General features: G+C 38.9%; 3 protein-coding genes across 3 annotated transcripts; 1 reads left to right on the plus strand and 2 right to left on the minus strand.

Annotated features, from left to right (window-relative positions):
- Nucleotides 1-25068: 25068 nt before the first annotated feature.
- On the plus strand, nt 25069-42357 carry LOC116266468 (N6-adenosine-methyltransferase non-catalytic subunit MTB). The gene is made up of 7 exons (XM_031647709.2): nt 25069-25250; nt 25468-28614; nt 29493-29576; nt 32148-32252; nt 32805-32913; nt 41272-41423; nt 41835-42357. Exons 2-7 carry the CDS (start codon nt 25489-25491, stop codon nt 42303-42305), a joined length of 4047 nt encoding a protein of 1348 aa, XP_031503569.1. The 5' UTR covers nt 25069-25250; nt 25468-25488; the 3' UTR covers nt 42306-42357.
- Nucleotides 42358-43379: 1022 nt separating this feature from the next.
- On the minus strand, nt 43380-51165 carry LOC116266179 (sec-independent protein translocase protein TATB, chloroplastic). The gene is made up of 6 exons (XM_031647291.2): nt 50731-51165; nt 50491-50612; nt 49633-49692; nt 48534-48660; nt 45027-45155; nt 43380-43895 (listed from the first exon to the last, which is right to left on the minus strand). Exons 1-6 carry the CDS (start codon nt 50936-50938, stop codon nt 43840-43842), a joined length of 702 nt encoding a protein of 233 aa, XP_031503151.1. The 5' UTR covers nt 50939-51165; the 3' UTR covers nt 43380-43839.
- A 6230-nt stretch (nt 51166-57395) lies between these two features.
- LOC126410627 (uncharacterized) lies at nt 57396-59176 on the minus strand. The gene is made up of 3 exons (XM_050080980.1): nt 58892-59176; nt 58540-58779; nt 57396-58446 (listed from the first exon to the last, which is right to left on the minus strand). Exons 1-3 carry the CDS (start codon nt 59067-59069, stop codon nt 58352-58354), a joined length of 513 nt encoding a protein of 170 aa, XP_049936937.1. The 5' UTR covers nt 59070-59176; the 3' UTR covers nt 57396-58351.
- Nucleotides 59177-72089: the final 12913 nt, after the last annotated feature.

A 72089-nucleotide genomic window follows, 5' to 3' on the forward strand; every position in this document is an offset into this window, starting at 1 on the left:
GTATCTTGGCGAAGTAGGAAACAATGAGTCACTTTTAGATCAAGTGCCGATGGCGATGGCCACTACAGCTAGTGAAATTATTTGGATTCACACCCTTTTATCACTACAGCTAGTGAAATTATTTGGATTCACACCCTTTTATCTGAAATGGGCTTAGAACTCAATTCTCCCATACCAATGCATTGTGATAATCAAGTTGCCATACATATCACAGCAAATGTCGTGTTCCATGAAAGAACAAAACATATCGAAACTGATTGTCACTTCGAGAAAATGTTTAGAATGGTGAAATCAGTACTCCCTTCACACCAAGTTCGCAACAACTTGCAGATGGATTAACCAAAGCGATATCAAGAAAGGAGTTAAATGATGCCATTAACAAGTGATGCTGCCATGACTTGTAAGCCCTACTTGAGGGGGAGTGACGAGAAGACGCATTACAACATCACGTAAGGATTTGTCAATTTATTTTTACCTTATTGATTTTTCTCTTGTTGCCATTTACGTTTTGTATCGCCGTTAATGGAACATTGAGGAAAACTCCTTCCTTGTAAATCTTTCCTCAATGACTACATATATTCTTTGTAAATTTGTAAAATGAGTAATGAGAAACAAAGCAAGGCCGCATGATGTTATTGCCGTGAATGTAGGATTTACAAATCCGAACCACATAAATCCTTGTGCATTTCTCCTCTTTCCTCTCTCTCTCTCAAAAATGATCAATAACCTTGGAATGAGCTACACTCCCCAATTGGAGTATCTGCAAGAGGGGTTCAAAAGTTTGCAGCACATCAAGATATCAACCAATGATGATGTCCTGGTTTGGAGCTCTGGGGTACATAGTGCTTTCAGCTCCAAGCATATCTGGAACATCACAAGGAAGCGAGGTGAGGAGCAATGATGGAGAGAAGCTGTCTAGAAAGTAGGAGGATGTGCTAGAGCCACGTGGTTTTTGTTTCTTGCATGCAAGCAAAGGCTGGCTACGCAAGACAAAATCCAAAGAATGGGAATTTAGCTTGTCCACAAGTGTTTGCTCTGCGGCAGGCCTGCTGAAACCAACCAGCATCTTTTCATTAGCTGCAAGTTTACGAAGATGGCCTTGAACCATGTAGTGCAGCAATTTGGACAACAACGGCTGCCCTGGCAAGGCCTTTGTTGGGAATTTCAACATTGGTTGCAAGCAAAATTTCAGTAGAGATGGCAAGTTAAATGCTGGAAGAGCATCTTTCCTACTACATCATTTGGAAGCTCTAGGGTCTTAGGAATAAGATCCTTCATGACCAGGTGCTAAGGATTGCACTCTACCAGCTCAAGAATGAAATCTGGAGTGCATATAATATAAGCAGAAAATGAAGAGCCTTCGTTGGACGCTGGATGAAGACAAGCTTGTGGATATATGGATTTGTACCGGAGTTGCATGCCAAGCAGGCTCCTGTCCTACATCGGTTAACAAAGTTTATATTCTGAGAGTAGTCAGGAATGGTATATGCAGTGTGGAAATCCAATGGCGAGGGTGGTCTGCAGATTGAAGGAACGGGAGATGCAGCGAAATGTGGTGCCCTTTCAAAATGGTTGTCTGTTAACCATACTAACCGCCCACCACCATATGCAGTAGTGACCAATAACAAAGCATGGGGGCAGGGACTTCAGAGGTTTGGCAAGGGGCCTCTCTAAGACTACTCAACATTGGCCTAACCTCGTATTGCTTGTAGGACATCTGAGTCTGCCTAATGAGCTTGCTACCCAAGATGTGGGGCGATTGATAGTTCAACACAAAGTCGAAAGCACGCGCTAAGGAATCAGATAATGTCCCTCTTTGTGCTAGTTTTTGGCTTTTTCTCTTTTGTTAGCATTTTTGCTTACATCTCTTGCCAAATCCTTTATTTTGCTCTGGGGCTTCAACTTGTGGATGGGTTAGCCTGCTCACTTTCTTTTGGTTTTTCCTTGTTATTGTTGATGTTGTGTATCCTGTATATACCATTTTTTGTGATTAATTTCAGAGAGAGAGTGTGTCGGACCAGTCGATCAAAGGGCAGATAGAGGGCAAGTTAAAAGAGCCTTTTGATCGATCAAAGTCCTCCAATTAATTAGATAGCATTGCCGCTTTGATTCATGTTTAGCTATGTGGGACCCAACTTTCTCTGACAGCTATTCCAAACCTTTGCCAAACACTTGATCTGTTATTTCATGTTTCCTTTTCTTGGAGAAAGATGCCAAAATTGAGAATCTCCTCAAGAGCACAAGGAGCTGAAGGTCTCCCCAGACAACGTACAAGGTGGTGAGACAACTATTCCGTCAAATGATATTGAAAATGTTTTCCAAGTCTTTTCATGAAACAAGTGTCATCTTTCTTTGAAAAATTATATCCAATTTCATGCACAGAAATTTCACTAGAGCGAGGGTTGAGACCAAAGTGATGCATGTAAATATATTTTTTGCTTTTGCCATTTCTTTGTTTATGGCATAAACAATTACGGGAAGAGACAGCATGCATGTAGCCTGCTTTAAACATCAAATTTCCTTCATTTTGTCCATCATCCATCTTCTAATCGCATAGCATAAGTTACATAACCATGAACAAATAGCTAATAGATTTGTGTTTGAAAGCAATTTTGCGTGAATATCAGAATTTCTGACTCATTATCATTCGTCATTGCAAAAAGAAAAAGCAATATCCAATGTTCCATGTGACTTTTTGGGAAACAGTTTTTCTTTTTTCTTAATACAGACAATTATTGTTGAGGAATGGCAGTTGTGATACATTACCTATGGCAACAATACATGTATTTCTTATTTGAAATGGGCATCAAATATCTAATTTTGCTTCATCATTATGTCATGAACAATATACTGTAACTTTTAATGAAAAACTTGCACAAAAGTTAGACAATAAATAGTCTGACAAGGTAAACTTATAAACTTGTGAACCATCAGAGCATACATTTGCAGTATTTTTAGAGGTCTTTTAGCAGTAAAGACACTTAGTATCTTATGAATTTGCCTCAAAGATTTGGTAGATTCGTAGAAAAATAAAATCAAATTATTGTACTATGAACCTACCCCAAATTTTAGGACAAATTTATTGGACACTCACAAAGTGTCCATGAACCTGCCTCAATCTTTATGGCAGGTTCATTAGATACTCACAAAGTGTCTTTGCAGCCAAATGACCCCTTAGAGAATAAGAAACTTAGTTCCTTACATGGATTCAAGATGTATTTAATTCACGTTAGAAATGTACATTAAATAAAATGGAAGGTGTTTCCAGTTCTCATATTTGGGAATTGTAATTGGTTTTGATATGCATAATTAACCTGAGTGGGGAAGATTGCTTGTGCACAATTTTAATATTGTTTACGTGCTTTATTATTATGGTTCAATATGTGAAACATTTTTTCATAATGGAAAACATTTTACTTCAAAAAAGAGGCTTGACAATATGCACCAAAAAATATTGGAATTTCTTTAAACCCCACATAATTTAGTATGTTTTTCTCCTTTTCTAAAAGTGATCGAATGGTAGTTTTTGTTTTTAGAAGTCAAGCACTACTATATTGTTGTGCTTAGTTAAGGTGAAATGATTGTGTCCAAAGTGAACCCACTGAAAGAAGTTAGGTTTCAATAAAACCTAGAGATCCAAATTTTCTTTAGACAAATTAAATATGATTTCCCTATTATGCAATGTTTATGGAGCTTCTGTAACTTGGGTTTTGGATTTGAATCCTTGTTTTTCCTTTGATGGGTTAAAGATAGAGGAAGGTCTCTCTCTCTCTCTCTCTCTCTCTCTCTCTCTCATGTGTGTGTGTTTTTAAGTGAAACACTTATCAAATGATTGAGTTCTTATACCATCTTGAAACTGCTTTACAAGTGCCACACAAAGTTTCATAAAGGCAACCTTTTGTTGTGTATCGATCTTCTGCCAAATCATTCTTTGGGTGAGAGACTTTATCCTATTTGTTTTACCTGTCATATTTATGATGCATCCTTTTCAGCATTAACCTTAAGCTCTGTGGAACAATCATGCAAACAACAATTAGGTCTAATTAGATGTTGAATAGATTGAGTTGCATTATTGTTTTTCCTTCAAACCCTTGATCTAACATGTAATCAACTTTCTAGCATCTCATAAAAACATCAAATTACAACTTTTAATGGAAATATAAACTACAGTCTAGGAATGTTTTATTATAGATTCATCCTTCAACAATAGGCAGCATATAATTAAATTTGTCCATGTCTTACTGTTATTGTAACACTTGTCCTTCCCTTTCAATAAGGTTTTCCAAAATGGCCATTAAGGTTAAATATATCACTTAAAGATGTTTTCCTTCCAATGGAAAAGAAAGAAACTAAGTAATGAATTAGTGGACATAAATCTACTGCATGTTATGAATGCAAATACCAAGAATCCTTTATCAATCACAAAAATAGAGAAAATGTTGTTTAAGTGCTAGCAATTAGTTACAACTTGTAATTCTTAATATTGAAGTTACAATTTTTGTAAAAGAAAGTCATAAAGTAAACTAAGTGACTTATCAGTTCCCATGTGATTGGATGTCTCCGAAGAGACAACTACCTAATACTAGTTTTAGATGGAATTATATGCATTCAAATGCTTGAACAATTCGTTTTAATTGAGAATTCTAAGAAATTGAGGTGTTGGAGAGGTGGATTTAGGCAAGATTAAAACCAAATTCGTTCAAGGCACACATGAGAGAGAGAGAGAGAGAGAGAGATGTTTAAGTCGATGCATAAATTTGAGAGAGGTGCTAACATGCTTGTCAATTGTCATCCTTTAAATATTTCAAATTCAGATGACAAATAGTTTAGTGAAATAGTGTAAATATATGAAGTACTCCAACATCTCCTTCATAAATTTTGAAGTTTAAGCGCTTGCTTTCATGATAATGATGAGGTGAATTTCTACGTTGCTTCTTTCATACGTTTCATAAAAAAAATGATGAGGTCCTTAATCGTATAGAGGGTGTTGTAAAACCTGGGCGTATGCTTGGTGTTTTAATTAAAAATATTTTACCAGAAGCGATAGAATATTCCATTATTGGTTACTAGATTACTTTCTTCTTTTAAGTTATACAAAAAGAACATTGTTACGATGCATGGATGGGAGGCATACCATGACGATCTGCACAAGCATTAATGGTTTGAAGCTTAGGATGTGGTCGGTCAGTCAGCCCTGATGAAGTCCTTGGCACAGTAGATGCCAAATCTTCCACCACCCCAGAAGCTTGGTTGGATCTGTAACATCTATTCTGGGAGGGGGGAGTTTTTAGCATTAGCAATGAAACAAAGCACTTGCTTAGGAAATGAGTTCTATACTAACATAGGCTCAAAGCCTTGCCTTACAGAGCATAATTTAAAAAGGGAAATTAAATATTGAGTAGAAAATAAGACATTTCAGTACGACATTCTTCTTGAGATGAGCCTTAACCAAACTATTTTGTTTAATTTTTTTCCAAATAATTTACATAGTTGCATGTCATGCATAATATGCATCACCTGCGCTTATATATATTTAAAATGATGAATATATCTTAATCAGTATAAAATATGCTCATTTGCTTTCTTTTAGTTAAATGTGACTCTAGTGCGTAGTGGTTGCAAGACAAGGCATGTTCGAGCAACTCAGGGAATTGTAGCTCACGCACATGCACACGTGCATTTTTTTTGGCTTGTTTATGGTTTTGCTTCATAAAATATATGTTTGTATTGGCTCGTTAGCTAGTTCAATGTATATTGGGACTTCTTAACTGAATGTTATTAGAAAGAAAACTGTTATTTTTGGTTTGTAGCTCAAATATTTATTGTAAGTAAACTATTTGAGTTTTGGAAGTAGTCAACTTTCTTTTTTAATTTAAGGGTTAACCTAGAAAGAAGGAGAATCGTGATACAAGAAATGCTGTCCAAGAGGAGGTGCCTATACCGGATAACCCATTTGCTCTCCAAGTAACCAAATCTCGATGTGTGAGGACTTGCCTCTGGTATTCTCTTTCTTTGCTAAAGGGCTAGTTAAGCGTGTTGAAGAGGATGAATTCCACGGGCAGTCTATAAAGGATGGTATGAACAAGATTTCTCAAGGGGCGATCAGAGGTAAAGTTGGCTCGCATAGTAGCTACCAGGGCAAAGACTATAGAGGGGGTTCTAGAATCAAAATGGAGAGATAATTGAAAAATACATGAATTTTTTAAAGTGGTTCAGCCAACAAGCCTACGTCCACTACTCTCTACTTTCCAACTTGTTTTTCTTTCATAGAGAGCTTTCTTTATATAGAGGAGATACATAAGAGGTCCTTTCCCTTGGGTAGTTAAAAAAGATTTATTATCATTACTAATTACCAAGAGACATAATTTTTCATCTCTCAAGCAATTCACTTTGACTTACGAGAGTTGATTCTCTTTAAGAGTCTTCTTGGTTGACAAATGTTGCTTTTCTCAAAAAATCTTATTGATTGATGAGAGTTGTTCTTTCTAAGAGTACCCTTGGTTGACGAGAAATGATCTCTAAGAGTTTCCTTGGTATTTCTATTATTTCTGTTAACATCCCCTCACAAGGTCAATGTACCAATAATGAGATTGAGCTTGTTAATTATTTGACAATGGTGTTGCTTACTAAGTGGCTTAGCTAAAATATAGCAACCTGATCTTTGGATGAGATGTATTGAATTTTCAAATCTCCTTTGGCCAGTTTTTCTCGAACAAAATGAAGGTCAATCTCTGTGTTTGTTGTTGTTATGATACATAGGATGAGCTATAAGATAAGTTGTGCCGATGTTATTGCATAATAATATATAAGAGGTTGTGATTGAGCAACACCAAGTTCTTTTAATAGAAATTATAACCACATGAATTCAACAGCAGTATCGGCAATAGATCGATACTAGGCTTAAGTGCTAAAATGAGAGACAACTGGATGCTTTTTAGCACTCCATAAAACTAGATTGGGTCCAATAAATACTGTATATCCACCTGTAGACCGTCCATCATCAAGACATGCGGCCCAATCTGCATCATTGTAAGCATTAATATTAAGAACTGAACTAGATCTAATAACAAGACCATAATTAATAGTGTGTTTCAAATATCTTAGGATTCTCTTTACAACATCCCAATGGGCGCCAATAGGATGATGCATGTATTGACAAACCTTGTTGACAACATAAGAGATGTTTGGGTGAGTCATAGTAGAGTATTGAAGAGCTCCAACAATGTTGTGATAATGAGTTAGATCATGAAAATTTGATCCAGATTGAGCAAATAAAGTAGGAAGCATGCCATAGGAGTTGAAATTACCTTAGCTATAAGCATATTTTTTCGTTTGAGAAACTCAAATATATATTTCCTTTGAGACAACATTAGCTTATTGTCAATTCTTGTTGCTTATATGCTTAAAAAGAAATCAAGCACACCTAGATCATTAATGGCAAACTCAATTTTGAATTGACAAATAATATTCTGATGAGCTTCTTATTATTATCATGTGATCAACATATACCAAAACATATACATGTATTTCTTATTTTCTCAAAATAAAAAGAGATGAATCTATTTGAGCTCCTTTAAAACCCAGATTTTGGAGGAATAGACTAAGACGGGCAAACCATGCCCTAAGAGCTTGTTTTAAACATCCAAAGAACGTTCAAGCTTGCATACATGATTTGGGAAAGAATGATTTTGAAATCCAAGTGATTGAACTACATTTCTTCTTAAATAGATCCATATAGAAATGCATTTTGAATATCCAGCTAATGTATTTTTCATTTTTGACTAATAAAAATAGCCAATATTGTTCGAATTGTAGTAGACTTCACGACAGGGCTGAAGACTTCAGAATAGTCAATTCTTTCTTTTCTACTATACCTCTTGGCGATGAGTTTAGCTTTCTATCATTCCAATGATTCATCTGTTTTTCGCTTGATTTTGAACACATATTTACATCCTACAATGTTTTTGGGTTCTTTCTTTGGAATAAGTTTCCAAATATTATTCTGAATAAGGGCATCATATTCTTCTTACATAGCATTCCTCTATTTTTTTCATCTTCATATGCTTCCCTGAAATTTGAGGGTTCTTTGTCTTCAAGAAGAGTGGTGACAAGAGCCTTTGGAAGAGAGTGTTTGCCAGAAAAAAATTATATAGAAATCATTGTATTTAGGATTGAGTTTGAAAGTTTCTACTTGAGATCTAGGAGATATGATAAACATGTTCTTGATTTGGGTCATTTTCATTGGATTGGGTTGACTCTTCATTTCCAAAAGTTTCATGCTGAGATTCATTATTTGTTTCAGACTGAAGTAAGGGTTTCCCTGATGTTGTGGTGGTACTAGATGACGGTATTATAGAGTTTGAGAACTTGTATTTATGAGAGAAGGTTAAAATGATAGCTTGGTTTTGACTTTCTAGATCTTGAATTCTAGTTTCTTGAGTATCAATAAAAGAAAATTTCCTCTCATTAAATTGGACTTGTCTCAAAATATAGATTTTACTACTTCACACACCCAAACAATGATATCCTTTATGTTGAGGAGCATAGCCCAAGAAAACACATCTTTCATATTGGTAATCTAATTTGCTTTTCCGATAAGATCTTAAACAAGAAAAACATTCACGTCCAAAGATCTTGAGGAAGCCATATTCAGGTGCCTCTTTGAACAACTTTTTCATAAGAGAAGCAAAATCAAGAATATTGGTTGACATTCAGTTAATTAAATAAACTGCAGTACAAAAAACATAGAACCAAAAGTTCTTGAGAATATTACATTCTACCATTGAAGATAAATCTGTTTTAACAATATGTTTGTGTTTCCTTTTAGCTGCTCCATTTTATTCAGGGATAGGAGGACATGATATTCTATGTCCAATCCCATTATATTTTATTTTGTGTCCAGTGACATTTTGAGAAAGTGCTTGAAAGCTTTGAAAATATTACAAACATCTGATTTTTTTCATCAAATAAATCTAAGTATACTTTGAAAAAACATCCATAAAAATCACATAATACTTGAAAATATTCACACTTTCCATCGGAGCTGAACCCCATACATCAGAATAGATGAGTTCAAACAGGTGTTTCACCTTATTTGAAATAGCGTTAAATGGAAGTTTATGGCTCTTAGTTTTTTGACAAGATTCACACAAATAGTTCAAACAATTATCATAATAAGACAAACCACACTTGTTCAAAATCTTCTTAACAATGGAAAATGAAGGGTGACTAAGTTTTTTGTGCCACTGCCCAACAGTCTGTCTTTCTCCAAGTTGAGCTTCCTTTGTCCTGCTATCAAGGTCCATCTTGTATAGAATTTTCTCTGTTCCTTGTTGCTTAACAAAGCATATATTAGGATGAAACTCAAAATAAAGTTCATTATCCTTAGAAAAAATGTTGTAAGGATAACAAGTTTCTTGTTATATTGGATACATGAAAGAGATCATTTAAAACTAATTTTGAGATGTCTTTGAAGAACCAGTATGAAAAATTCTCAAACCTGATCAATCTCCAATTTTAACTGCACCTCCATCTTTGTATTTGACATGAATGGACAAGTTGTTGATATCATTGGTGATGTGATAAGTCGCATCATAGTCATGATACGAATTGTCATCTCCAATGTCTTAATTCAGAGTGCTAGAAGAAATTGCATGATACACTTGAGGCGATGTTGTCTCTTTTTCTTTAAGCAAGTTAGTATATGACCAACAAAACTTTGCAATATGATCAACTTTTCTACATATTTGAGACACAAGACGATCACCTTTGTATTGCCCATTTTTTCATCCTCCTCCTCTAGATTGGTAGTTGTTTCTACTATGACCTCTATAGTTGGTTTGCTTGTTGTAAACCTGTTTTGAGACAATATTTGCAGTAGGCATAATAGATTCAAAAGCTTGAGAATCATCTTCTTTTAAGTTGGCTTATTGTATGAGAAGACGTCCATGAAGTTCATTCAAAGAGATAGAGTCCTTTCGAGTTTCCATACTGATTTTAAAGGCAAGAACAAGATCACATTCATCAACTAATTTGGATGCAATGTCTAGTTGATGAGCAATAGCTTTTGCTTTGTTTATATAAATATCCATAGAACTAGACCCACTTTTCAAATCTCGAAACTGTAATCTTAACTACATATTCGAGCCCTGGATTGAGCAACATAAGACTGCTTAAGAACACCCCAAACCTCTATAGAAATTTCTAAACAAATAATTTGGGTATGTATTGCTTTAGATATAAAGAACGTAACTCAAAAGTAACTGGTCCTTTCTCAGCGTAACCCCTTTTTCATGCTTATGTTCTCCTTGGACTTCATGTCTTGTATGAAAAGACCTCCTCCACTCTTTTGGTTCTACAATTACTGCTAAGCAGCCTGGCTGCTTGCATTTAGTATCTCGTGCTTAGGCCATGCACGTTAGGGATGCTCCTTGATTCAGACGATCTCCAAGTTAGGTTGGTAAGAAAATATCTAGCAGTGGCAAAAGTCATAGGTTAGCAGCATTAAGGCTACCAGTAAAGGCATTCGACATTTCCTAAACAACCTCAAAACTAGGATGGAGGCTGGTGAGACAGGTCTGCAGATCATGGAGACTCTTCCACGAGAAGAGCTAAGCTTTGCTTTGAATGCATGAGAGAGCCAATGAAGGCGAAGGTCCATAGTTAAGTGGCTTAAGAGGGTGATAAAAACACAACCTTTTTCCAAAAAGTTGCCTAAAGATGTCAAACCAAAAACTTCATCCATTAATTAGAACATGAGGGAGAGGTGGTCGAAGAGCTAGCTAGTGTCTATGAGATCTACTACACCTATTTTTTTAAACCTCCTCGAGATGAGTAAGGGATCATGGGAGGTTCTATCAGGGGATGACAGTGGGCCCCTTGTGGCAAATAGAGAAAATAATGACTTTCTCAAGTCGATAACCATGGACAAAGTCAAGTGCATTGTCTTTTAGGCCTTCCATCGTTCATACGAACTCTCAAGGAGGAGTGGTGTGCTCCCTTCATGCTAAAAGTTGACAAACGTCTTTTTTATGGGAAAGCAGTCTTTTTATCCTATGTTGGATGGTTGTCTCATCCGTTATACCATGTGGAGCCTAGTAGGATTTTAGAGTTCTATTTTCCTCTTGCCCTGAAAGGTTCTCGACAAAATTAATGCTACAATGGCTAGGTTTTTGTAGGGGAGTGGAGCTCGAACAAAAGGAACAACCCTAGTGCTTGGAATACCATATGTAGGCCTTGTGCTAAAGGTGGGGGAGGCATTCCTAACCTGGCTGAGTGGAGATAGGCAAGGGTGGCCAATCTTGCCCTTAAAATCTGCCCTCACAAAGAATTTTGGGCATCTTTGTGTTTCAAAAATATGCCTTTCCTAAGGGACTTTGGAGGATTAAGCCCTCCCAAACTTGTTTTTTCAAGAGATGCTTGAAACCTGGGAGGCTAATTAAGGACAAAGTAATTGGGCATGCATGGTCCTTGCCAATCTTATGAATGATGAGGAGACCATATTAATGGAGGGGCACTTGAATTTCTCTATTAAATAGGTGTTGGATTCCGACCTCATTTTGGAACCTACTTTCCAAGCAATGCTCCTTAGAGTGGGCATTGAGAGCACACAACTAGGGTCAAACAAAGATCTCCTATTGATGAGTGGCGTGAATGCTATGTTAGAGTTATTGTAGCAGAATGAGGCATTTGTTCAGTTTTGTGTTCCTTGAGCAAGTTCATCAACAGAGCCTCCAGGATGAGTGCACAAATAGTAGAAGCACCGAAAAAACTGATAGCAGCTGGAGCTGAAATAGAAAAAAGAAGAAGAGAAACAAAGACAAAAGCAAAGAGTTAACTAGGATTGCTACTATGATGCTTGCCCTTGTTTTTGAGTGTTGCTGGGCTTTTATAACTAGCCTCATAGGTTTTCCCGTATGCCCAACGTGCGGTTAGGCTACTGAGATATTTTATGAATAGATAGTATAAACGCCACACCCCAACCTTTTGACCCTCAAATAATTTTTTTTCTTTAAACATAAAGCATTGAGGTGCGACGACACAACAATTCAAAAAGGAGGGAGCTATGTCATTCAAAACAATGAAGCAAACTTTTATTTATATAACAATTTCAGTTCATAAAAAATCACATCTGTGTACGAAAAAAATGCTCCAAACCATATAATAGATGCCTAACAAAAACAAGACATCAATAAAATCAAAATAAGACATGCTGGCACCACAAAGGACCCAAAACCTCCCCTATAGGGTGTAAGTGAAGCCATGTGATCAACCTGCTGCCCAAACCAGCAAAAAGAAACAACTGAAGGTTTAGCCTTAGTATGACAACAAACCAGCAAATCCCCAAACCCTTTAGGTATCGGCTCAACTATGAGATAATCACAATTATAAGCGCAAATCATCATCATGTCGTGATCAGACATAGTCACATGACTTGACAAGAAGGTCCCTCACCTATACCATGACAGGTAAATGTCACTCAATGGTCACGATAATACAATTCCAATTCACATGCAAGGCATGCATAAACATATCATTCTCATTCATTTCAATCACATGCACATCATTCATATTTTTTTCATTTTCATTAGCTTCAGTGAATTGACAGTTCATGTGGTTACAAACACAGGCACGTGCGCACCGCGGGCGGCTTACAGCCAAGAGACAACCCCCGTGGTGGCCTAAAACAGTATGGATACATTCCCACTGCAGCGGTAGAACACTCAACCATGGATGTGTGAATTTCAAGGAGAGATACTTAGCCTTCCCTAGGACACTCAGGTTAGGAAGGTGGGAGCCCAACGCTCCAAGCACATCACACAACAGTATCCTAGGGCCTTGCACTGCCTGTGCTCCGAACAGGCGAGACCAGTGGTGAAGGCAAGACAACTCTCAAACACAATGCCACAAACCACTGGCCTCGCATCTCTTATTCTTTCATTCTTATCATTATAATTGCACATTCACAACATGACTGGCTAGCTCATGAGGTTGGTTCACTTCACGAATGCACCCACACCTCCAATTACCTCCACACAAGGGCTACACATATCATTAACATTCTTAGTTAGCCATCATAACAATACGGGTACAACTACCATTCAATTTCATTCGATTGCATCATTGCCTGCGGCAATACATATGCAACAAATCTCAACATTCACATTCATAAAAAATCACATCTTATCAAACACATCAATCACATCTTTCAAAACTTAGCCAAATCCCGGAGAGTAGTCTCGATCCATGATTAGCTCGTAGCTATCCTATGCAATTATCATTTTAGGATGCTTTCTAATGCACAATTAAGGTCGATGAGACACTCGACTCGATACCTCACCTCATCTATCCTAAGCAGTTATCAATTCTAGCATGCACATGCAAATGCGTAACAGTTTTCAAAACCAGCTTCCAGTAGCTTTCCAAAACAAAGCTTATCACATATCAAATCATTCGCATGCATACATACATTCACTCACAAAACAATCATTCAATCACATCATAATCCTAGGATCGTTGGATCCTAGGAACACACATTCTCAAGTTGGCCGCAGGTAGGGATTTGCCTAGAATGCCGCTATACTTGTCGCACGTCCACAAAACACTCCAAAACGCCTCGAGCTTCACGTTTAGTTGCTCAAGGTTTACTGTGTACCTACAAACATACACAAGTGGTAAATTCTCTACTTTTTTAGTCTCATAATTTATACAAATATAAAACAAATCATTAAGGCACAAGCCATAGCCTCAAGAGGGTGTTGACGGGTAGTGTCAACCCACAAAGCCCTCCAATAGGCCCCTTCTGAGCCCTAGAGATTGTCACCAAATGGCTTAAGTTTCGGGCTTTCGATTTGAACCGATCATTAATCTGTTTCTCCCTTGATTCCTTAGTTGAGGCGCCTTGTCAACATACACACAACTCCCCAACAAACAATGTGCATGCACCTTAACAAAAACATATTTCTCGAGTTCTGTAACACGGTTCTAAATCTTCTCCACATCACCACAATTTCTATCATGCTTCTCTATTGCTTCGAAAATTAGTCCAACATGTTAGAGGAACCATTATACACATAGGTACTCGTCCTTCTCAAAATGGGCATAAACTTTCCCCAAAATAGCAACATCTCTAGTATGTATTTTAAATCAACAAATCTTGAGTCTAGCATGCTCAAATAATAATTATACATGCTCCAACAACAAATATTCGACAATGTAAGCTCGATTAAGTCTCGCTCACCTCAATCTTAAAGTTCAAACTGTCGTAGTGTTCCCAACAACCACCTCAAGTGTCCGATTGAGTGTCAACACCATTGATTGATCGCTGCCTCCACCACCAACACCTTCACTTCACTAGTATAAGGGAAAGATGTGTCCCCAAACTGCGATAACCAACCAAATTGCCACCACCGAGTGAGAAAAATGAAAATGAGCTCAAGAAGAGGAGTTCGGCTAAGAGGGTTTGGTTCGGTTGGGGGAGGCCGGGAACAACGAGGGAGAGGGAAGCTAGAAATAAGAGAGAGCACGAGAGATGTGAGTTGGAGGAGGCTAGCGGTAAGGAGAGGGAGTGCAGTGAGAGAAGACAGGGCAGGAGAGAATGTAGAGAAAGAGGGCATGTAGAGAGAGAGGGGGGAGAGAGAGGAAGAGACAGAGAGAGCTCTAGCAGAGAGAGTGTGGGTGGGGGGGGGGGGAAGACTCGGGTTAGAGGGTAACAACCGAAACAGCGTGAGAGGGAGGAGGAGAAGAAAGAAGAAAGAAGAGAGAAGAGGGAAGAAGCAGGGGAACGAAGGGCTCACCCAATGCGTTGCCGCTGTCGCCCTACACCTCCGTTGCTACTGTTATCTATTCTGCCTCCTTCTTCTTTATGTTGCGGTCATAGCAAAGGGAGAGACGAAGAGGGGAAATGAGGGAGAAGAGGGAAGGACGAGGGAGAAGAGGGCAGTGCCAGGCTCCCACGCTAGTGAATTCAGGTTCAGGTCTGGACCCGATCCTGCCCACCTACAAAGGATGAGTGTTACATCCTACCCTCCTTAAATAAAATTTTGTCCTCAAAATTTAGATCATACCCTCAATGTAAAAACAAGTGTGGATATTTCTTTCGCATATCTTCCTCAAGTTCCCATGTGCTCTCCTTCAACCCATGGTGTTGTCATTCCACTCTTACTAGAGGAATTCTCTTAGTATGAAGCACTTGCTATTTTTTATCCAAAATTCTAATAGGTTTTTCTTTCATTGTCAAATCATCTTGCACCTAAATACCTTGAAAATCAATCACGTGTAGGGTCCGGTACATACTTTCGAAGCATGGAAACATGGAAAACATCATGAACATGACTCAAATTAGGTGGTAGTGCTAGTCTGTATGTCATCTCTTCGATCTTCTCTAATACCTCAAATGGTCCAATGAACCTCGGACTCAACTTTTCCTTAATACAAAATCGAAAAAATGCCTTTAGTAGGTGAAATCTTCAAGAACACATGATCACCAACCTCAAAAGCCAACTTTCTACGTTGATTGTCGGCATAACTTTTCTGTCTACTCTGAGCGGTTAACAAATTTTTCTTTATCAATTGTACTTGGTCAGTGTAATGTTGTAATACTAAAGGGTTTTCGATCTTTCCATCACCCAATTCGGTCCAACAAGTTGGCGATCTTCATGTCCTTCCATACAAGGCCTCAAAATGTGTCATCTCGATACTAGAGTGGTAACTGCTATTATATGTAAATTCTGCCAATTTCACATGTTTATCTCATTCTCCTTTTCAATTTAAGACACATGCACGCAAGTTGTCCTATAAGGTATGAATGGTCCTCCCAGATTGCCCATCAATTTGGGGGTGGAACATTATGCTCAGCTTAAGCTTAGTACTCAATGTCTTTTGGAATTGCCCCCAAAACCTAGAGGTAAAACGTGGATCTCGATCTGCAATAATAGACTTTGGCACTCCACGCAATCTCACTATCTCGCTAATATATAACTCTGCGAGACTTTCTAAAGATTGGTTGATTCTCATTGGCAGAAAATGAGTGGACTTCGTAAGTCAATCAACAATCACTCATATGGCATCATGTTGTCTTCTGGTGTGAGGCAAACCGACCACAAAATCTATCGTAATGTCCTCCCATTTTCACACTAGAATTTCTATCCGCTGTAACGTGCCTCCTGGACGTTGATGCTTTGCCTTGACTCACTGGCAGACTAAGCACTTCGCGATATATTCTGAAATTTCACGCTTCATTTCAGGCCACCAAAAAATCCTTCTCATATCCTGAAACATCTTTGTACTGCCAGGGTGTATAGAGAACTTAGATTTATGAGCTTCATCAAGCAACTGACGCTTTGCTGCTTCATATCTAGGGACCCACAATCTTTGTTGAAACCACAATAAACCATCTCCATCCTGATACCAAGAAGAATCTGTTTTCTTACTTCCTTCTGTATTTTTAACAAAATCAGGATCTTCCTTTTGCTTCAACATAAGCTCTTCCATCAAAGGATGTCGTATCAAGGCAGTCATCGTTGCTTTGTTCTTGTCACAAAGGTGAAGCTGCCATGCTATCATATCTTGCAACGACATCCAAGAGTGATTCATCATACTATATAATGTCGCTTTAGCTTGTCTGCTCAAAGCATCAGCCATTACATTCGTTTTTCCTGGATGATATGATATTTTGAAATTATAGTCCTTTAAGTATTCGATCCATTTTCTTTGCCTCAAATTGAGATCCTTTTGGGAGAATATGTACTTCAATGACTTGTGGTATGTAAACACCTCAAAAATTGCACCATAGAGATAGTGTCTCCATATCTTCAATGCGAACACAACCGCTCACAACTCCAAATCATGAGTGGGATAACGTTTCTCATGTGTAGAGATAGTGTCTCCATATCTTCAATGCGAACACAACCGCTCACAACTCCAAATCATGAGTGGCATAACGTTTCTCATGTGTCTTCAACTGTTTTGATGCATAAGCCACTACATGGCCATATTATATCAATACACAACCGTAACCGATTCCCGATGCATCGGTGTACACCACAAATCCAGAATGACCCGATGGAAGCATCAGAATAGGTGCGGTGGTAAGCTTATCTTTCAAGGTTTGAAACTCTTCTCGCATTCTTCATTCCAAACAAACTTCACTCCTTTTCTCAATAGCTTAGTCATGGACGTAGCTATTTACAAAAAGTCATGTATAAATCGGCATTAATATCCTGCCAAACGCAAAAAACTTCTAACCTCAGTCACATTATACGATGTCTTCCAGTCCTAGAGAGCCGTCACCTTAGCTAGATCGATAGAAATTTCATCCTTCGAGATTACATGACAAAGAAAGTTCACATTCTCTAGCTAAAATTCACATTTTGAGTATTTGTCATATAACTCATGCTTACGCAAAATATCCAACACACTCCTAAAGTGATCTCTGTGTTCTGCCTCACTATTTGAGTACACCAAAATATCAACTAAAACATTAACAAATCGATCCAAGTAGTCTTGAAAAACCCGATTCACGAGGTCCATAAACACTGCGGGAGCATTGGTCAACCCAAAAGACATGACCCTGACTTCATAATGCCCATATCTAGTTCAAAAAGCAGACTTAGCAACTTCTTTCTCCCGTATTAAGAGTTGATGATACATTGTCCTCATATCAATCTCGGAGAATACCTTCGTATTCTTGAGTTGATCAAATAACTCTTCAATTCTAGGAAGCAGATAGTTATTCTTGATGGTGACTTGATTCAACATGCGATAATCTATACACCAACGCATTGTTCCATCTCTCTTCTTAACAAACAACACAGGTGCTCCCAAGGAGACACACTAGGTCGAATGAAGCCCTTATCTAAGAGCTCCTGCAATTGCTTCTTCAACTCTTCTAACTCTGTTGGCGCCATTCGGTATGGTGTCTTGGAAATAGGAGTTGTCCATAGTAACTACTCTATCTTGAACTCCACTTCTCGTGTTGAAGGCAAACTTGACAGTTCCTCAGGGAACACATCGGGGTACTCACTCACAACGGCAACATCCTGTAACCTCACCGGCTCAATCACATTGGTCAACACATTGACCAAGAATGTAACAACCTCATCGCCATGGTGACTGCCTCGTCCAAGTCGCGAGGTCTGCTTGACATAACTTTGCTTTGTAGTCCATCGCACAGCCCATGCACAAACTTGTCTGCTCTTGCCTTATCTGTAGTGTAGAGGTGCGGGCAATATACCTCCAAGTGTCGATATTTCGTAACGTATTCTTCCAAGCTCAATTGATTTTGCTGCAAATCAAGAAACTCTTGTATTTTCTTGTCTCTGGCATACACTGAAAAGTAAATGCTGACAAAAGAATCTCTAAATTGCTTCCATGAGATAGACAGTTGGCCTGCAAACCGGATCTCACAGGTTGATTGCCACCAGTTTTTGGCATCACCTTTCAACAGATAAGAGCCATAATTCACCTTGTCTCCTTCTAACATCTTTAGAAGCTCAAATATATGTTCTACCTCTCTAATCCATTCCTCAGCCTTATTTGGACTGCCATCTCTAGTAAAATAGGCGGCTGTATCGCCATAAACTGCTGGAACAACACTGTTGTTGCCTTCTCCTGAAGTGGCACAGTGGTGTCTCTAATAGGGGATGTATGGTTCCTCTGATTACTGACCATGTACAAGGGAGGTCAATGTCTACAAGGTTGTCAGCAGTATAGTCTGCTGATTCGCAGGTGTAGTCTGCATTCGCATGTGCAGTCTGCCTTGGTGGGGTTTGAGCACCCACACCAGTCTGGGCATTATGTTGCCCTGATGTACTATGATCCACTGGGGTACGTGCATCTGAATGGGCTGAACTTGGCTCTCTTTGACCTTTGTAGGCGGCCCAGCTCGCTTTTTAACCCTACGTTGGTACTCCATCTATACGAACAAGAATCTTCATTATCAAATAAAATCTATGACTAATCTTGCAAATCAAGTCACAAACGTGCATTAGCACAATGTCTCAAAACATCCATCACTCAAAACAACAATCACCTTTTGTACATATACTTTACTAAAAAATTAAAACTACAATAGAAGTTTGATCAAGTAAATGCGTACCTGGGCAACATGGTTTCACAGATAGGCTTTAACTCACATTCATAGTGGGGTTTGCCATAGCTCTCTGATACCAAAGCTGTCACACCTGAACCTCTTGACCCTCAAATAATTTTTTTTCCTTAAACATAAAGCATTGAGGTGCGATGACACAACAATTCAAAAATGAGGAAGCTATGCCATTCGAAACAATGGGGTAAAGTTTTATTTATATAACAATTTCAGTTCATACAAAATCACATCTTTGTATGACAAAAATGCCCCAAACCATATAATTGATGTCTAACAAAAAAAAGACATGAATAAAATCAAAATAAGAAGTACCAGCACTACAAATGACCCAAAACCTCCTCAGTAGGATGTGAATAAAGTCATCCGATCAACCTGCTGCCTCAGGTCTGCCAAAACCTGAAAAATGAAACAACTAAAGGCTTAGCCTTCACAGTATGGCAACAAACCAGTAAATCCTTAAACCCTTTAGGTATGGACTCAACTATGAGATAATCACAATTATAAGCGCAAATCATCATTATGTCGTGACCGGGCATAGTCACATGACTTGACAAGAAGGCCCCTCACCTATACCACGAATGATAAATGCCACTCAATGGCCACGGTAATACAATTCCAATTCACATGCAAGACATGCATATACATATCATTCTTATTCATTTCATTCACATGCACATCATTCATATACATTTCATTCATATTCTTTTCATTTTCATTAGCTTCAGTGAATTGACAGTTCATGTGGGTGCAAACACAGACACGTGCACACCGCGGGCGGCCTATAGCCGGGAGACAACCCCCGTGGTGGCTCGAAATAGTATGGATCCATTCCCGGTGCAGCGGTATAACACTCATCCATGGATGTGTGAATTCAAGGGAGAGATACTCAGCTTTCCCAAGTACACTCAAGTTGGAAAGGCGAGAGCCTAATGCTCCATGCACATCACACAACAGTACCCTGGGGGCTTGCACTGTCTGCGCTCCGAACAGGCGAGACCAGTGGCGAAGGCGAGACAACTCTCAAACACAATGCCACCAACCACTGGCCTCTCATCTCTTATTCTTTCATTCTTATCATTATAATTGCACATTCACAAAATGACTGGCTAGCTCATGAGATTGGTTCGCTTCACGAATGCAGCTACACCTCCAATTGCTCCACACGAAGGCTACACATATCATTAACATTCTTAGTTAGCCGTCATAACAATACGGGTACAACTACCATTCAATTTCATTCAATTGCATCATTGCCTGCGGCAATACATATGCAACAAATCTCAACATTCACATTCATAAAAATTCACATCTTATCAAACACATCAATCACATCTTTCAAAACTTAGCCAAATCCCGAAGAGTAGTCTCGATCCATGATTAGCTCGTAGCTATCCTATGCAATTATCATTTTAGGATGCTTTCTAATGCACAATTGAGGTCGAGGAGACACTCGACTCGATACCCCACCTCATCTGTCCTAAGCAGTTATCAATTCTAGCATGCACATGCAAATACGTAACAACTTTCAAAACCAGCTTCCAGTAGTTTTCCAAAACAAAGCTTATCACATATCAAATCATTCACATGCATATATACATTCACTCACAAACAATCATTCAATCACATCATAATCCTAGGATCGTTGGATCCTAGGAACACTCATTCTCAAGTTGGCCGCAGGTAGGGATTTGCCTGGAATGCCGCTATACTTGTCGCGCGTCCACAAAACACTCCAAAACGCCTCGAGGTTCATGTCTAGTTGCTCTAGGTATACTAAACGTGCCCGGTGTACCTGCAAACATACACAAGTGGTAAATTCTCTACTTGTTTAGTTTCACAATCCATACAAATATAAAACAAAATCGTTGAGGCACATGTCATCGCCTCAAGAGGGTGTTGACGGGTAGTGTCGACCTAGAAAGCCCTCCAATAGGCCTTTTCTGAGCCCTAGAGGTTATCACCAAATGGCTTAAACTTCGTGCTTTTGATTTGAACCGATCATTAATCTGTTTCTCCCTTGATTCCTTAGTTGAGGCACCTTCCCAACATACATACAATTCCCCAATAAACAACGAGCGTGCACCTTAACAAAAACATACTTCACGAAGATTTCTACCATGCTTCCCTATTGCTTCGAAAATTAACCCAACATGTTAGAGGAACCATTATACACATAGGTAATCGTCCTTCTCAAAATGGGCATAAACTTTCCTCAAAATAGCAACATCTCTAGCATATATTTTAAATCATCAAATCTTTAGTCTAGCATGTTCAAATAATAATTATAAATGCTCCAACAACAAATATTCGACAATTTAAGCCCGATTAGGTCTCGCTCACCTCAATCTTAAAGTTTAAACTGTCGTAGTGTTCCCGACAGCTACCTCAAGTATTCGATTGAGTGCCAACGCCAATGATTAATCGCTGCCTCCACCACCAACACCTTCACTTCACTGGTCTAAGGGAAAGATGTGTCCCCAAACTGCGATAACCAACCAAACTGCCACCACCGAGTGAGAAAAATGAAAATGAGCTCAAGAAGAGGAGTTCGACTGAGACGGTTTGGTTTGGTTGTGGGAGGTAGGGAACAACGAGGGAGAGGGAAGCTAGAAATAAGAGAGAGCACGAGAGATGTGAGTTGGAGGAGGCTAGCGGTAAGGAGAGGGAGTGCAGTGAGAGAAGACAAGGCATGAGAGAATGCAGAGAAAGAGGGTATGCAGAGAGAGAGAGGGCGAGAGAGAGAGCTGGCAGAAAAGGGGGACAACACGGGAGAGAGAGGAAGAGGTAGAGAGAGCTCTAGCAGAGAGAGCATGGGTGAGGGAGGGGGAAGAAAGAAGAAAGAGGTGAGAAGAGGGAAGAAGTTGGGGAACGACAGGGCTCACCCAATGCGCCCCCGCCGTCGCCCTACACCTCCGTCGCTGCTGTTATCTCTTCCGCCTCCTTCTTCCCTGTGTTGTGGTCGTAGCAAAGGGAGAGACGAAGAGGGAAAACGAGGGAGAAGAGAGAAAGATGAGAGAGAAGAGGGCGGTGTCGGGCTCCCACGCTGCTGTTTTCTGGTTCGAGTCTAGACCCGATCCTGCCCACCTACAAAAGACGAGTGTTACTATAAAACCAAAATTTGTTTTGAAGAAGATCTTCAGCTCGAAAGACTTTTTGTAATATTTTTCTCGTAAGTGCGAGTGGCCCCCCCTCACAGTTATGAGAGATATGGATAGGGTTCATGGCTACTATCCAACATCTTTCACTTGGCCATGAGGCCGCCAGTTTGCTTCCACTATTATGGGTCTCCTTAGACTCCAGCTACGTTGTTTTTTCATAATTGTTTATCCATCATAATTTAAATTTGTTCAAGGTTTGTAGCAAAGTTTTCCTTCCAACGGTTTCTTTTACAACCTTTCAAATATATCTTAACCCATGTAGACTATATTCTTGGTAAACAAATCTTCAAAAATTCTAATAGTTAAGATGTCAACTACCATATCATTGGTAGACATATAATCAACTGACATTTCATTTTCTCAATCATTTCATGAACATAATGGTATTTCAACATTATATATTTACTCTTGGAGCTAACAACTCCATTTTTCATAAGGGATATCGCTGCTTGATCGTTACACTATAATTGAACTGGTTCATTATCAAGATCTAACTTTAACGCCCTGTTTGGTTGGAGGGAAAGGGAGGGAAAGAGATGGAGGGAAAGGAAAGGAAAGGAAAGGGAAGAGGAAGGGAATGGAAGGCAATGGAATGGAAAGAGATGATTATAAAAGCTTGTTTAGATAAAAGTGAATGGAATGGAAAGGAAACGATGCAATTTATAATAATACCCTCAATAGTCAAAAGGTTGGGAGGCAGAGAGAAAAAAAACGTGGAGGGTGTTGTGGGCAGTCAACACTTTTGCACTTACTCCCTTTCCTTTCCCTCCCAATCCGTCCGATTTGGGAGGGATTGAATTTACACTATACAATCCTTTCCTTTCCTTTCCCTCCCCTCCCATCCAAACAGACTTTCTCTCTTTCCCTCCCTTCTAATTAGCCAACCAAACACAGGAGGGATTGCTCAATCCCTCCCTTTCCCTTCCTTTCCTTTCAACCAAACAGGCCTTAAGTTTTTTAAGAACCGATTTATTCAGATAGCAAAGATAGCTGTAACATTATATGCTACATATTTTACTTCTTGAGTATGTTGAGCAACACATCTCTGCCTCTTACAAAACCAGACTACCACTCCACCTCCAAAGAGAAACCCGTATATAGATATGGACTTACTATCGTCTTTACAACCCGCAAAATTTGCATTAGAATAGCCAACTAAAGTTAATTCCTCAGCTTGGTAACACAATTTCAAGCTTTTTGAACCTTTAATATAGCTAATTTTTTTTTTACTGCTTAGAGTGAGACCAACCAGTTACTTTGGTAACGACTCGCAAGATGATAGAAAAACTTATGTCAGGTCTTGTGCATAGCATTAGATACATTAAATTTTTGTTGTGCTTCTCTAGGACAATCGATTCTACTTAGATTTATTCATTTAGCTATAGGAGTCCCAATAGATTTGAATCTTGCATTAGGAACTTCTTTAAGATATAATCGATATATAGTTCTTGGCTCAAACTCAAAATCCTCGAGTTTCTATCTCAAGTGATCTTTATACCTAAAATATATGTTCAAAGTTTTCGTTCAACAAAGTCTTAGTTTTGAATATCATTTTGTTATCAACAAAACCAAGTCTTAGTTATAATAAGATGTCATCAACATATAATGACATAATGCAAAAAAGACTCTCACTTTTCCAAACATATACACAGTGATCTAGCATATTTGATATATATCCAAGCTTAGTGTTTGTCTTATGAAAAACAAAATACCATTGTTTAAGAGATTGCTACAAGCCGGACAAGGATTTTCTTTTACTTGTAGACTTTGTCCCTATTTTATTTAGTGACATATCATTATGGTTGTGTCATATAAATAGTTTTTTAACTCACCATTTAGAAAAGCAATGATCCGATCTAGAAACTCTAGCTTGACATGCATAAGCATAGCAGCATAATGCCCCATTCCCTCTTGACTTTTTTATTAAACACATGAAATCGTGAAGTTAAAAGAGTGAAACTAGACACACGGGTATGTCGGGGAAACCACTCTCCCACAACAATCCAAACAAAAAACGAAAAAAAATGCATAGAATAAAACCTTCATGCCCTCAAACGGATTGTTACATCCCATTAGACACAAGCCTGTTGTGGAATTTACAAAGTTCAATTCCATCTTACCATGATTGAGCATCAAGAAGCCGCCATTTTTGGGGTGAGTAGGATATTAACAACCTACCACTCAAAGAAAAACTCAAATACCATTCATTTCCCTTGTATCTGGTGTCCTATGCTGCACGGAACACCTGAAAACTGGATGGGTAGTGGACTCGTTTCTTCTAAACTGAACACCCCCACTATTAACTATTTATGAGAATAGCAACAATGAGAATCAAAACGAAGATAGGTCCTACCCTAACCAACTATTTAAGCCCCGGCAACAAGCATCGATATTTTAATACCAGTTAATCAGTTATTGAGACGCCATTTTAACATGCATCACATAGCATAGCACAGCGTGCTTCAGAAAGGAAAAGGACGTCAACCCATCTTGGCTTCATGTTGTGTTTCCGTCTCTTTGAAATTCAAAATGAGCTGCTAATTGGACCCACTTAATTAAATCCGATAAATTCAGGAGAAATTTGAATCGGGTGTAAACGTCGGGATTCGAACCGTTGACGTCCCTTGAACGAGGGGTCTCTTGAAATTTGAACAGGTTTGCATCATCCGGCCGGGAAACCGCGTTGAGTTACATGTGATATCGGTTTCGGAAGAGGTTTAAGGTAATAATTGAAACGTGAATCGCCTTTCTGTAAATAAAGGATAAAACTTAGCCGCCTCCCGCAAAAATTGGTTCTCCCACAAGAGAGACGAAAGCAAGAGAATGGAGGGGGAGCGCGAGCGACGGAAGGCGCTGTTTCAGATCCCACTCGCCACTTCCTGGATTTTCCTCCTACACCTTCCCCTCCCTCTCCCTTTACACGAAGGAACGATGAGATCCTAATTCGCGAAAATTAGGGTTCATTTCACGGTCATCTCTGTCAATAGGTTCGAGTTCCCTTTCCTTCTCTCTTTCTCTAGGGTTTTTGTTTCTTTGCTTTCGGTTATTTTCAAATACGCATTCTTCTTTCTTTGGTGAGTTTTATTTCTGTTATGTTTGATGCGTTTTGACGTTTGAGAAGTCCCTGTGCTTGCGTGTGTAGGGGGATTGTGTACTAGTTTGTATCTCCAGTCGTACTAATGGTTTGTCATGTTCTAATTTCAGTTCCATTGTGTTTTTGCGAAAATGGATGTGCCTACTCATGATGGACACTATCTGAAACGTGGGTTTACAGAGGTTTCTGAACCCAGAAAGGGAGATGCAAATAGATATGAAGAAGACGATGAATGTGAAAATTCTGAAAAGAAGAAGCTCCGATCTGGCAAGTCAAGGAAGCATAGTAATGTTGACGACTCTGAAGATTGGGAACGCGAAGCCAAGGGACGAGCTTCTATGGAGCGAAATGAGAGTAGGGGAAGATTGAATGGGTCGACTAGGGCAGATGATTTCGTAGAAGATGATTATGATGGTAGAAGAGAATTACACTCAAAGATGCTGAGGGAAAACGTAGATTTTGTGGAACAAGTTAGCCATGGAAGCAGTAGCGAGAAGAGAGAGAAGAATGACAGGAAGCTGGGCAATGGGTATTCCGATATTTTGCCAGAAACTGGAAAATGGAGCAAAGATGATGTTTCCAGTAAGAAATACGGTCGGTTGGAGGAGGAAGTTGGGGCCCGAAAGCTTGATGATGACGATGAATATTTTGATGAGAATGATCGTCAAACATCACGAAAACTGAGCGGAAAAGGTTCAGGTCAGGAAGGTTCGTGGAACAAATCAAGAGCCAAACCAGAATTTTCTGTGGGAGACCAGCCTGACAGAACTCCTGATAAGTTAATCAAAGAAGAGTCTGATGAACGATATTCAGAGAGGAAAGAGAGCAGCAGGGAGAAAGGCCAGGGAAACCGGAGCAATAAGCAGGACGCTCAAGAGCGGGAAAGGAACCCACGGAGGAAGTGGGATGAACCTGATGTGGCTAGGAAGGCTCACTTTGTAGTTGATGATGGTTATACCGACAAAGAAGATTCAAGGGGCGGGAAGGTTTCTGATAAGCATGAGTTCTCACGTGAAAGAGCTGTTGATGCAAGGATGGAACCAATTGACACCTCTCCTAGAAACCGTAGCAGATATGGAGCTTCTAGCCATGACAAAGGTGACAAAGCATGGACTCAAGCAAGTGAAAGTAAATCTGTCAGATCGAGCGGTAGGGAGGATAATAGAGTTGAGTCCGAAAGGAGCAAGACCAAAGGCAGGTGGGATTCACGTGAAGAGGACAATGACGATAACAGGATGGTCACTGGCAGCCGTGAGCACAGAGATGATACAAGGGATGATAGGACAAGAAGACCGAAAGAAAAGCTTGATTCCGCAGAGGATGTTGAGTTGGGTGCCCGCAGGCTGAGCTATAAAGTTCACGGTGAGAAACAAGAGAAATATAGGGAGCATAGGGGCTCCACTCATGGTGGGCATGATGATACAGAAAGCTGGGAGAGGTCAGTTAATACTGATGATGAAGGACATACGGACAAGGCAAGATTGAGGAATAGGAGGGACTCTACCTGGGAAGACCTTGATGGTAGAGGCAGGTCCGGTAATGCGACTAGGAGCACGAGGGCTGTAAAAAATTCAAGGAGATCCAGAAGCCCTGAAGGAAGTGGACACTATCGTCAAGACTCTGAAGAGCTTGAGAGAGGTTTCTCAGACGACAGAGCTGAATCGGATAATGAAAGAAGCATCAGTTTCAAAGGAAAGGATAGAGAAAGGGAAGAAAGCAGAGATGACAGATCCAGGGGTAGAGGCCATGGTTTTAGTAGGAATAGGGAGTGGGAGGATTCAAAAGATGCTTGGAAGAAAAGACAAAGTAGGCATGAGAAAGGTATGAAAGATGGGGATGTAGATTCTGACTATGATAAGGAACGAGAATCCAGTAGACGCGAAAGGGAGAGGATGGATGTTGATAAGATCCATGAAAGGCCTGCATACAGAAAGGACAGAGGCAGAATGGAGGGTACAAAAGGGGCATCAAGTTATGTATCCGGAAATGAAAATCCAGATACTTTTGCTGTTCGACAGAAGTCCATCGATTGTGAAAGAGAGGAATCTGGATCCAGTGTTATGGTTAGGAGAGGCGAGGCAAGAGGCCTCCCTGACTTTGTTTCAGGCCTTCCTGAGGAAGATTGGGGTTATCCGTCCAGTGATAGGACAAGGATATCTGATGCTTATACTTCAGGAGAAGACCTGCAGGAGCGATATGCTGATGATGGCTCCCCTCTGATTGATCAGAACATTGGTTTGGATACAGCAAGGGTTGACTGTGATGTAGCAAATTCTGGAAGAGGAAGGGACTTAAAGACCACTATGAGTCCTAACTATGCTTCTGTTGGCCAGACAGCTACTGGCATGCCATCTCCTTTTGGGAGCAACCAAGGATCAGTATCATATAACAGAATAGTCCAGCAAGGAGGAAAGGTTGGCAGAGCTGGTCGAGGTGGACGAGGAAGACTGCCAACAAGAGATGCACAAAGGATTGGAATTCATGGTCCGATGATGGGAAACCCGTTTGGTCCTCTTGGTTTACCCCCTGGTCCTATGCAGCCTATAGGCCCAAACATGTCACCTGCTCCAGGCCCTCCAATTGGCCCTGGTCTTTATATGCCTCCTTTTCCTGCTCATATAGTCTGGCCAGGACCTCGTGGTGTAGATATGAACATGTTGCCTGTCCCACCTGGTGTGTCTCATGTTCCACCACCTGGACCTTCGGGGCCTAGATATGCCCCTCCGATTGCAGCTGCTCCAGGTCATGCTATGTATTTTAATCAACCTGGTCCTGTCAGAGGCGTTTCATCTAATATTCCTGCTCCTGCTTTTGGTGGTTCTAATGCAATACCGCTTGGACGTGGCATGGGGAATGATAAACCACCTATGGGTTGGGTGCCTCCAAGAAGTAGTGGGCCTCCTGGTAAAGCACCATCTAGAGGTGAACAAAATGACTATTCTCAGAATTTTGTGGACACAGGTATGAGGCCACAAAATTTTATCAGGGAGCTAGAGCTTACTAATGTGGTGGAGGACTACCCAAAACTCAGGGAGCTTATTCAGAAGAAGGATGAGATTGTTCAAAAGTCTGCTTCTCCACCAATGTATTATAAATGTGATCTAAAGGAACATGCTCTTTCTCCAGAGTTCTTTGGAACAAAATTTGATGTGATCCTTGTGGACCCACCTTGGGAGGAATATGTTCATCGTGCTCCTGGCGTTGCAGACCATATGGAATACTGGACTTTTGAAGAAATACAAAATCTTAAAATTGAGGTATTAAATTAATATTATTTGTTCTTTATTGTGCTAATAATTAATGCCGTTTGAATTGCTTTCGATTTTTGGTTGCTATTGCTCTTAGTTGCTGGATGACAAACTAACCATATATATTCTCTTGTTAGCATACTCTCTTTATTCGAAATCTTTTTTGTTGTGCTATTTATTTATTTCATGACTTCTTGATAGTTTATTCTTAACCAAGTAGTAGAAAATTGTAAATGCAAGATTCATGAGCTCAATCTCTCTGCCTAAGTGCATGATTGGATGTTCAATTATGAGGAAAAAGTACACCAGATTGTCTCAAGAATATTCTTTCTTTGGTCATTTTAATTGTTGAAATTGGTTAATTATGTTCAGCTGTTTCTTTGACATTCTTAAAAAGTATGTGTGCATATCAAGTAACACACCCTTGACCCTTCTTCTAGGGCTTGGAATCAGGGTACATTACTTAATACCTATGGTTGCCCATGCATGTGCCTATAGGTACAGTTCTATGTATTCATAATTACATACATTCACTTAGACTGACTGATTGATTTTATATTGGGTTCTTTGTAAGAAGGGTGCTGCACTTGTGTCAATGCATTTGGCATGGTTTTGGGTACAGAGCATGATTTCAATAGGACAGACAACTCGCATTTTTTAATGGCGAGAATCTTTTTGGGTGTTTTCTGGCAAAGTTGTTTTGAGTTTATTGGCTACGCTAGTTGTGCACTACAATGTGTTGTCAGAAACATAATCATGGATAATGTCCAGCTGCATGCTTTTGATTTTTTAGTTAATCGGGCTCTGTTAGTTTTGCAGTGTAATTTGTTGTCAGAAATATATGTACCTGGTCTGTTTTGCTAACGTTAGTTTCATGCTTTTCTTAGGCAATTGCAGATACTCCTTCATTTATCTTCCTTTGGGTAGGCGATGGTGTGGGACTCGAGCAAGGTCGTCTTTGTTTAAAGAAGGTATGTTACTTAAAGTCTTAAACTGTTAGTCAAATGATAAGTCCTATCCTAGTGCTCATAGCTGCCATTATTATCCTGACCTAAGTGGGCACCAAATGGTGGTTAAAGTTAAGTGTCACTTGTAGTAGGTAAATAGGTAAATGCAGACCTTTGGAAAAACTAGTTTGTTTTCAAGGTAAGCAACTTCTAAACAGTGTCTGCTTTGCTGGTTCCATTGTCACATAGAACACGTATTATTCAAAAAAGAAAAAAAAACACGTATGACACCCGAGAAATAAGTCAGCGGTATAAAATGGCAATTAGACGCGTCTTTTAAAAAAAATGCCAAAAAATAGAAAACGTGAAAAAATGCGTATTAATTTATATTTCTTCATATTTTTCGTATTTTTTATTAATTTACATTTTTTATAATTTTCAGGATTTATTAAATGCTTTAAATTTTTAAAAATTTCCCGAGATTTTCCCTAGATATACAACTTTACTGTATTATACCCGAGAAATTTTGTGTCGCATACCTGTACACGATATATGTGACAATGACTGGTCCTATGTTCATGTTTCTTATTGATGGATTGATCTTTTGAGAAGGCTCGGGAAGTATATTGCTGTCCCTTTTGCTATCTATCATGTAATATTGACTTCTAAAAGGTAAGGAACTTTGTTAAGCACATGTATTACAGGCAACTTGATTCTTAATGTAAACTGTTGAATATGTGTTCTAGGAGCATGGTGGGGTACCTGATACTTTCTTCTTTTTGCTTTTTTCCCTAGTGGCTTCAGTTTGGTAACAAACACCTAGTTTTTGGCTTTATGGTTTCATGACTTAGGGCCTTGCTTTATGAACTGGCAGTGTGCAGCATAGTCATAATTGTTGAATTTGTTAGTCTTTTTAAAAATCAAGCATCTCATCAGATTTTTAATTTTTCTCTTTTTTCAAGAAAAATCCCAGAATATAAAAGAATTCCGATACATATTTAATGTGAACTGGATAAGTTCAATATACAAGTCCACTGTATAAACATAGGAATCTGAGGTGCTAGAAATCTCTGAGATTATTGTGTCTGTGCATGTGAATTCTACAGTGATAGAAATCTATGACACTATAGTGTGTGTTTCTGTACGTGCATGTAAACTTGCTTGCTTGGTTTACAAATGTGATTGTTTGCTTAAATGTGACACTTATGCAGTTCGTATAGAAATGGATGATACACTTTCATTTTTTATGTTAAGCTGTGCAAGGGCCAGATGTTGAAGATTTGGTAGAATTTTAAAGTAGAATGATATTTATATTAGTTATGGAAGTAAGTCTCAGATACCTTCTGTTTGGGTACCTTGGCATTGTTAAATTTAACCAGTTGTGTTAGCCCATGGTTGAACCCCAAGGTAGTTGATAACTTCAACCTATTTGCTAATTTGGCTTAGTTCCCTGAAAGTTGATAGAATATTTTTATGAAATATCATGGAGTCAAAACCTTTGTGTGCACTTGAACATTAGCTTTTTCATGTGTGTTTTTGGTTTTCTTTTTACACGGTTGAAGTCCTGTCTCTGTGTACATAGAGGTTACGCTTGGTCTTTTTCTTTGGTAGACACAGGTTGGTCAAATTCAGTGTCAGAATTGATTATAAATTACCAAAAGGAGGCATATATCACATTTGAATAGTTTGTCTTTCTCCGTTAACTTTTGATGGACTGCTTTTTTGGGATGATTTCATTCGTAGTTGGATTCGGAAGAAAATTCCCAAGCTGTCCAATTTATATAGTATTTATTGACCATTAATTGACTTGTTATGTCAGTCTTTCATGCTTTCATGGCAAGTCTTAAATAATTATGTTCATTAATGTGCTTACACTTTTTTAGGTGTTCATCTGGAGTCCTGTATAATGGATTCAACATTTTCCATATAGGCTTTTTTGAACTTAGGAACGATTGCAGTATATAATGAAAAAGCAAGTCCCTTAATAAAGGTGACCACCTTAATTGAAGTTTAGCATGTCTATGGACTCATCAGACATCGTGAATTGGACTAGGCATTTTAGTTTGGATTGATAAGGCCTAGTTTTAGGAAGGGTTCCCATTGCAAGCCCCTCGAAGTAACTGCCATGTCACACATATGTCCAACCGATTTCTTATTTCTAAATCTGATTATTTTGAGTGTCAATCAAATTTACATGTAATACTTCCATTTTTCAGTGTTTATTACATAGAAATGCTATTTAAACTGAACACAACTATATTGAATAAAAAAGAATTTCAATTTTGTTCAGTTATCTTTGTCCATATTCGTGCATGTTTCTTTTTTATATTTTAAATGGAAGCTACAATTTTTTTTTTAATTGTGAGTGTGTAAGTTTTTTTTTACCTGTCCAGCTATCTGTAGTTCCATGTTTCCTAGAAAATTTTGACGTTTTTTGCTTATTGTAAATTTTGTTATTTTTGTATTTGCTTTTGTTGCTTTCTCATTCTTTCTTCTGTTAGTAATTGTACTTCTAACAACTGCAACTACACTATGCTTCAAGTGAATGTTCACGAACTAAAACTAATGAACTAAGAGACCTTGAATTTTTTGTAGTGGGGATTTCGAAGGTGCGAGGATATTTGTTGGGTGAAGACTAATAAATCAAATGCTACCCCGGGATTGCGCCATGATTCTCACACATTGTTTCAGCGTTCCAAGGTTGGTAAATCAATATTATAGCTGCATGGTTCTAAAAGGTCGATGAGGTTGAGATGCTGTACTGTGAGGAAAGTTGAATTATTGGGAAGTTATTGTAGTCATGTTTTGGTCATGTTAACCATTGTCACAGTAAACACATCTTATTGGAAAAAAAACACGTATAATATGCCAAAACATAGTCAGCGTATAAAACGTGAAAAAACGCGTCTTTTTTTAAAAAATGCCAGAAGATAAAAAAACACAAAAACGACGTGTATTATATGCGTTTTTTCACGTTTTTTTCATATTTTTTATGATTTTTTATTTTTTATAATTTTCTGGATTTATTAAATGTTTTAAATTTTTTGAAAAATTACTGAGATTTTCCCGAGATATTATCGAGATATACAACTTTGCTGTATTATACCTGAGAAATTTCTTGCCGTATAATACCCGTACACGTTTTTTGTGACAATGATGTGAACTATGGTTTCTGATGTTCGTTAGCATCTGTGTATGTAGGTTTTTGATTTTTCTTGTCAAGTTTCTTGATTTGAATTGCTTCTGAAATAGGAGCACTGCCTGATGGGTATAAAGGGGACTGTTCGCCGTAGCACAGATGGGCACATTATCCATGCCAATATTGACACAGACATAATAATTGCTGAAGAACCACCATATGGTTAGTGTTTGTTCATTTTTTTATCTTCAAGAACTTTGTCTACTATTGTAGTTGCTTGCTTATTAATAATCTTAGAATTTGTTGTTCTCTTGCTTTAAGAGGATATAAATATGCTGGACTAAGCTATACAGTGACTCTGAATTTGCAATTTGGAAACTGTGCTTTAGTTCTGATTCTGGACTTATAGTTTTAGCATATGCATACGCGTATACGCAGCCAAAGATGGTAGGTTTGGCAGGTTCCCCATATGTCTCTACATGCTACAACAAACATGGGCTTTGAACCATCTGGTTGTCATTTTGATCTGGATACGTTGACCATGCAGAATCCTTATTCCACTTCCAGCTAGTGCCTGCTAAAAAGTTTGGGGATCATTTTAACCATTTCCAGATATTCCTGCTTAAAGGTCTGCTCTAGAGAAATATGATGTGCATGCTCTTGTTTGTCGATCTAGCCATATGAATATGTTTGTACAATGTGGCGTCATAGGGTTTAACTCTTGAGTGTTGACATGTCCTTGGTCAAATATCATGAATCTGATCTAGACCCAGATTCAATGTGTTCTGCATTGTGTGTTTGAATGTGATTTCTGGTACAGAGTTGGGGTATTCTTGTCATATGTTGTATTTAGTCTACAATTTATATTTAATGAGAACTAGGTCAGACCCGCCAAGGGAATATAGCGTCTGTTCAGCACCTCTTTGTTCTTCTTTCCTTGTCTCTTCATGCTTGATGAGGTGAACATGTCACTATTTCTACTATGGTGTTAAAGCAGTGTCAAAAAGGGAACTTGTTCTGTCAAAAAGAAGAAAGTTACTGATCCTCTCTTTCTTCTCTCTCATCTCCCATTTCTTTCTCTAATTTTTGCATTCTCCTTGCTCTCTCTCTCTCTCTCTCTCTCACACACACACACACACACACACAGTCTAGAAGACAGAAGGACGACCAGCTTGTCATCCTTTAGAAAGGAGGATTGATCGTGCCAATATTTAACAGAGTATTCTATTCAATGTAAAATTTTAAAAATGGATTAAAGTGACCTTTGAATGGTATTTGATTTTCAGCAAAATAATCTAAAAGTTAATATATATATATATATCATAGCCACAAATATCGTGATATTTACGAGAAAAATGAAATATTTTTTTTGACCTTTTTATGGTTAGTGATATCATGGATTCACGTATAAACTTAGATTAAATTATTTATTATCATTTCTATCATCATTAATACATTTTCTTCGTCATTTTGACTAGTTTTTTAATTCCGTATTAATAGTTTCTTATTTTTATTTTTAAATTTTAGGTTTTTGTTTCATTTTTCAAAAATTTGCTGAGATTTTCTTGGGAAGAAAATGTTTGCTGAAAGTACTTGAGAAAAACCTCGCTGTTAAAAAAAAAATTCCCAAAAACGATGTTTGTGGCTATCATAATATATATATATATATATATATATTATAAATGTATGATTCATGCATTTTTTCGTTCAGGTTTGGACAGAGAAATCCTCTAGCCTCTCATGCATGGCATTGGGCTGATTGTGATTGAACGGATTTCCGTATATACCAGACCTTAATATACCAAATTTGATGGGGATTCTCTGGGCCATTGATTTTAAGAAAAACATATGTTAGAGATTAAGCTGAAGAAATGGACTAGTTGTATTTTCAAGAGACCAAAATACCCCTCGGAGAAGGCAAGGGATTTCATTATGGAGGCTCATTTGTTTTTTCCATTGAGGGGTATTTGAGTCTTTTAAAAGTACAATTATATTTTCATTTTTTTAGCTTAATCTCCACCATTGGATCTCCTTAAAATAAGCAGCGTAGACACTTTCCATCAAATCTGACATACGAAGGTCTGGTATCTACCTGTTCAGCTTTTCAGAGATATATATATATATATATGTCATAGTTACACATAACATTTTGGAGTTTTAAATGGCGAGTTTTTTTTGGGTGTAATACGGCGGACTTGAAAAAAACAGGAAATGTATAGTAAATTTAAAAAAAATAAAATAAAAATCTAAAAAATTAGGGAAAGTGAAATAAGTAAAAATCTAATATGACAATACGTGTAATGATGTTGCATATGTCACATGGGTACGGGTACGGGTACAGACCATTTTTAAAAAACTCGAGTACGAGGGTACGGCCGTACACACATATATGTCAAAAAATTTCAAACATAATTACATATTCGCACATATATATATCAAAAAGTACAAACAGAATAACATATTATCATATTCATAAATCATAAACCAATAGAAACAGGGATCATTCCAAATAGATGAATCCTCTCATGAAATGATATATCACAGCAATAATTAGGGAAGACGCAGATTTGAAAAATCTGCAATAGGAGACTCAAACATGTCTCATTGCCGAACACATTTATCAAGCCATATGTTTAGCTTGCAAGATGTCTTGGAGGTTGGAACACAAAACGGCCCCTGGTATAGACACTATAATCAATTTGACTATTGTATTACCGAGCGGAGCAGCTGATGCACAATCTCATTCTTCTACTACAGATTAGAGCTTATCAGCTATAACATGGAAAGCAATAGGATTATAGGACAGTAAATAGTATTGAAATATAACGTGATTAAAAGAAATCTAGGCTGCCTTAGACAGTCTGCATCTACTTGGGCATAAAAGCAGAGAGAACCATCGATACAACAAGCAACAATTTTACGAATGCAAAGAAAAGGAAAAAGAAGAAATGGGACAGAGAGAACCATCGGTCGAGAACACTAGCAAATAGAACAGGGGTGGCCGTCGTCGTCGTCGTCGGTTGTCGCCGGCGGCGAAGGCAGGGGTGGAGCCGATAAAAATGAAAAGAAAAATGAAAAAAGTGAAAAAAATACCGTGACAGTCGTTCTTGCCGTCGCCTCCTACCGTCTGCGTTTGCCGCTGCCGTTCCGCCCCTGCGTTCGCCGCCCCTGCCTTCATTGCCGCTGCCTTCGTCGCCGGACGTCGGTCGGTGAGAGGTAGGGAGAAACCGAAACCCTTAACTTTCGTTTTAAGTTTTAAGAGTTTCGAACTTTCTTTTTTTTTAACGTTAAAATGGTTTCGTTAAAATTAAAAACGGACATTTTTTAACTCGGTCAAATTTGACCGTGTCCAAAAAAGGACGGATACGGCCTCCGGTGCGTTGACCGTACCCAGTACGGTGAACGCCGCACCTAGGCGTACCCAAGCCCGTACCTATACCCATACCGGTGTCGTACCGGTACCGGACGGGTACTTCACCTTCACAGGCGTACCTGTGTATCACCGTGTATCATAGGATGTTACATATATGTATATTATATGATTATAATTATATATATAACATAAACACAATAACCTTCCATTAGTAACAGCTGCACCACTCCACACCCAGTGTGCACCTGATTTCTGGTGTAGCAGAAAATTTACAGCGTTATCAGCACCCATGTGATTAACCTAGTAATCATGGTTTTTTAATGGACACGCTTCAATATGATGTGTGCAGTCCATCTAGAGCTCCTTAACCCACACAAACATGTAACCCATCAGCATAAGAACGTGAGAAATTAAAAGCTAGAACGAGGAGCGAGAGACACTGAGAGAACCACTGGTTGTGTGAAAACTGGAAACCCAGCAGAGGAAAAGAATGGACATAAATTGAAAGAGATGGGAGGAGAACAGACATAAAGAGAGATGGGGAAGAGAGAGATGGCTAAGAAGAGATTTAAACTTTGGGTAAGTAAGAGAAAGAAAATGCGTAATGAAATCTGTTGCCTACCTCAATGGACTGAATGAGCAGCAGTTGTTTTGTCCAACTCCCATGGCATAACCTGTCTTTTTCAAAAGCCCTAGAACTCCCAGCTCCTTCCTCTGAACTCGATTCATGTTGACCATTATTTAACGTCTTTTCACTTTGAAGCCATTATAATTTTCAAATATTACAAGCCACCGAACCCCAAGAAAATGAATGCATAAAAAAAAGACACGAGAAAATGGGTTTTAAAAGTATTTTTTCCCCGTTGTCTCATTTAAAAAAAACATGAATTTTCCCTTTTTTGGCAAATGAATTTTTCATGTTTTTTTCTCATTTTTTTTCAAAAATAACGTGTTTTCTGTGAACACACACACACTGCACCTGCATCCAAGTTTCCCACATTGCAACCTGCACCCCACACCCCTGTGAGGCAAGAATCAGTGATTGTTAACGTTTGGAACAATCTACACCAAATGTCTTGCACCAGAAATTCAACTCATGAAAGGTTAGTCTTGAGATATTACTTTTTCATGGGCAGAAATCTAGTACATGAGAGTTGTACGAATAGAAGGTTGATACTAAATTAAGCATGGAAGCATAGTATAGGTCTATTGGTATAGGTGTATGGCTGCTACTATGACAGAGCGTGGATCGGACATTTGTTAACTGAAAACACATATTCTATCTCTACGTCATTCTTGATGTGTCTGTGACAACAAAAGTGCTATAAGCATATATTTTAATTGCATCCATCATAGTCGTACATAATGCATCTAGATAGATCAACAGTTAGACGTGAAATTGTAGACAAAGAAACCGTGGTTTACTTTGTTCATGCTAAAAATCAAATGGTTGACCTTTTCCATGAGAAGGATTGGTAAAAAATTGATGTTGGTTTTCAAAAAGCAATGCTTGACACAACTTGAGAATGGGTGTTAAGATGTCCTGGATGAGGCATAATGAATTTGAGTGAAACCCAAATCTGGCATATTGTACGTTGTATATCATGTATATGTCTTTCACATGTGTAAGTTTAAGTAGTAAAAGGAATCCTACTTATGGTCACAAAAGTTGATGATATTTTCAAGACGATGCTTGCTAATATCACCCAAAAAAAGGGAAATTTCTTGAAATATATGGAAAAGATTGCTGGTTTCAATTTCACTGAAATATTGTTATGATATTTCCCCAAGACTAATTTTTTAATATACTTTTATTTTTTAAAATATTTTAATAATGATTTTGAATTTGTAACAATGTTTTTGTGAGAGTGTTAGAACAAACTCATAAATAATATTTTCTGTTACTTTTATCTGTTTCTTATTTTCTTTATTCCAGAGAAAACGAATCTACTAATTAATACCCAAGATAAGTCTTGCTGATAAGAATGTGAGGACTATTTTTTACTATAATAATATAATTCTACTTGTCATGATGATGATGGTTTTTCTTTTTTTTGGAAGGTCATACATATAGCAATCTATCTACACTCAATAGATTCACCTCATGGCTTTTTGGTGGCAAACAGTGTGTCTCCCTGTTTTTGGTATCCCATTTATCTTGTTGGCACACAAATCAAGTCTGCATGTAATCTTTATCTTTGATCAATAGCCAATCTTCTATCTATGGATACATCTCATGGCTTTTCTGACCTCCCTGTTTTCGGTATTCTACTTTGTCTTGTGGCACTCAAGTCAAGTCCCTGTGATCATTTAAGGTGCTGGAGTTCAAGGAGGCTGTAGTTTCTATCACACATATTACTGCCACCGACTGACTAGTTGAGTTGGTGAATTTCCATATGCAGTGCCATCCAAGTTACCTTTTTGAGTAGTTATTGGCTATAAGAACGATCTAGGATCTAATACAATAAAAAGATGGAGATCCTTTCTCAGCTGTTAATTCATGAGAGGTGGCCGACCATGAATTGGTTCTCAGGTCATCATGGATTATAGTGCCAATAAATAGCGTCATAAGCTAGGTTCAGCTGTATTTCTATAGGCCATGTTTTTGTTTCAAGTCTGGTTTATGAAATAATCAAATTGTTCCAAAACTTGCTTTATTGTATTGAAGTTTGAATTTCCAAAAAACTTGGTTTTATAGCACAATTCAAGGAGCCTCAAGGTGTTTCCATCTGATAAATTAGGTTCCTTTGGTTTGCAAGCATCAAGAAGCTCTGACCAATACAATCATGTTGTTATCCAAATTGCTTTCTACTGTTGATCATCGTTTTGTCCCTTTGGACAATAATTTTTAGTGGTTGTCTCCCATATACAAGTCCTACCACCGTCTAGTTATCTGTGCTTTTGACAATTTTTTTCAGTCAGAATTCCAGTATCTATTTGGTAAGACAATTGTGTTCTGATTAACAATGGGGATATGAGTGCTGTATAGACATAACTAGATTAGGATTGCCAGAAAAAGGAAGGTGCTTGGTTCACCATTGTTGACATCCTTGAAATCGTTTTCACCACCAGCTCACTGGTAAATGCCTCTTTCCTTCAGGAATCCAATATATTTAGTAAATATTGCTTAATTTACACCTGAAGAGGTCTAAAATGTGTCTTGATAGACTAGAAGTTCATATCTGAAGTTGTCGATTGCGAGGCCTGACATTGTAGCTGATGACCACGGTATCAGAAACTATCATGCACATTTGAATGGTTGAACATTTCCAGGTTTTTATTTATGTCATCAACAACTGAATTTAGATGCATTGTCCATTGGGATGCAAATGTCATCCATAAGATTGAACGAGACTTATGCTGTTGAAAACTTAAATGTCTTAGCACAGTGTAGGAGGTGTGTCTGGGCAGGACTAGGCGACATTACATGCATTAAGTGGTTGACAAAAAAGTGAACAAATAAAATGCAATATTAACTAGTAAAATTGAAACATCAGTCAATGAATAACCTGTGATTATCAACTAATAAGAGCATGACAGTAAAATGCACTATAAAAATAACAGAATAACATGACATAAACTTAATTAATAGTTTTAAAGGACAAATTTAATAAGATGAACAATTAAATATAGAGGTTACATGGAAGCTGTGCTGTTAAGAATGCACATTGGACCATAGGCTTGACTGGTTTCTTAGACTGACTGTTGTTAGGTGACCTGCCATTTGAAAACACCTAGGAGATCATCTAGGCTTGCGTTGGCATTCAATAGCCTTGAGCCTTGGCTTGCAACAATGTAGGCTTTTTTCAAATTTTCTCTACTTGTGCTGAATCTGAAGTAGTTCTTTCTTTTTACTTTTGCTGGTCTTGTGCAAATTTCCTTTTCCTCATTTATTTTATGTTGAATGGGGTTTGCATTAGAAGTATATTTATATGTGTGTCTCTGTGTGTGTGTGTGTGTATCTATAATTATAGTTATAATCATACTTCATATATTATGATATTTTGAATATCTCTATGTTCTTTTAGGTTTTTAATTGATTTGTTTTTGTGACATTGATTTCTGCAGTACTTTTTCTTGTTTATTAGAATTATAATAGAAGACAGTTTTATGGCAAAGAATGTTAGCATAGAGCCTGTGAATTTCATGAGGATTTACATTCCTTTATAAAATGGAATAGATGGTAATTGTAGGCCGTAGTCTAAGTAACACAGACACGGCTGGCAGGTTGCAGTTACCAGTGTCGACACACTGACATGTCAACACAGGTATGGCGACAAGGCTGGACATGGCAGTTTTGATTTTTTGCTGGTTTTTATGTGTAACTTTGCATATTTTTTGTGGAATTTTGGAATTTTGCATACTTTTTGTGATGGTTTTCACATATACATATATGTATATATATTATATACCTTGTTGTATCCCTCTGTCTATGATTTTTAAAATGGTCATGTCCATACTGGTATGCCTATAACTGTACCCATACCAGTATCTGTGTGACTTAGGCCGTAGTTTATCCTTTTAGGTTTCACAAATTAGAATTAGAGATTTCATGGTTGTATCTACGAAATTAGAAAATTTCACATGCTCTAAAACATTGCAAAGAAGTGATGTTGCAAGCTTGCTCTCTTTGTGCTATATAGCGTTTATTATTAACCATTGAATACTAAATTTGCTTTTTCAAGCATTTGGTTATTTATTATCATGTTAATGGAATGCCTAATGCGAGTATTATTGTGCATTTCAATTGTTTTGTTATAATTTGTGAATAATAGGTTTTCAGTTGAAATGCTTCTCTGTTAAGTTTTAGAAATTAATCTCACATTTTATTGGTTTTTTTGGTACTGGTTAATTCTCCTAATTCCACCTACGCTGTAGTCCTAACTCACAGCCTCAGCTGCCGTACCTCTTTTAACATGCCTTAGGATTAGTCCTAGCACATGCCACTGCCAGGGAGACTGAATCCCGCCCTCTTCCTATGATCCACCTCTATGGGGAACCTTTAGCCATTTGCAAGCAATAATTTAGCAGAAAGCTAATGAGCTAATATTGCACTCCCATATTACAAAGCTAGGCAAGAAATCAGATTGAGATTAATTGAGACCTGTGGGCACAGCTAAGGCAGCTCAAACCTGCATGAGCTCAAAATACTCAACATGGTTGCTTGCTTTTGGCTATTACATGTAACAACATTTTCCTCTTTCCAGGTTCAACAGCAAAACCAGAAGACCTTTATCGAATAATTGAGCATTTTGCACTTGGTCGTAGAAGAATCGAGCTTTTTGGGGAGGACCATAATATACGTGCAGGCTGGCTGACGGTTGGAAAAGGTCTAACTTCATCAAATTTCAATTCGGAGGTATTGCTTCTATGTGATAATCGATTCATGTGCTTGGTACTTCAAAGGGAATATGGTTTACCTTAAGCACAAATAATTTGTGCCCAACAAGCAATGAAACAAATAAACATACATAAATGCGTAGATACATACCTGAGAGAGAGGGAGAGCATTTGTCAAAGTCTAGCGATGTAGACAAGTTCGTCATGATCCATTGGCTAAGAGACTTGACCAACGTTCTGTTAAAAAGATGGTGATTTTTGAGGATAGAATACCTTTTTTGAATGGTTTGGTTTTAACAATTGACTTTCAAGCCTCTTTGGAAAAAAAATAATATGCATCATTTTTTATCAGACCAAGAGTACAAAAAGTAGTTGGCATCAGTAAAAGTCCATGTGTGAAGAAACAGATCACCTGTTCCACATCTTGCAGGGGTATATCAGGAACTTTGCTGACAAAGATGGAAAAGTTTGGCAAGGAGGTGGTGGTCGCAACCCTCCACCAGATGCACCCCATCTTGTAGCTACAACTCCAGAGATAGAAAACCTCCGGCCAAAATCTCCACCACAAAAAAATCAGCAGCAGCAGACGTCATTCATTTCTCAGGCCGCATCAAGCTCTTCCAACAAAAGAGCGACAGGCAATTCACCGGGACAGCAGAACCAGATTGGTCCCACGCTAACGCCATCTCCACCAGGTATTGGCCTGAACCAGGAGGTGTCCAGCTTGAATGTTCAGGGTGGGATTCCATGGGGTTCACCTCTGGGTATAAAGAGCATAGAGACCGGGAATATGATGGCAGATGATAAATTTTTTGAAAATTATGGGACAAATGTATCGTGTGGACAGGGTAGTGGGGAGCCTGTCGATTTTGATTCTCAGAGAACACTAAATATGATGTGATTTTTTCGTTCATATTCTGGCATGGTTGCCAAAAAAATATCCATTTCTCATAGTTTCTTTGGTGATTTTTTATTGAATAGTTTTTGAGAACTTGGTGGGTTTCTTCTGCCAGTTTGCCGTGAATTTCTTCTCGCGAGAAGTAAGACCCAGCGCCAATTTAGGGTTCATGAAAGAGCATTCGTGATGATCGGAAACGTCTTTAGGATCTCTTTTGCTGTTTCAAAATCAGTCCTGAAACACGAGTATTTCAGGATAGGTGCCTTTCTTTGGTTTAATCACATAAACATACTCAAATTTTGAGAATTTTTTTTCACTGCTTTTCCTTAATAGAAGAAGTAAATTCAAAGGGTAATCAAAATGTGATCAGATTTTTATTTTTCTTTATTTTTTGTGAAAAATATTTCTTGGAAGATTTGATTATTTGAGCTACTCAAAGCCGATTGAGGCGCTTCTGCCATTCCCGCCGTTGAAACATTTTAAGAAAAATGTTGGACGCTGTCTGATTTTTTCTCCCTTAAATTTAAAGGGATTACAACGAGTGAATCTGACATATTTTACAGCTTGACTTTAGGATGTATGAGGGGAACTTGTACGTTTCAGGCCGCCCTGAAAAGTTTCATGGGTATCAAACGGTTCCCAGTATCTTGGGAAGGAGACACTTCCTAGCCAGCCTTGTGATATAAATTTTGGTCTAAAGAAAAGTTATATATATATATATATATATATATATATATATATTCCAAAGTCACCTAAGCCATTCATCTGAAACAGATCAATGATTGAAAAAAGAAGAATAAAATATCCATTCTGATTGGATAGTTGAGTGATTTTAAAAAGCCAGTCACTATTTAATTTTCTTTATATATATAAAAAATTGTAAAGCTATATTACTCTTCCGAAAGAGATTTAAGGCACATGTAAGAGTCAGTGGAACCCCAGCCAAAACCCCTCTTAGCTGCTTAGTACGTTTCATCCGTAACTCTTAGTGTAAGACTACTGAAATATGATGCGCTATATAGTATCTGTATTGCGTGTGCAGCGTGTCCATGCACCAAGGGGGGAAGGGAAGAGAGAGAAAGGAAGCTACACGGTATTTGTATTGCGTGTGCAGTTTGTCCATGCGCCACAGAAAGAGAGAGAGAGAGAGTGTGTGAGTGAGTTTCTCTACAAGTTCAAACACTTTAGCGTTACGTTGCACTAAGCCACGACTGTGGACGCAAAGTTGCACAACTAATAAATTTAGCTGATATAACCGATGACGCAGCTTGATTTTTGGCAGGCTCTTTTACTTTTGGTAGAGATAATACACAACCTTTATAGGAGATGAACAAAAGACTCTTCGCAAGGCTGGCTGGCTAGGACTTCTACTTTTTTTTTTTTTTTTTTTTGTCGTTGCCTGCTTCAGCTGCATAGCTTCTCTAACAGCTCTGCTTAACCAGACTCCCCATGTACAACAAATGGTAAATTTGGAACCGGCTAGTCGATCGTGGCCATAAGGCTACCAGTTGATCTTGAAGGCTGACAGCATCCCTTTCTATGCACTTTTATCATCTTCAGGTTTCTTCTTGTGGCTGCTGATTTCAACTGGCACTGTTGATTTATACAATAGTAAATCAGTCAGAATTAGATTAAGAAACAGCAAAAACAAGGGGAATGTCAATTTTCGGATAAAGCTATTCAACAAATTAATTGTTGTCTGAGAAGTCAATGGAAGCTGTAATCCACCAGGCTAGGGTATCCGACCTGAGACCTTCAAGAGTTGGTCAATGATGAGCTCAAGGGCCCATCCCTGGACATAATCCGGTATGAGCATGCTGAACCCAACTTATCAGGATTAATAAGGAAATAACACACCTAACAACAAGGCAAGCAGGATGTCCTTCACTCATCTTTTCAGTTTTACGAGGCTGCAAATATTTTTTACTTGGATAAAGCCGGTGGAAACCATGATCATGGTAAGGAGAACTTTTGTTATTGATGAAGATATACGAACATATGAGTGGAAACAATACTTGAAAATTGTGACTCCCTGTCTGAATGAGGTTAGAAAGATTTATTTATTAAACAAGAGACCATGAACCAAATTTTCTTTGATGTAGGACCATCCTCCTTACATCTTTGATTGGGACACATGTATTGTTAACACTTAAAAAAAATTACAGAGTTCAATCAGATAATCAAAAAAACTCCCTGCTGAACAGATCATATATATCAACCTTACAGGTTTGATCTATCAACTGAAAATGTATGAATATAAAAGCAACCTTGACTCAATAATTCATTGAGTTCATTAAACCAAACATCTTCCCCCATACTAAGATAACTGGTTCCCATGGACAGACTGCTCATTTATAGACTGCTAACGTGAGTTTCTTTTTTCTTTTACTGTTCTAGATATCTAAGAGAAAAGTCTTTGAAAAGGTGTCTGGTCTCCTAGTTAAGTTCCCTGCATCAGATGACTTCTTTTCTGCATAAAATTTATCCGTGTAGTACACACCCCTCCCAATGCACCATTTAGTGTTAGACAGACAAAAGATTGGACAGCTTGAAGGCTGACTTTCTCCTTGCTCCATATAACCTAGTGAACGTATGCAGTTCATCAAACACCCCCTAAAGCAATGAATACCATCAAACAGCCAATCAAGCAATGAATACCATCCAACAGCCAATCAAGCGAAACTTATGCAGATAATGAACCACAAAAGAGGACAGAGAAAGAACCTTCAGACAAATTTTCATTAGCAGATATCTCTAGTTTTGCAGCATCAGCACTAGCAGCTTTCAGTTCTTCTTCAGTTACTTTCAGATAAACTTTGCTGGAGTAAGATTTTTCACCAGCTGGAGGACCATCTGCAGTATAGGGCAAAAACTTCCATGAGAAAAACTGAACAAAAGCAAAAAATGAAATGAAAAATAAGCCAATGTACTTCACGCATCTCAGGTACAACTCGAAGGACAATAACTTTATAATAAAAGGGGCTGCCATGTATACCCCTACATAAACATAATATAAGGCATGTCCTCTGAATCGACAGTCAACTGGTAGATAATTAGAGTGGGAATGAAGAGGTAAACCGTTTGAATCTGAGAATGCATTGTGGAACAAATCCCCCAGCTACAAGATTTGCAGCCCAACATGAAGGCCATAAAGTTCACTGACCTGGCCAGGTGTGCAGACCTATCGCAACTGCAGGTTATCTTAGGAATTGAGACATATAAAACGGCAGTGATGGACTGATATCTAATTGGTCACATTCGTACCCCCAGTTGATAAGAATCCCTTCCCAATGCAGTGCCATGTCCAGGTAAGCATAACTAGAACAGTGTAGAAAATATAAGATGATTCCTAGTGCACCTTTTCCATGATCACCACAAGTCAACGGTAAGATGATATGTGAAAAAGAATTAGCACAGACAATGGTTTTGAAAAAAAACAGTAGACATGTGAGTGTTGTTGTTGTTTAGTTCAATTTATCACTTGACCTAATTCAAGTCTACCTAATAAATTTCAACTATCAACTTAGAGAACACGGTGAATGGTCCCAAAAGCAATGTCTAACCAGCCCAAATATTACCCTTTCACGCATGCAAGAACATGATTTGGCTTGGTGTTTTATGCTTCAAGCCAAAAAGGGGGTTTGGACAAATAATAGTAGATGCAACTGACAAGCATATAGAAAAGTAATCTCAACTTTCCAATGGAAGTGGATGGCACTACCTTCTAGTAGACATGCAAGAATTCTCACTTGAGCAGCCAAACCAACCAATATGATACTTTTTCATTGTGGAAAACTCAATGTTCAGAATTAACAAAATAACCTTGAGTGCAATGTCAACCACAATTCTTAACAACCTGGATATGCGGTTAAAGAAGGGACACAAGTAACACACTTAAGACACTTCACTTGTATCATTCACAATGTTATATAATACATAATATAATCCATACAGGTAGGGCCCAAAGTCAGATATGCGACGTAACCATGGCCACAAATATCAGTTTTGAGTTTTTATTGGCGAGGTTTTTCTTGGATATTTTTCAGCAAAGTTTTTTTTGAAAAGATCTCGGGAAAATCTGGAAGTCTTTTAAAAAAATATAAAATGAAAATATTAAGTAAAAATGCTTTTGCATTGCATTTAGGAGGACATGTTAAATACCTAAAACAAGAGGAAATAAAAGAATGAAACAAAAGATGGAAAAATATAAAATATAAAATATAAAATGAAATAAAAATAAATGAAAAATCACAGAAAACTGCGAAAACCACATTAATTTGATTTTTAACGTTTTCTTCAAAATATCATGATATTTTCCCTTTTTTCATTTTCTTCATTTTTTTCATTAATATCGCGATACTTACGAAAATGTCACAATAGTTGTGGCCATGAACACAGCATAGCTTATAAGTTCATCAATTTACCTTTTCCATATTAAAATAAAAAAATAATAAAAAGGTAAAAAATAAGAAAAATAGAAATAAATGCTCGTTTACGAAAAAATAATTGCATAAACATGAAAATAACAAGTACATGCTACCTACAACAATTCACATTTTAACTAGAAATAATCAAAATAAAAAATACACATTTCACTAGAAAAAATTAAATATAAAGTTGTCCACTTAAATTACTCTCAAGTCTTGACTCTTAATACTTAAATGAGTATAAAAAAAAAAAACAAGACGCCATAATGAGAGAAAAATGTCAAACATGGGAAAATGAGGAAAAAACATAAAAATAGTGATACTTTTAGAAAAAGTCAAAAATGAAAATATCACATTTTTTCCCATTTTATTTTTTTAAATATATTTCATTTTTTATGTTTATAAAACTCAAATTTTCATATTCTTTTACTCTTTTTTATTTTTTTGAATCCGGTAACCTCACTGATAAAAACCAAAGGACAACACTTGTGTAAACGATATCAAATAAATAGGTTTTATTGTGTATGACGTACTCCTTAAAGTCTTTGCAACAGCATAATGGTCCGAAGACTTGAACCTTTTAATTTTGGATGATAAACGTAAGCTCTTATACAAAAAAAACATGAAGCTCCTAAATTTAATCTGGTTACATTAGGCTCATATGAAAACCCACGAAAGCCAAAAATCTTCAATTTGATGACACCAGTCCTAAATTAATTTTGTCGCCTTAAATGTGTAAGAACTAAGAATGCATCTTATGACAAACTTAGGACTCAGCCTGAAGGAATTTATGTAACTTTAAGTTCAATAAAAAGCTATGTTTTCACTTTCTTCTAATCTAAAGATGTACCCCAAGAGATACATCATATGATTCACTACATTGCACATAACCATGATTGCTCCTGTTACATGTTTCACATTCTGGTCATTCAGCAAATGACTAAGAACATAAAGACTTCACATATATAGAATCTTAATCTTTTTCAGAAGTAGTCAATTATGAGAATATTGTTTCACACAGTTCACAAAATTCATGAAGTGAAAAACCGATAAAAACAGAAGCAAGAAAAAACATTGCACATATACCAGAAATTCTCTATGCTCTATTTATTTTGTGTGCAGCCATGCAGGCCTCCCAGTGTTCATTTCATTTTAAACAAGCAAAGAGATTTACATGGACCAGATTCACAGTACATGTAAGGAAACATAATACATGGGGAACCCCACATTCAACATCCTTTTGCTGGGCCTGTTATCAGCCAAATTATGATTTGAAAGTTGTTTTATAAGGAATCCTTCACATCAAATCAATCTAGGAAACCGCTCCTTCCATGTCATGATAGGGCAAGCCCCTATACCATCAAGCATTCAACTTTTTCATTGTAAGATTGCAATCCTTCTTTTGCCTTGGATTTTGGATCCACATGCATTGCCATCATACTGACACTAGATCTATATGCCCAAAACAGGTTTCTTAATTGTGGAACGTGAAAAAAAAAAACTAGTAACAAGGCTTCTGCTTACTATTGTATCAAAGTACCCTTATCTAAGTACTTGCTCTCCAAATAAAATAACTAGGCAAACTGACAAGAACTGTTTGAGAAAAGGACGTGTTCAAAATAGTTCATTGGTGTTCATCGTCAAAGAGCCTCACATAATTTCATTGTTTATTTAAGTGTATTGATGGAACACATCATTTAGTAGAGTGTTTAATTTATCATGCTTGGCATTTACTTGTGTGATGAAGTTGTCCCCAGCTAACAAGAGAAAGATAGAACCAAATGAAAGGAAAGAGGAAACTCACTTTTGTCTGCTACAGCTTCCAAATTATCATTCATGTATGTGGGGGTGGGTCTATAACTCTGCTGAGTTGGGACATCATCAAGTCCAATCTCCCTTTGAAGCGTGCTCTTAAAGTCCCTTGACACTTCCTGAATCATCGATAAAATCTTTTCATCCTCATAAATACACACATACGAATATATAAGCAAACATGAGGATTATGTGGACTGATCCATAAAGGGTTCGATCAACTCCTCTGATTGTTCATTAGGTGTCACCTGTAAAGATATTTCATCAAAGCCAATGTACCATTTGTCGTTCACCTTTCTTAAATAAAATAAGTTTATAACCATCAATCAAACTGATAAGATGACACATAAGCAGTCCACGTAATCCCCATGGACCCCATATATATGGATATTGCTACCTATAGAAAGTAGTGCAGGTCCTATCTACTTAATCAATTGCCCTTGTCATTTGTTTGTCTTACTAGGAACATGCTTATAAACAAGTTGTTTCAAACCAAGATCCATACTTTTATACCACAAAACACTGGTTTTTTTTTTTTTTTTACTTCTATTAAGAGGGGGAATCTATACAAGCAACAGTTTTCATTATGTAAAATATGATGTTGCAAAGTTGGTGGGCAGCCTACACACACACACATATATAATCTAAAACCAAGTTTTCTTTTTCTAACCATAAAAATAGTTGAAAGAAGCAAATTGTTTGCTAGACAGTATGGCATTCTCTTTATACCTACAACCAAAAAAATTGTTGAAAGAATCTAGGTGTCTGCTAGACAGTATACGTTATCTTTATACCTGCAACCCCACAGACACACACACACACGTCTGTGTCTACATATATATATATATATATATATATATATATATATATATATATATATGTAACCAATTTTTTTTAACTATAAAAATAGTTGAAAGAATCAAAGTGTTTGCTAGACAATATAGCGTCATCGTTATACTTACAACCCAAAGAAAATGGTTGGAAGAATCAAGATGTTCGCTAGACAGTATAGCGTTATCTTTATACCTGCAACCAGACACATGCGCATGCACAAGATGCACTTTAAAAGGCAAATTAATTGAGGGGCCCACCTGAAGTTCTTGTATGGTAGGTCGAAACGCTCGCAAAGTCTTTCCTAGATTACGTGCCACCTGAATTCATACCAATCAATTAAAAGCCAGAATTTGGAATCACGGAGAATACAATTTGGATAATCTAAACATTTAGGCGAGAAAAAAGGTCCAAGAGTTAAATAAGCTAGGCTATAAAAGGAAGAAATTAATCCGTTATAAACTCAGCGTGAGATATCTAAATAATGGAACCGAATTATGTAAACAGGCGTTGCCTTGTCCCATCTGATTTTCCTCATGATTCAATTTGCACACGAGGTTACAAAGATTTTTTAACACAAGAAAAAAACAAAGTCATTAACCCGCAGAAAGAGCTATCGACGATACCATGTTTGGTGCTGCAGCAAAAAAAAAAAAAAAAAGAGCCTTAAGAAGAATCAAAGGTTGCTGCCAATAAATATGTTGCTACAAATGAATATGATACAATCTCTAATACCGAGTCCTAGAAGCACAAAAGGAAATTCCCCCTCGCAGGCTTTCCCTCTCTACTTCTAGAAAGAACTGCAAATATTTTCAAATTTTAAAGAGAGACGCTAGAATAGAAACTCAACTTTTAGAACTGAAGAGTTTCAAATATTTTCAAGGTTCAGATTCACAAAAACCAACATAGGAACTAGCAAGCCTATACTAAAGGTGCCCCAATAAGATTATTAGAAAAGTTGACCCTTGAATTCCCGAACAAAAGGGTTCCTCTCGATTCCCTTCATCTTAGCATAAATTAACACTAATGATTAACTATACATAGGACGGTAGCATAACCATGTAACATAAACATCACCCTGTAGACCATTAACAACTTCCAATATCTTCTATTACTACCTCAGCAAGGCCTTTTGGACCAAAGACCAACAAAGCCACCACTCCAATAACCAATGCTTCAGGAGCTCCAACCCCAAAGAGAGAGGCATAAACTGTCCCGTATCTGGAATTCATTCTTCTTTCTGTAACCATCCATCGAAGTGCAGATATAAATACCATATAAAGAAATTCTCAAAGCCAAAGCCCATAAGAGGAAAGATAGAGTAAGGCAACATTGTCGGCTTAATGGAAAATCGATACCTCTTCTCCCAAGTCTTCTTTGCTTCGGAGAGACGCCCAAATGAATGAGGACATTAGGAGAGGCCAATGGCTTGAAAGGAAGAAGCCTGGTGTAGTGCGCAAGTGAGAAATGGGCAGGAGCAGAGATGAAAGCAGATTTTGGATGTGTTGGAGAAAAGAGGAGACAATTTGGAAATGAGGATGTCGCAGAGGCTACAGTTAAAGCCATGCCGATGAGGAAAATATGGGCTCAAAATGCACACGAACTTTCTGCTCCCCTCTTGTTTCCTTCAACTTCTGCTCCCATTCTTTCACTCCCCATAAACTTGTCTGTCGTTGAAGCCGTTCATGGAGTATGCGTGTATCAGTTGTTCACACTCTCTCAATTGCTGTCCCTCTCTCTCTCTCTCTCTCTCTCTCTCTCTCTACCTCCTGTCTATCCAGACAGACCACTCCTTCGTTCTCTTATTAGAAAATCTGCCCCTATCCTGCTATCCAGCCGCTGTCACTAAAATCCAAACAAAGATTTTTTTTTCTTTTTCGTTTTTCAATGGCCGAAGAACGTTGACAAATCAGGACGATTTAGTTACCAATGGATCAGATCCAAATCCAGTCCAACAATGATTAAACTTTTCGAGGCAACAGAGGTCTCTTTTTACCAATGGATCAGATCCAAATCCAGTACAACAATGATTACACCCCTGATGGAACCCCGCTCTCGCTTAGGTTCCCTAGTGGTTGAAGGAGAATCCTTCTCTTGACTACTCGCGACCTAGGAATCTCGTTTGGGACAGTGGCCATTTCTGTAAGGGGCCATTTGGCTAGTACGGAATTTTGATTCTGATTCCACTTGAAAAATGGAATTTAAATTTCATCCCAATTCCATCCAATTCTAATTTGCAAGATTTCAGAATAAAAATTCCACTTGAAAATAGAATTGAAATGAAAATTTCAATTCTATCCAATTATAATTTGCACGTGCATTTGATAACTTAGAATTTTCGTTCCAGAATTGAAAATTTCTCGTTTGATTCAAATGGAATTAGATTTTGGAATTATGTGACTGTTGGATTCACATCAACTATTGCAGCCTTCTAAAGGCACAGTAAAAACATAATTCAACACAAATAGTCCCCACACAGGAAGGAAAAAAAAGTAAATAAATCAAGATTAAACAAATCAATTGTTCTATCTGTTTCTAAGGTACACCTGCTTTGGTTTCTCTCTATTTCATGTGCTTGAGCTTGTCTTCTCAACTTGCCTATAGAAGCAGTCTCTCGAGCCTGGCTAGCCGGACTTCCCAGTAAAAAATGAAATAGGTAGGTCAGAGGGTATCAACTCCTCAGTTTAACAGTTCTCTCCGATCATTATATGCTTAAAACCAAGGGCTCACCTGTTATGCATGATTGACGTACCATGTCCAGCCCATTTCATCTCTAACAAGAAAAGCTAAACTGATGTGTTTCACTAGAAGGAGGGAAGGAGAGAGAAAGAGCTTACCAATCTGAGCTTCAAAAATTAGAAGGTTATTATGAACAACAATGACAATCTTTGTTGAGATGTTAACTAAGATCTTCTGAAGTCTTTCAAGAGGCTTCAAGGTCCTTTGAATTATATTGGGGCTTACAAAGGACAACATACTCTACGCACTTCAAAATAGCTTTTCTAATCTCCCCTTCCATTCATCCCAAACAGAAAAAGCAAAATAAATAAAGTAATAATGCAACAACAAAAAAAAAATTAAACAAACCAAAATTGATCTTTGTCGGCAAAAAGCTGGTGGGAATAGTAGGAAGGACTGAGATGCTATTCTCTGTAACACATCATCCCGCTCTCCAACCCCTGTGAAAAGGTCAATGCAAAAAGGAAAGGTGACATTGATCTTTGGCAGAAAGCAAACAAGATGGGCTTACTTTTGCTCACAATAAACAATTCAAGAAAGAAAAGTGATAAAAAAATTATGGGTTTGGAACCCTTTAGTTTTAGTCTCTCGAAGGTTCATATTCTGGTAGGATACTCTCAGTCTATCTTGGGAGAAACTAGGGTTTGGAACTTTGGCTATCTTCATGTTCTATTTCATCTTTAGTTTCTTAAAGCATCGATCTTAAACTTAGAGCTCTATGTTTCCTGCAACTCTCAAAACCAATTCAGTGTTCATTTTCACAAGAGACTGTTCGAGTGAGCTAATTATGCTCAGCCATGGCTAGGGATGTCAATATATCCGATTTGAAACAGATATCTAAGGCTGAACAATGAGCCGAGCAACTCGAGCTCGGCTCATTAAAACTCGGCTCGAAATTGAGTTCGAGTTGGCTGTTTTTGTACACGAGCCGAGCTCAAGCTCGTATTTCGGCTCGTTTTTTAGTCGAGCCAAGTTCGAGTTCACTGAACTCAAACTTTTAAGCTCGACTCGGCTCGAGTAAAAATCGAATAGCAAAATGCAATTACTACTTATTTTGTTTATTCTGTTTTGAGTTTCATTTCTCGACGTGTGTTCTCTCTCCTCACTTTCTTTTTTTTCATCCAAATGGGAGGCCAGCACAGTCTCATCGACGACGGGCGATCTGTGAGGCTGCAAATCGCTTCTCTCCTCTGCTGCAGATCAGCTAATGCCCAAGGTGCTATACTTTCTCCATCTCTCAACCTCTCTCTCAATCTTAAACTCCCAATGCTTCAGAAAATCCTCATTCAAGTGAGGGTTTTAGAAGTCCTCACTCAACGAGGGTTGAGTGAGTGAGGGTTTCTTGAACCCCTTGCTCAAAGGGTTTCTCTTTTTGAAACCCTTAAAAACCCACACTTGACAAGGGTTGCGAGGCTTTCTTGAACCCCTTTCTCAAAGGGTTTCTCTTTTTGAAACCCTTAAAAACCTACGCTTGACAAGGGTTGAACGAGCGAGGGTTTCTTGAAACCACATTGCTCGAGCGGGTGAGGGTTTCAAAGTCTGAGCTTTTCCCATTTCAGAAACCCTCGTGGGAGGGAGCGAGAGTTTCTGTTCATAGAGTCGTCTGGAAATTTTTTTGTATTTATTTTTCTAAACTTAGATTCTTCCCTCTTCCTCTGCAGATCGACCTTCCCCTGTCGCCCCTGTTGCTGTAAACGAGTTTATCGAGCCTTGGACTTGAGCTCGAGCTGAACAAGAAGCTGTCGAGTCAAGCTCGAGTTACTTCCATCGAGCCATTCTCGAGCTCGAGCCGAGCTCGAGCTCAAGATTTCAGTCGAGCCGAGCTCTGGTTAAACTCGGGCTAGACTCGGCTCGTGTTCACCCCTATAGATATCCGATCCATCTGATTCGAAAAAATTGGATATGAAAAAAAAATAATATCGATTAAGAAATTGGATCAGATTCAGATTTAATAAATGACATCCAATCGAATTCAGATTCAGATATATATAAATATATGATCGGACTCAAATACAAATTCAGATCGGATTCATTTTTAGACAAATATAATGTACCTAATGCTATTAAATTTTGAAAATTGACAAAATGCAGTTCAAAATTCGGATTCGGATATAAATAAAAAAATCAGATTCAGATTGTAAAATCGGATTTCAGATTTGGATTCATATGTGACTTTTCTTTATTTGAATTCAAATCTGAATTCGAGTCCAAACATGTGTATCCGAAAAAGCGAAAAGGATATATCTCATTCGAATATGATATGTTGACATCCCTAGCCATGGCCGCTCATCTAAGACCTATACTATGATCACTCATCACTTGTCAAAATCCAGACGGGTTCAACTGATGGAAAGCAGGGGAGATTACTAATTCGGGCCAAAATCTTCCAGCGAAAGAATCAACAGTCAATCTGTTTGATCGGTAGCATTAAGGCCACAGTGCCCGCGAAAATTGTCAGCATGTTAGAGAGAGAGTTGCCCTTCTTTCCCATCATTACCCTTCTCATATATATATATATATATATATGAGAGAGAGAGAGAGAGAGAGTTAATTGCAATCGATCAATTGATTGATGGAGAAAACTCAACTGATGGATGGTAAGAGAGGGAAGGAAGGCACCAATTGAGTTATGTTGACAGGTGGAGAGGTATATATCTCTACTGCTAGGTTTTATATTCCATCTCACTGATGAGAAGTTGATGAGTTACTACATCAACAGGAAGGTTCATGGCAAGTCTATCAGAGAACCACCATCTTGAAAATCGATGATTACAAGTCCGAGTCATGGGATCTCCTTGGTTATAAGCTGAAGGGTCTAAATGTCTAAGTACGGATAACAAGTCCGAGCCATGGGATCCCCTTGGTTATAAGCTGAATGACCTAAATGTCTAAGTCCTGGATGTTGTCCTAGCCCATTTTGGCTCTTAGGTGTCTTCATATAGATCCAATTATGTACGTTCCACGCATGCATTAGGATCAAGGGTTGAGAGGAAAGATTTCATGTTCACTTGGAAATGTGATCACATAGAACCCTCTCAATCAAAGAGTTTTATCAAAACAATGTTTATTCTCTTATTTATTTTAACCCTCATCTTAGGCCCACTGCATTAGAGCCCATTGTTTGTGCATGTGTTCATGATTTTAAACTTCTCTAAACCAATACAAGCCTCTGCCATCATGTGGTGAGATTCTCCCTATTAAGCAATAACTTCAAGGGGGTTCAATGACTGGACCAACTTACTGGAGCCAGCAAGGCATTGGCACTTTTCTTACCACATACTGAAAAAATATTCCCCCATGTCAGTAAATGGACTAGGAGAAAGGTGACACCTAAACAATAGATAGAACCTACAGAATCCAAGAATATAAACATTACTGTGTTATGAAATTACTGATTAAAGATTCTGAGCAACTTGATCTAGCAATCCAAACTATTTTCTAAAGTTGCATGATAGATCGATGTTTCTTAGGGTGTAGTATTTGAGTATTTTTGTATGAACAATGTTTGATTACTGTTTACTTTGCATGCATATTGTTTTCTTAAAAATTGAATGAGAACTTTAAACTGTCATTTGTTTCCCATGTGAAAACTGTCAAGAATTTTATAATCAAGTCTTGAGGATGGTCCCTAGAATGTCTCTTCAGCTTGATCTATGTCAAATGTGTTTACTATGTTGTCTGAGCCCCTTATTGGGTTAGGCCAGGTAAGCACAATCTCTCCACCAAGTCTAACAACCTTACTATCATATTTTGATTTCGTGTATGTTCATATTTCGCCATTTTATCATTGAGTCGAGCCTTTGTTCTTGTGAACAATGATCATTGTTTTTCCTATTTCCCCATTTTACAATGTTTGCAATTATCGTGACCACACCATGTTCATTTTATTTTGGAACTAATTTGCGGCTATAATGCAAAGCAATAACAAGTAGTCATAATAACTCCCCTTCCTTGTGTTGTCTTTTCTTTAATCCACTTTTGACTTATAGCAGTTTGATACATTTCATTGTCTTCCAAGTCTTGTCAAACTTCTAACTTTAATTGATCTTCCAACAAGTGCTTGAGGATGGCTAAGTCAGGGTGTGCCTCCAATTTAGCCTCCCTCAATGAAAAGATGGATACAAACAAGACATTAACAACATATTTACTAAAGCAGTAGAGAGAAAAGAAGATCTAGCAACTAACACAATCTTTCAACAGTTGATTGTCAGCCTCATGAGCAAGAGCAAGACCCATAAAGGTTTCCAAAGAATTCCCCTACAAGAATTAGGCAAGAAGGGAATTGAGGAGCATAAATCAGAGGAACACCTTCTGACAAACTCAAAGGAACTGAATTCTAGAAGAGGACCCTTCTTTAAATGTGGTCAAAATGATAGTGGTCAATCAACAAGGGGATGCATTATACAGTTAGCCATGGATAACAGGTATGCCTATATATCCCTCTCTCTCTCTTATTTCTAGTTTTAATTTCAATATCTTATTGAGCATATGGATTTATTTTTTGATATAATATCTTAGAATTTGGCATGCTTTGCATGACATCTTAAACATGCCTCAAGGATCACATGTTATACACGTAGCAAAACTTGTACATAAGCTGGGTTGGGTAGAATTAGTACCACATCCTGAGGTAGCTGACCTAGCATGTGCACACTCGAACTCACCCTAGCCTCTACACGAACCCACATTCTGAAACATAGTTTAATAAATGGATTTCGAAACAAGCATCTTTTCTCCAACTGTTTTCCAAAAACCTAGATTCATGCTTGATCAGGGTTTAGACCTATGTCCAACCTACCTGTGCCTACTAAGGCCCATCGTAGACTGGACTATCTATGATTCCCTAAACTTAGAACTAGATCCCTTTGGCCAACCCCTATAAATGCTTCTACAGTGTCTAACAAAGACTAAACATTACAATGAACCCACATCTAAAATCCTAGCCAGGCCTGTACTCATGACCTAGTTAAGAATACTTGAACCACATTTGGATCTTGAGTTATGGATATTGGATCAAATATTGAATGATATTGCATTTCAACCTTGTATGTCAAATATAGACCGTATAATTGGATCGATTGGATTTTGGATCTAAGACAAATGAATTTGGATTGCAGATCAAAATTGTAAATATCAAATTTGGATGTCAGATCTGAACATTATAGGATCTCAAACCTGAACAATGTATCTTGTTACCAAACTTGAATTGTATCATGAACTAAAAAGTTCAATCTTAGCTCTAGAACCAAATAACATCAAATCTCAATGACAATGTCGCCGCATTCTAAAATCCGGATCAAGGTAAACACGGGCAGCTCCAAACGCTCTACTTGATCCCTTTTCTTGTAGCCAAGCACAAATCCGATGATTGCATATTTTCCATTCAAGCGCGTCCAAGCTTTGAGGATTCCAAAACATCAAAACTCTAGCCCATGGACTTGTTACATGCACATTAGAAACAACGAGATAGTTAGGTAAACGCAGGTTCACCTTCAGAACACCATCCTCAGAAAGCTTCGTGTCAAGAAGCAAAATAATGCCAGGCTGCAAACAATTGATCTGGCACACTAGATCATGCTAAGCTAGCCTCTCCGCTAGCCCTCCAATGGATATGCTGGACTTCCATTGGCGCGTTCCCTTGTCTCCATCTGTAGCTCTAGCATGCAGCAAAGGCTCAGCCTTAGATTCAACAGTACCCTCTTGAACACTGATAGTGACTGGTTCCTCCCCAATTAAGTCATTCCCACGATTGATGCTGACTTTATCCTGCAATATAATGTCAGCGATCTCTCCCACAGCCTCCACTGGTAGAGCAAGGCCTGAGGATTTCTTTCTGAACTTGCTTACCTCCTTGCTTTTGAGTGGTCTTTTCTTCTCCCTAGATCCTTCGTTGAAACTGTTTTCCACAATCATATCACTCTACTGCAGGCCTTTTTTCTTCTTCCTCATAAGGAGCTCTGCCCTCCCTTGGCTAGACTTGGAGCCTGTATTCTTGCATTCCTCCTCCACTTTCTGTTCCACCTCCATTGGAGGTTCTTGAGCCATACAAATATCTGACCTAAGTCTGTCGTGTGCCATACAATCAGTTTGTTCCTCCATACACACTTCCATCTTCTCTTTGATTAGATCATGCGGCAGTTGCTCCTCGTCCAGTTTAACTTTGTGGCTAGAGGATTCATGTTCCCTTTGTAGAGCCTGGTATCTGTTATTCCAGCCCTCCTTAGGAGAATTCCTTCCAAGCTAACACTGGCTTCTTTTAGTTATTTTGACATGTTTCCACTCATCTTCCTCATGTTCCTTAGCAAGAGGGTCACCAGCAGCTACACCTTTACGCACTTCACAAGCAAACAAAAAATGGCTGGTGGACCCACACTGTGAGCATAATCAGTTTTTTGTTTCATACTCAATCGATTGAACAAGTGCATTACCCTCTTCAAACCCCAGTTTGACCTCCAGAACTGGGTGGAATCCAAGCGGTACTTCAATCTGGATTCTCGCATAACCTATTATAGCTATTTCTTTTGTGTAAGCATCTGACTCTGCAAACCCTGCTCCCATGAAACCAGCAATGAGCCTAAAGTTATTCGGCTTCCAGAGTTCAGTTGGGAGATCAGGAAGGCGAACCCATATGCGAAGTTTGCTGGTTGCTTCTATTTTCAAAGGCATCCCTGGCAGCCATTGGTGAGCAATCAAAGTTTTTCTCCCAATCTTCCATTTCAGAAGAAGCACGAATTAAGAAAATGCCCATGGCTACAGAGGTAAAGCGTAAGTTTTGCATACCTGACCACATACTGCGTAAAGCTGCATAGATAAAACCATAATCGAACCTGCTCCTTCCAGCTCCACCGGCCAACGTAGCGATAGCAGTAACGGCAAATGGTTTCTTCACCCTCTCATGGGCTGTTTTGGGAATGAAAATCACCATCTTGCTCTTTGTTCTGAACCTCTGGGAAGTCATCCTCTTCCATGAGCAGACCGTTGCCACCACAGATACCCACAAATGCTTTGGGTTCCTCTCGTCCCCCCTTCCATGGCGTTCCTTCCTGCCTCTCCATCACTACCCCCCCATATTCGTTCCCATCTGCCCTCCTTCCACTGCCACACCAACATTGGAAGGTATGGTAACCGCCAGAGAACCTACGGCCATGAAATCCAAAACACCCGATCCCCCTTCCAGCTAAAAAAGATAGTCGCACCGTGGGTATTACGTGAGTGGTTTTTCAGCTGACTATTATTTTCATACACGAGTTTTATTACAGTGCCTAGGAGAACAACCACTAACAACTATAACATGTGCTAGTACTGGACTCTCAGTTTTCAAAAGGACAAGATAGGGGGTTGTTCCCCTACTCTTGTGGCAGAGAACGAGTTACCTCATAGTTGGCATGCCTAAAAACATAGGCATGCTCGTTGTAAAACAAGAAAGTAACCTAGATGGTGTAATATTGAACCGTCAGGCCCCACCCAGGTGGAAGGAAAACCCCTGCGCCTTATTCCATGAGAGCTTGTGCCACCCTGCTCCACGAGCTGTTCAATCCATACAAGGTTAGGCCAGATTATGCATTAGTCATTATGAGTGTTCATGTTTAATTCACATACTTAAGTACCCTTTCAATACTTATTCACTTTGCTCATGTACTTGCATTTACTGCATGTTCAACAGATATAAGCATTTCATATAGCACAACTGAATTGCATTAACTTGCATAACAATTGCCATCTGAACCAATTATTAACGGCATGCAAAATTTATTAGCCAATAGCATGGATCTCAAATCCAAACTTAAACAGCTCACGATATAGCAAGACCACAATGATATACACACATATGTAAGTCTCGAACCGAGACCAATCCATATCCAAGTCTTTTTGCAACTACTGTTCATGCATAAATCTATATGTAGAACCAAAGCAACTGATAGCATGACATGACTATCATATTCTTTCTACAAGCAATAATCCAGACCTAGACATAAAATATCAAATCAAATAATATCCATCATGTTATCAAGTCACAATTGCATACAAGTACATGCTACAAGTATATACATAATTCAAATCAAGTCAGATCCAAATCCACTAGCATGTGGACAGATATATACGAAATGGCGTAGACCCATATTTAGTTCGATACAATTGAAGGACACACGAGATCCATATCCATATCTATTGGTTTAATTCAATCATTACTTTATCTTCACAAAATATCATTTTAAATTCCGTAAAACATGAAAAATTGAGTCTGAGTCTGGACCCCTATATGTTTAGCTAACTAGGTCAAGTTTGGACCCATATTTGCATCAACTCCATTTGTCATAACAACAAATCCAAAATGCACTTATTCTAAAAAGACAAAACAAATTTAGTTCCAAACCCAAATATAAATAGGTTCTAAACAAGTGAAATCCATTTACAACAACCAAGGTATCTCCTTTAAAACAAGTTGGACTCGAATCCAGATAAGTTCACAACAAAAATACATAAACTTTCGAATAAATTGAACCCATATTGAAATCCATTGACAATGGCTAAATATACAGACGTATATATGTTTAAGACAATCGGACCCATTCTAAAATCCATTTGCAGCCATTAAAATATGCATTTATATGGATTTTGTATTTAAATCCGAATTTAATTGAGCCGACCAAAGCTTTCATTTTAAGGCAAGTTCATGAAGATATAAGTGTTGAACAAAAATAGTATTTGGACAAAAAACTTTTATGACTTACAATAAATTTTTGGTCCAAATGGTCTTGTTTTCTTTTGAATTTAAGATAGATGTTAGTTTTCAAAATGTGGATATTTCTTTTTTTTTTTGTAATTTTACAAACATAACATGAGGCAGAATGTTTTTTTTTTTTCACTTCAAAACTTTATATTCAAATTTGAAAGAATTATACATTTTCCAAGTTTGTAGAAAATTGGTCTAGAAACATTTTTTGAAACTTATAAGACCCAAAATGAGGCAGACTGAATTTTAAAATTTGAAAACCCCATTTTCAAAATTCATAAACATGTCACAGTTTTGAAATTTGCAAGACAAGGGTCACGAATGTCATGTGCAAGTTTTTTTTTTCTTTTTTTTTAATAAAAGGAGTTAAGATAACGATTATATATATATATATATATATATATATATATATATATATATATATATATATATATATATATATATATATATATATATATATATATATATACCGCACGCATGGTTCGATGGCCGAATGCTAGGCTTGCCTGCCTCAAGGGTAAAACGCCTGATGTCTAGGCCTGGGCATCTGGCCTGGCCCGATTTGGAGGCGCCAATAAGAAAATGGGCCGGAAAACGGGCCGGGCAGGGTACCGGGCCTCATCTTCCCAGTCCGAGGCCCGGCCGGTTCGATGGCCGAATGCTAGGTTTGCCTGCCTCAAGGGTAAAACGCCTGAAGTCTAGGCCTGGGCATCTGGCCCAGCCCGATTTGGAGGTGCCATTAAGAAAATGGCCCGGATCTAACCGGCCTGCTACCTGGCCCATTTATTAAGGGGCCGGGCCAGGTACCGGGCCTCATCTTCCCAGTCCGAGGCCCAGCCCGGCCCATTTTTAAATTGATAGCTGGGTGGGCCGGACCCGGCCATCTGGTTCGGATCCAATCTGGTTCGAATCCAACCCGTGTTGAAACGAATAAGGAAGAAGAGGAACCGAGGGGAAGGAAGAAGGCAGAAAAGAAGAGGAACCGAGGGGAAGGAAGGAGGCGGAAACAAAGATGAAGAAGAAGTTGAGGAAGAAGAGGAACCGAGGGGAAGGAAGGAGGCAGAAACAAAGAGGAAGAAGAAGTTGGGGAAGAAGACGAACCGAGAGGAAAGAAGGAGGCAGAAACGAAGAGGAAGAAGAAGCAGAGGAAGAAGAGGAACCGAGGGGAAGGAGGCGCAAACGAAGAGGAAGAAGAAGTTGAGGGAGAAGAGGAACCGAGGGGAAGGAAGGACCGGAGGCGGCAGATAGGAGGTGGACGACAGCGAACCGAAGGTCGATGGCGGTTGTGGCAGAGGTGGCGGTGTGGCGACGGTGGCTCAGCTCTTTCTCTTTCCAAAGTCCAAAAAAAACCCTAACAAATTTTGTGAGATGTTTTAAATTTGAAATCAAACTCATAAGTCATAACGGGCCGATTTGTTAACCCGGAACCAGCCCACCGAGTACCGGGTACCCGGTGGCGGCCTGGCCCTGTGCCCAGGCGTACTGATGTCAGATGGACACTTGCGGTCTTCTACCCCTTGTTGCTGCTACGTATTTGAGCTAACAAGGGAGTACAACTCCTTGAAAGCGGTTTGCTCATTCCCTTGAGCTAATCATAACCCCTAAGTTGTCAATCTTGCTCACTTGGAAACGGATGGAACTAAGTTTTTGTGCCTTAAGGCCGACTTTTGTGGTAGCCTCCTCAAGTTTAGCTCCCTCATCCACTACATGATGAAAATGCACGAGGATCAAAGGGGGTCCCCTTGCTCTAGGGGATAGCAAGTCATCTTGTCCTTTCCTCCACTGGCCAATGTAGTCACTTACACTCAGCTGTGGTCGGGAAAAGGCGTCTCTTGAAATGAGACACCCACTAGCATGCCTAGAACGCTTCGAAGAACTAATGCTGAGGGTTAGCCCCGGAATTTATTAGCAAAAAATGAGGATAATATATACATCAACAAAATGGGATCTGAGCGATCCAAAACTTTACAAAATATCCTCATATGGTCTCCAGTTTGGAGGGGGCCGATGCCAAACTTTGCTAGTAATGGTTCTGTCCACCCAAGCAAATGGAACACCTCAGGCGCTGGGTCATCTCTAATAAAAACCAACTTGGGTCATCTCTAATAAAAACCAACTTGTTCTGCTCTTGACACACGGATTCACCTAAAACCTGCTGTACTGTGTTGTTCCTCAAGCACTTGCAGCAGCGCCTAATAAATCTACCATTGTTGCAAATTACCTTAATGGTGCCATCAAGCCTATCAATCCCTTGAACTGCTCGTAGGCAATGCGAAAGTAGACTTCCTTCATCAGTCGCTCTACTCTCATCACTCCAGCAGGCGATGCCAAAAATAAACCGGCCACTATACTCTCTCACTAAAGCAGACACATCCCTATTGTACTTATTAAGATGCACCGCAATGTGGATATTGTAGACAGTTCCATTCTCCCATCTCCAGCATCCCCAAGGAAGCCCAACCACTAACCAAGTTTGGATAGCTTGCCTATCACTAAGCGTCCAGTCTCTAGAAATGATGAAATCAGTGCAATAACTCCATAACGCCTTACCAGTCAAGTTCATAGCGTGTTTTCCCTCATGCTTGCAGCTGTTGCGCCATTTCCATATATGCCAAAGGATTATGTGCAACAAATTTTTCCAGCACTTGAAGAGGATCTTATTTTTAAATTTGCCAGAAGTCCACCAGACAAGAGCTTCCTTGACAGTTGCAGGTTGGAAATTATTCTGCCCAAACTTCCTTAAGACCAACTCCCACAGGCTTTTGATTACCTTGCATTGAAGGAAAACATGGTTAATATCTTCTTGAGCGTTATTACAGATATAGCATCTGGAAGCAAGTTGGAGACCCTGCTTTTGGGCTATCGCATCAACATGGAGGCGGCCTTCAACTGCCAAGTAGGTTGTCCATGCAGCACGGGGAGGGGCTCCAACTTTCCAAATGAAATTCCTCCAAGGTTGCACGGTACTGCTAGCACGCAATACATCCCAAAGCTGGTGTCGTGACAGGGGACGGTTGGCACAGTCCACCCATTCGAGAATATCCTGCCGACTATCCTCAAGGACCGGAAGTTGCATCGAAATGCTATTAGAGTCTAAAAACATTTGGACATAGGTTACCTGATAAGCAAGAATCTCCTTAATAGAGCAGTTTATGGTGTTTAGAATCAGGGGCCAATGGGCATGTGCAATCATGTTAGCGATAATAACACCATTCCACCCGTCGTGCCAAAATTTGACTGAGGACCCACTATGAACTCTCCAATGAACTTGAGATTCAATAAGCTGCCAGCATTTAATCACCCTTTTCCATAGAAAGGATTCACTCCCGCTGATTTTATAATGCCACAGACTTTTCTTAGCTAAATATTTGACCTTGACAAGATCAGTCCACAGGGACTCCTGTGTGATTGCTTTGACACCAAGAAAACAGAAGTTGGCCCTATTAACATCCGCCATATGCCGGAGTCCAACACCACCCTCCACCTTTGGCTTACAAAGAGTCTCCCACCTCATAAGGTGCACTCCTTTTGCCTCCCTATCGTCCCCCCATATGAAACTCGAACACACCCTGTCAAGTTTATGACAGATAGACATGGGAATCCAAATGACCATCATCCAATAGTTAGGAATAGCTGACAAGACATGTTTGACCAAGCAGATTCTGCCGGTATAAGAGAGTAACTTTTGCTTCCAGCCAGCAAGCTTCTGGTTAACCTTAATCACAAGGTTCACATTGGCTGATAGAAATGGCCTTGATTTGGAGAGGTAAGCCCAAATGTATAACTGGAAAAATGCCCCTCCTCCAACCTGTCATAGAACAAAATGTACTACATTCCAACTCCGAGCAGTTGAAAAAGAAAGCCGAAGTCTTATTGGGGTTAATTTTTTGACCCGAAGTTGCCTCAAACTCAGCAAGGCAATCACTAAGACCTTGAAAACACTTATATTTTCCTTCAATGAAAAGGAGGATATCATCAGCGTAAAAGGAAGAATGGATAGAACTTAAGCATCTAACCTTGGGGGCTCGGATCCTTCTAACTTGCAAATAGGACAAAATACTGCGGCTGAGAACTTCCATGGTAACGATGAACAGGTAGGGGGACAAGGGATCTCCCTGCCTCAGCCCCCTTTTAGTGTAAAACCAAGAACCTTCCTTGCCGTTAATTAGAAGCGCAGATGACACAGAAGAGATTACAATCATAATCCGCCTGATCCAGTTGGAACAAAAGCCAAGCAACTTGAGTCCATTCTCCACAAATTTCCAATTCACTCTCTCATAGGCCTTGCTAAGATCTATTTTGACACATGCCGCCTTAGTCTTACTCCGGGCGAGGGAGTGGATCACCTCCTGGCTGAAAAGAAAGCTGTCTTGAATGCTACGGCCCAACAAAAAAGCTGACTGATTCTGATCAAGAATACGGCTCAAGATGGGTCTCATCCGTAAGACCATGATACGAGTCAGGAATTTGAGGATGCTATTGCAAAGAGAAATAGGACGGAACTTGTCCAAAGTGTCGGCTCCCTCTTCTTTGGGAAGAAGAACAATGTGAGTTTTATTGATCCCCTTTACTATGTGACTGGACCGAAAAAATTCCTTAATAGCGAGGCTCACATCAGGTTCAATAATAGACCAGAACGAACAATAGAATTGATTGTTAAATCCGTCTGGCCCGGCAGCTGAATCCTTATTCGCACTGAAGATTGCCCACTGAATTTCCTCATCACGAATAGGACTGACCAAATACTCATTTTCTTCTGCAGTCACCACCGGACCTGGAGAAACATTGGAGAGAAGGAGTCCAGTGCCAACATTGTCAGTCAACAGGTCTTTGAAATGTCTAGTGCAAGTAGCAAAAATTTCGTCCATATCCAAAACCGCCCTATCACCATCCCTAATCATGTGGACACGGTTTTTCCTTTGCCTACCTTTAGCAATGGCATGGAAAAATTTAGAATTAATATCACCTTCTCTCATCCACCTCACACGAGCCTTTTGTCTTAGTCGCTCCTCCTCCATCTTAATAAGCTTTAAGAGAGTGAGGCGAAGCTTCAACTCACGGGAGCTTGCTGTCGGATCGCCCTCTTCCATCGGCTTTTGAGCCTCACCCACCTGCAGTCTAAGTCTGCCAATAATTTTGTCTAGGTCATTCGGACCTTGCTTGGTAAAAAATCGAAGCTTATTTCTGACAAGTTGGAGTTTAGATACCAATCTAACCATGGGGCAGCCACCAACCTGCTGTGCCCAACAGTCTGCAACAAGGCTTCTACACTTGGGAAATTGTTCCCAATAGTTGAAATACCGAAAGACCGATATGCCACTGGTAAAGGTGTGATTCCTCACAGCCTCCATCATAATAGGGCTATGGTCAGAAGAAGTGCGAGGCAAAATGCAAAGACTGAAAAGCCAATCACGACAGTCCCACCAGTCATGGGTGACAAAGCAATGGTCAATCAGACTCTGCACATTGTCGGGCCCCATTCTATTGTTGGACCAGGAAAATTTGGTTCGGGAGTCGAGAATTTTCATGAGCTGATTGGCCCTGATGAAATTATTGAAGAGAATGCACGGCCACAGGGCAGGGGGTCTTCCTGATTTTTGTGACATATCCCTTACCGCATTAAAATCACCCAAGCAAACATGCGGCTTACTTATGCTAGAAAGTTCAGCACTAAGCTCATCAAACTGGAACCTCCGAATACGAAAATCCGGATGGAGATACACCCCTACAACTGAAAAAATTCTGCCAGAACTTAGGTGTTTAAATACAATAGAAATCCAGTAAACTTGCACTTTTGATTCCTGCACCTGCATTTTGTCTGCATCCCACAATAGCAAAATCCTAACCCATTGGCCATTAAGATGGATATAAGAAATAGAATGATATCTAGGAAACTTGAAACTGAGTTTTTCCAAAGTGGCCTCATTCAGTTTTGTATTTATGAGGACAACAATGTCTGGGTTAGCATGCTGAAAAATAAGTTGTAGATCATGCTGGCCAGTGACGCCGGCCAGCCCATGAGCGTTCCAAGATAGGAACCTCATTGCGACCCCATAGGAAGGTGACATACACTACTACACCCTACCAGGTCAGCTCTGTTAGGGCTATTTTCCTTTTCTTCCATACGAATTGTATTCTTTTCTTTAAGTAAAGGTACACCCATTCCTTGATCTCCTGGATCTTCAGCAGCTGAGGAGGCTCTAGCTTCAGCTGCACTGAATCTAGAGTGATCCATGGACTGAGGACTTAGCAGCTCTGCGTCTGCGAGAGAAACCATTAAACTAGAAAGAACCTTGTCTGGCTGAGGAAGATTGTTGGACCTCTTCTTGAAAGAACTAGTTGCTTTGCTTTTCAACTGGCATTTCTTCTCCATTGGGCTTTTCCGATGGGGCAACATAACATTCGAGGGTTGATTCTAGGTATCATCAATAGCCATAGAATCCTTACTTTGGTGGGCTTGAAGGCTACTTGCGCTCGCCATCCTCATAGATTCGGATGGAGCATTTGCTATATTACATGTTCTATCATGTTCCATCATTTCAACGTCAGACTCCTTGCCCTTCGCAAGTGACTCCTTAGCGTGCTCTACTGATTTCCTACTGGTGTGCTCAGATTTCTGCTTATATCTAGTCCCTTCCTCTTTTGCATTGACACCCTCCTCTTTCTCGAGCAAACTATGAAGGGCTGAGAATCTGTTGGCCTGGTCAGCTTGACCAACCATTTTACTCCGGGAAAAGGACCGGTGTTTGGGGCTTTTAACTGTCATCCAAGCCTTCCCATCATCTACTGTTGCAGGATCTTCTGAAGGATCTTGCTTCAGCTCCTCACAAGCGAAAGTAAAGTGGGACGTCGCCCCACACCTAAGGCAGTATTTCACCTTCGATTCATATTCAACGCTTTGCGCCAGGGCAACACCTTCTTCAAACGATATTCTAACTTCATTCACTGGAATAAAGCCCAGCGGAACCTCAAGGAGCACACGCGCATACCCCAAACTAGCGACCTCCTTAGTGAATGTGTCAGCTTCCACAAACGTTGCCCCCATCATTTCAGCAAGCCTCTGGAAAATCCCCTTTTTCCATAACTCTGGTGGAAGATCTGGTAGCCACACCCAGATGCAAACCCTACTCGATGATTCGAGTTTTAGAGGCAAACCAGGTTGCCATCGATTAGCGACAAGAACTCGCCCCCCAACTTTCCAGCGTCCAGGCGCTAGAATCACTTGCAGGTCAGCCTCATTTGAGGCCCTAATGAGGAACAATCCCTTACCTACTGATGAGAACTTAATCGGACCTAATCCTGCCCAAAGAGAACGAAGGGAGGAGAAAACAAAACCATAGTCTAACCTGTTTCGGGTGCGACCGCCTGAAAGCGTAGCAATGGCTGAGAACCGGAAAGGGGCTTTAAGCTTCTCATGCACTGATTTGGGAACGAATAGCTCCTTGCTGCCATCCACCTCTCGAATCTCCACCTCTTTCAAATTATCTTCTTCATCACTCTTGCACCCTTCCACAATGGATGCCCACGAGGGACCCTTTGCATCTGCCGTCACTATGGAAGGAGCAACAGTCTGAACACGAGCATTCCCTCCTTCCTCCATCCCGCAATCCATCTCTACGCCAGCAGTAGGGTCAGGCGGATCTCCTTCCATCGCCAATGAATATCAGATCGCCGGCCAGCCGGCCGGCCACGAGAGGGGCACCAGTCGGCCACCAGAGAACCCTAGCCCTTTCTCTCTCACCAAAGGCCTTTCTCTCTCTGACCTGTCACTCATCCATGTTCTCATTTGTTTCATGCCTAGAACGCTCAAAACGGAAACTTTGAAACTCTGGAAAAACTCTGGAAATAGTTACAAACTTACCGGTGTGGTCAGTTTGCATTATGGAGCCCTCTGCGTGAAGCAATGCACGAAATACAAGGGTAGACTGTGCTGCAGACACTGGTCTGCATGTGCTGTCTTGGCCTCTGGGACAGGCTCTTTGGCTACACACGGCTGCGCCCACCTAGCACTGTTGGCAGCATGCTCAGCCACCACCTGTGACCAGGCATTGTAGCGGAGTTGGTTCTTTTCCAACAAATGAAATGTCTGAGTTGGATATCGGGGAAGAGTTAATAATGTTTATAATGAGTGGGACAACCAACCCGATGGTTCGTCCATAAGATCAGAATAACAATGGACATATGCTCAAAATACCATCAAGCTACTGCATTCCTTGACAAATAAATAGGTAGAACTACATGTCGTTGATAACGGTAGGAGGCTCAAAGTGAAATGAGTAAGTTGGGATGGATATGAAGTTTCCTATCCATTAGCTCTTTGTCTCTTCATGCCCACCCAACTAGGAATGAGAGACCATATTGAGAAAGACAGAACAATTGAGCCTTAAGAACAACTTAACAATTTCTATTTTAATTTGAAGTATATAGCGTTGTATTTAGTAGGACCGGTCTTCTTTATAGGAACTCTACCTAATCTTACTCAGGTCAAAGTTGCTAGTGATTCTATAAGTTTCGAAGCCGAACCAATTTTTGGACAATTGTAAATATGTTCCTCTTTAGGGTCTGAGTAACATCGAGAAGTCTAATCCTTCCATCCCTACCCTAAAGCTCTAGTAGTTCCCATGAGATAAGGTCTGAGTAACATTGTATAACTAGTTGCCCCTGTCTAGTAAGCAAGCGCCCTTTCTCTTTAGGTGAGATTCACTTCCGGCAACATAGGAGTTCTGTTTCCTTCCCTCCTATTCCTCAAGACCAAACAACCATTGGTTGATATAGAAAAAGTGGAAGGCCTTCCAAGCAATAAAGGGGGAGAAGAACTTGTTCGAGCCAACCAATAGGAAGGAATCCTTGTCACTACTAACCTAGAAGATGTCTTTAAAGATAAGCCCAACAGTCCAACTTACTATGTTCATTCCTCAACCCCTTCCTCTAGACTAAATCAAATGCCCCATGAATTTTGAAATAGAAAGATTGAACTCTCTCCTTTGAACCTCATCATTTGATTCTTGATCCTATGTCAAGAGCACTAAAAAGCAATCACTTTTCAGTGCTCATAACATATGGTGAGCAAACTCTTCTTTACAATGGTTTTTTCCTTTCTCATCTCAATCTGTTCCCTATCCTAGTGGTTAATGGACATACACCTCATGAAAGTTAATGCAAAAAAAAAAAAGCGTGCAGCTGTCTTTATGAAGAAGGTGAAGCGTCCAACTTTTTGGTTCCCCAACAACTCCATCTTCAAAGAAACGTGCACATGACAAGTGCCTCTTCAGCTTGTCCTTCTTTAGTTTTCATTTTTTTGTTTTTAATGCATATGTCAATTACAGTCATAGTGGAATTACCAATAGTTGTGTGATTTATTTTTATCTGTTTTTTTTGTGTGTGTCATCTATAAATATAGCCCTTTGGGTGGGTTAAAAGTGTGTGAGAAAGACTTTCAAGTGTGCTCAAAATTTTATTGTTATGTGTGTTTAGATTTCTGCTGTCTTGTGTCATGCCTTGTGACCACTTGTAGAAACAAGTGATGAATTAGTGTGTTGTGTTGTTCTTGTGTTATATTTTGTGTCATTCACAGGAGCACAAGAAGAGAACGTGCAGGCAGGTCATTCCTTAAATAAACAGAGGTATCAGAGCATGAGGTTGATCCATTATAAGCATCATTGTGTTGTAATGACTAGTAGTAAAAGTGCAAATGAGAAGCGCACAAGGTAAAACAGATCTGTACATAACTTGTTCAACAAAATTTCTTTGAAAAAATTTTGTTCATTATGGCTAATGGCATGACCACTTTAAATATTCTTCAATCACTCATATCTGTACTTAATCGAGATAATTATGGATTTTGGAGCATAAAAATGAAGACTTTCTTTTTGTCATAAGATCTTTGAGATCTAGTTGAGAATGGCTATATAGAAAGTGCAGAGAACTCCAAACAAGGACAAAAAATAGTTGAGTCAAACGAGCAACAGAAGAAGGATTCAAAAGACTTACTTGTTCTTCAACAAGCTGTAAGTGAGACTATCTTTCCTTGAATTGCTAGTGCTACTAGTTCAAATGAAGCATGGACTATTCTCAAGCAAGAATATCACGGTGATGAAAAGGTAATAACAGTGGAACTCCAAACTCTCCATAAAGAGTTCGAGTCAATGTATTTGAAAAAAAATGAATATATCCAAGAATTATTTTCAAAAGCTTCACATGAAAACTTTTGGAGAGGTTGTTAGCAACTAGAAAATTGTAGAAAAAATACTAAGGAGTTTACCGCCTAAATTTGATCATGTAGTTACAGCTATAAAAGAGTAAGGATTTGACTGCATACTTTACTAATGAATTACTTAGTTCTCTTTTAGCCCATAAACAAAGAATGAACAGGTCAACTGAGAAAAGTGTAGAACAAACATTTCAAGCCCAAGTCAAGTTGAATGACTTAGCAAAGAGAGAAAAGGAACAACTGTGCAAAAGAATGCAACTGGCGGGTGAGTTAGAGGTAACTATCGTGGACGTGGACGAGGAAGATTTGAGGCAAGTAGAAACAAGTCAGAAGGAGGTGACGCAAACAATCAAAAACTTGGCCACAAAAATAGGTATTGTGTCTTTTGCAAAAGAAACGGTCATACTGAAGCGTATAGTTGTGATAAAGCAAAACAACAAGCTAATGTAATGGAAGAGAAAACAGAAGATGGTAACTTGTTTTTTACTCATAGAGAGTAAAAAAATATATAGACCATGTATGGTTTTTGGATAATGGATGCAGTAATCATATGACAGAAAAGGAAGATTTGTTTCGGCACATTGATTAATCGATAAAGCAACAAGTTCGACTTGGATATAACAAAAAAGGTGCAAATTGATGGTAAAGGCACAATTGAGATGCCAATTAAAGATGGTACTAAAATGATGGTGCATGATGTTTTCTATATACCTAGATTAGCACATAATTTGTTAACTGTTGAACAATTAGCACAAAAAAGATATTTGATTTCATTTCATGATGATGTATATGAAATCAAAAAGATGTTTTAACATGTCACCTATAGTAATGCACATGACAAAGAACAAAATATTTTCCATTGAGCTTTCACACTTTGATGCATATGCCTTAGTTGCAGACATGAATAAAGTGTCTAGGTTATGACGCTCAATATATGGACACTTGCACTACAATGGGCTGAAATTATTGGGGTAGAAAAAATTAGTTATTGGTTTACCTCGTCTTACCATTAATGAAGATATTTGTGAAGCATG

Source organism: Nymphaea colorata, chromosome 12 (assembly GCF_008831285.2).
Source record: "Nymphaea colorata isolate Beijing-Zhang1983 chromosome 12, ASM883128v2, whole genome shotgun sequence".
Taxonomy (NCBI): Eukaryota; Viridiplantae; Streptophyta; class Magnoliopsida; order Nymphaeales; family Nymphaeaceae; genus Nymphaea; species Nymphaea colorata.

Bases quoted from the DNA above. Each gene is read 5' to 3' on its own strand.
- LOC126410627 (XM_050080980.1), bottom strand. From the start codon at position 59,069: ATGACTTCCCAGAGGTTCAGAACAAAGAGCAAGATGGTGATTTTCATT. The intron at 58,780-58,891 runs GTATGCAAAACT...AATGGCTGCCAG, and splicing joins TTTACGCAGTATGTGGTCAG to GGATGCCTTTGAAAATAGAA. The intron at 58,447-58,539 runs GTAATGCACTTG...TTGCTTGTGAAG, and splicing joins CAAACTGGGGTTTGAAGAGG to TGCGTAAAGGTGTAGCTGCT.
- LOC116266179 (XM_031647291.2), bottom strand. From the start codon at position 50,938: ATGGCTTTAACTGTAGCCTCTGCGACATCCTCATTTCCAAATTGTCTC. The intron at 50,613-50,730 runs GTATCGATTTTC...GGATGGTTACAG, and splicing joins AAGAAGACTTGGGAGAAGAG to AAAGAAGAATGAATTCCAGA. The intron at 43,896-45,026 runs GTTCTTTCTCTG...ATAAATCAACAG, and splicing joins TAATGAAAATTTGTCTGAAG to TGCCAGTTGAAATCAGCAGC.
- LOC116266468 (XM_031647709.2), top strand. From the start codon at position 25,489: ATGGATGTGCCTACTCATGATGGACACTATCTGAAACGTGGGTTTACA. The intron at 32,253-32,804 runs GTTGGTAAATCA...CTTCTGAAATAG, and splicing joins CATTGTTTCAGCGTTCCAAG to GAGCACTGCCTGATGGGTAT. The intron at 32,914-41,271 runs GTTAGTGTTTGT...TCCTCTTTCCAG, and splicing joins TGCTGAAGAACCACCATATG to GTTCAACAGCAAAACCAGAA.